Raw genomic sequence first — 70,113 nt, forward strand, 5'->3', positions numbered from 1 at the left:
CAGGGCAGAGGGCCAGCAGAGATCCGTGCTTCCTAACTCTTTCCAAGAGCACCTCGCATCCCGAATCGCCGCCTTCAACTCCGAGAAGTCGGGAGCCCCACAGGAAACTTGCATTATTGCACCCGCTGCCACACACCCGGGGCAGCAGACCAGCCGCCGAGCTGGCTCCCGAGGAATGCGCCCCCTGCACGGCCGGCCGGCCGCCCCGCCGGCGCCCCCTCCCCGGGGGACCCCGCGCCACCTGCGGCCTCCGAGTGAGTGTCCCGGCGCTCCACCGCCCCCCACCCCCACCCGCGCGCCGGGAGCCGGGGGTCGCCGGCCGCCCCCCCACCCCCCGGGGAGCGGGGGGTCGCGGGCGTCTCGCTGGGCGGGCGGGGGAGGCCCGCGGCGCTGGCCGGCGGCGCCGGGAGGCCGCACTGCTGGCGGCCGCGGCGGCGCTGCTCCCCCTGCTCGGTGCAGCTGGCGCCCGGCGCTTGCGCACTGGGCCCCGGGCGCGCGGCGGCTCCGGCTTTGTGTGTATGTGTGTGAGTGTGTGTGAGTGTGTGCGAGAGTGTGTGTGTGTGAGTGTGTGAGTGAGTGAGCGGGCGGGCGGGCGCGAGTGTGGCCGCCGCGGAGCGCGAGCAGGACCCGGCGGGCGCGCTCCCCCAGCCTCTCTCTCCCCGCCAGAACCATGTCGGGCAGGTCGGTTCGAGCCGAGACCAGGAGCCGCGCCAAAGATGATATCAAGAGGGTCATGGCGGCTATCGAGAAAGTGCGCAAATGGTAAGCGGAGGCGCCTGCTCGCTCGCTCGCCCGCCCGCCCGGCGCCGCGGCCGCCCCAGACCCCCGGAGCACATACAAAAAGCCGGCGGGCGCCGCGCGGCGGGCCGGCCGCGGGCCCGGGAGTTGGAGCGGCGGGCGGCGCGCGAGCCGGGTCACCTGCGCGAGGCGGGGGCCGCGGCCGCTGCCCAGGTGCGCTCGCGCCTGTCGCCCACCTGGCGCGGTGGCGGCGGCGGCGGCAGCCTGGAGGCGGCGGGGCGCCCCGGGGCCGGGCGGCGGAGCGGCGGGCCGGCCCCGCCGCGGCGCTCGGCTCCCGGGAGGGGGGCTCGGGGCCGGCCCCAGAAGCCATTTCGTTTTGTGCAAGTCACATGAAAGCGGCTTCCCGCGCGCCGGGGCCGCGATGCCGGCGGCGGAGGGGGAGAGCGCGAGCTCCATTGTGCAGGCACCGAGCGGGCCGCCGCCGTCTCCGTCTCCTCCCCGCGCGCCCCGGGCGGCGCTGCGCCGGCCCCCGCGCCCCTGCCCGCGCCGGGCCTCCCTCCCGCCTCCCTCCCCGGCTGGCTGGCTGGCTGGCTGGCTCGCTCGCTCGCTCCCCGCCTCCCAGGCCCGGCGCCCTCGAGTCTGCGGAGTTTGCAGAGCGCGAGCCGTTTAAATTTAGCGCTTTGGGCTGCCTGGAGCGAGGGCTCTCGGCGAGGAAGAAAGATGGGGGCGAGCGTGAGGAGGAAGCGCCGGGGCGGCCGCGGGCCCGGGGCGCCCGGCACCCCCGCCCAGTCCGTCCTGCCCAGCCGGCGCCCGCGCGCGGGGGTCGGCGGGCGAATCTTTTTGGCCAGAAGCCGGTCCGCGGCCGAGTCTGCCTTTCCCAAAGCAGCAGCTCGTGTTTGTTTTGCCGAGAGAACCGTTGTTTTTGTTCTCTGCGCGGGGGAGAGGAGATTCGGGGCCGGCCGTGCGTGTTCTTCGAGCTCACGCTGGAGTCTGTCCGGCGTGGCCTTGTTGTAATTAATAGGACTGAACGCGATCGCCGCCTCGTCGCGGTCTGGCTCCGAATCGGCCCGCGGGCCAGGCCCCAGGCGCGAGCACATCGCCAGGTTGGGGCAGACTTGTTGAAGACTCCGGGCACCTTGATTTCAACTTTATTATTATTATTATTATTTTCCCACGGCTTCACCAGGGTCAGGGAGGGAGAGGAGCGCCCGCGACGATCTGGAGTGTCAGCCCCAGCGGGCTCGTCCTGACCCTTTTATTTAAAGACTAAAAAAACGGGGCAGGCCCCTGGTGGGATATGTTTGTGTTTAGGGGAGCTACTTCTTGAGTAATGCCTTGGTCTCTAAAAGCCGCTGGGGGTAAGCCTGCAGCCTAGCCGTGTCACAAGTTAGCTGTCCTTTCTGAGTCAAACCCAACAAAAAAGGCAAGAGGAAAATCAATAAAGTCCACGTGCTCCCCGGCCTCCTATGGAAAGGGCTGTCTGCGGATGGCCGGATGCCCGGCCAAGGGCTGGGTTTGGCTCCAGTGGGACAAAGAATTTTCAGAACCGTGAGAAGGAGAGGCCTTCCAAAGTTGCGATCCGAGTTTTCGGGGCTGTGGGAGCTCCGGGGGGCTGTCCAACTGGAGCCATTTAAAAATGGCAGAAACAGCTGCTGGGCCAAAACACACACAGGAAAACAAGCCGGCAATCCTTTCTGGGGTGGGATTCCCAGAGGGAAGGCTGGGGTTGTCCCCTGCCTTAGTGTGGGGGCAAAAAAAGAACCAGTGTCTGGGCGCAAGACCCTTCTGTCAAGGCCTGGAGGCGAGAAACCGGCCAGTGGCAGGCTGCCTTTCTCTGTTCTGAGAGGCGTGGTGGGGCCTTCTGCTCCAGGTTCCCAGCAGGACGGAGGCTGTGGCACCCTGACAGCTGCCTCTGTGAGGCCAGTCTGCCAGCTGCTTTGCAGGGAGGCCAGATGGAGCTCTCTACCCTGGCGGTGGCAGAACAGGCAGCCTGGAGGCCCCCTCTGGCCTGGCCAGGTTTGGGGGAAGGGTTTTCCTCCCTCCCTGTGTTTTAGGAAACAGGTCATGATAAAGACCTCAGGCTTCAGGATCTCAGGGCTGGGCTTCCAGTTCCAATTCCTCGCTGTGACCTTGGGCAAACTGCTGAACTTCGTTCACCATGGCAGCCATGGGTCTGGGGCTGCTTTCTCCCTCCTAGAACAAGATCACATCCCCCAAAGCACCTGTTCCTGCAAGCAGGAGCAGTCACTAAGGGTGTCCTTTTTGTAAGGTGGGTGCCATAAAGTATGTGTTTTGCTGGGTTGTTTTCCCTGCTCCCCCTTTTAAAAAAAGATTTTATTTATGTATTTCACAGAGATCACAAGTAGGCAGAGAGACAGGGAAGCAGGCTCCCTGCTGAGCAGAGAGCCTGACACAGGGCTCCATCCCAGGACCCCGAGATCATGACCCGAGCCGAAGGCAGAGGCTTAACCCTCTGAGCCACCCAGGCACCCCATTTCCCTGCCCCTTTTAAGGAAAAAAGACTTTGCCTTATTTTCAGGGTTTCCCCAGCTCCCAGAAGCCAGATCTCACTTTCACTGTACTTTTAGAATAGGCCTTCCAGTCAGTCCTTGAGGCTTTGGGTTGTTTATTAACTGTGGCCACCAACCATGCATTTCACTAGTGGCTGGGACATCAGGTTGCCAGATTTAGCTAATAAAATTACAGGACACCCAGTTAAATTTGAATTTTAGATAAACAGTGAAATAACTTTTTAAAGAAAAAGTGATATATATGTATAAATTTTAGTATAAGTATGTCCCATGCAATATTTGGGACATACTTACACTAAACTGTAACAGATCTGAAATTCAAATTTAATTCAGCATCTTGTATTTTATCCAGAGGACGGAGGTGTCTGGCATACCATTTATCCTGTGGGTCTAGGGTGGTATTTCTTCTCAGCTCTGGGGACCCCTAAAAATCTCCCCTCTGGCAACCCTTCCCTTCCTTCGTCCCCAGAAAAAGCCGGCAGTCAGCCGTGACCACCCCATCCCTAGCTGCCAGCCATTTCTCCTCCCTTGTCTGCTGTCCCAACAAGGCAGGCTGGTAGGCTGTGAGGCAGCCACAAGATGGCTGGAAGAGGAACAAAATGGTGGGCCCGTTTTTGGAAACTGGACCAGGGTTAGGGGCCCAGTGTGGGTGGAGAAGAGCAGGGGAGGAGGAGGGTCATTGGGTGGGAGACAAAGGCTTGAGCCACAAAGTAGGCTTAGGCCTGGGACCCCTGGGCCATTGGTCTGAAGGGTCGCTCAGTGACTTACTGAAGGAGAGAGGCCTGCTCCCTGGAGACTTCCCACCCATTCCTGAGGTAGGAGGAAGTTGGACCATGTTTAGGGCCTCACCCCTTTACGTTTGGGGTATGCTCTCGCCAGACGTAGGGCAGGTCAAGTGAGCCTGGGCCTAATTAAGATGACCCCAGCCATAGACAAGGCCTCCTCAGATGTCAAGGACTAGCCCTGGGAAGTGAATAACAGAGTGAGGGATTCATAGTGTCTCTGAGGGAGTCAGGGGGGCCCCCTTGGACAGTGACCCTAAGATGGTCTCCTTGGCTAGCTCTTGAACCTGGAACCAGGAAAACATTAGAAATTGACCACGGCCTGGAAAAATCTGTGATGGGTGTTTACGGTTTATATGGGAGCCTATGCTGGGGGTGGGGGGTGTTGGGGCTTTATTGCTACAGCTAGGACCCCCATTTGCCCTTTGTCCAGGAGCCCAGGTCTGGAGGGGAAGAGAGCGGTACCTGAGCCTGGCTGGTTACCCGGGGGGGGCGGCAGGCAGGAGCCCTAACGGTGTGCCCTCAGGCCACTTTGGGGCTCAGTGGGGGGGTGTGGCCTGCTGGCTGTGGTGAATCTGGGCTGGGTGCCTCCAGTGACAGGGTGAGTGCTGGGGGTTCCGAGAGAGCCCTGACTCCTCACACATGTGGGCCCCTCATGGCCACGGCACTGCCTTTGTGAGAGTCGTTAAGAATCTGGGTTTTTATGTGGGGTCTCCTTTTTTCTTCTTAAAGTTTGGCAATTGATTCAAATGTTAAAAGAAACTAATATGCAGACCAGACAAAACATACCTGTGGGCCCCTTGTTTGCCCTCCAAAGCTGTAAAGAAGTAAGTTCGGCTGAATCCTGTCATTGAGGGCCAGGGCAGCATGTTTCTGGGATGATGGGTTTGGGGAACTAGCAGGAACTCTGCCATTTCCCTGAGCCCTCGTGTGTGTTGTTTGCCAGGGAGCCGCCAGCTCGAGGAGACACCCAGAGTCCACTGGTCATGTCTATGAATCCCTTCTTGTCCTCCCTGGTGCTTGCTCTGACTTAGTGCCCGTGTCCCAGGGCCTTGTCTCCCTGCGTGGCTGCTGGGCAGAGGTGGGGTTCTCAAGTGCCTTTCCCTATGTCCTAGAGCCCCTCAGTGTCCAGTAGAAATGCAAATGAAGAAAGGTTTCTAATCCTTGGGGTGAAGGGGGGGAGACTCAGGCCAAGGGGTCACCAACTGGGACAAAGGGAGGTGTGAGAACCCGGCTGTAGTCGGCCCATGGGTTGCAGGCCGTCAGCCACTCTGGGAAGTGCCTGCAGCTTGAGGCTTCATCTTGGCGCACCTGCTGGCGGCAGAGCCCAGATCTGGCACACTTTCTGCCTTGAGACTTGTCCTGTGTTTTGCAAGTCAATTACTTTTGTTTTTGTTTTTGTTTTTAACACAACCAAACCTTGGATTTGCTGACCTACTAGGGCCCTAGCCTGTGGAAGCCGGTTGAGGGATTGTGAGTAGTGAGTGCCTTTGGCCATTTACATGGGATGCTAGCAATTGGTGTTTCTTTGTCCAGCTTCTGTAACCGATGTGCTCTGTGGAATGATTTCTTAGCTTTTCACGGGGGACAGAGTAGCAGAGAGTGGGCTCTAGGTCAGAGCCCATGTCCAGTCCTCATTCTGCCTTGGACTAGCTGTGTGACCATGAACTAGTTACATAACCTCTCTGGACCTCTTGTTTCCCACCCATAAAGTGGTGTGACAGTAGGCTTATTGGGCAGTCTTTGGGCAAGAGGGCTTTATTGTAAATAAGGCACTTAGCAGATGTTGGCCTTCAGCACACAATGGCTATTATGGTTATTGCTTTGTCACCAGGGTTGTTCCTTGGGACACCTAATGTGCCTTCCAGGTGCCTTCTGATTGTTCAGAATGGAGGTGGGGAAGGACACGGGTATGGGTTGTCCATCCTGCCTCCAAGACGTGGGAGATGGGTAGGCGGTGATTTAGATAGTGCCTTCACTTAATTCTTTCTGGGCTAAAAGGGGGCAGGGGTGGGAGTGGGAGAAGCTGCTCCTTAAGCAGTGTGGTGTGGGGGCTTTGAATATGGGCCCTGGGGAGGATGGCTTCACCTTCTTTGCCTGAGTTTCCTTATCTGGGGGAGGGTGACCGTTCCTGCCACACTAGGTTATGGAAAGACTAGAGCAAGTGTATATGGGAGCTTAGCACATGGAACACACTAGAAATAGTCCTAAAATAAGTAAAAGCCAGACTGTGGCTTCCTCTAGTCAGGAATGTGTAGAACCTGAACAGGCACAGTTTGGGGCATGGAGGTTTCTGTAGGTTGGGTTAGCTGGTTTCGAGTTTGCTTGGGTGCCCCGAATCCCCTGTTGGAAAGGGGTGCCAGGTGGCTGTAACGTGTCCTACCAGCCTGTGAAAGCTACCCACCCCTGGAGGGAAGGTGGTTAGGTGCCTGGCAGCTCACAGAGGTGCTCTTGTGACATGTAAATCTCGGTCTGGAGGAATCCTTGTCACTAAACTTGTTGGGGGCTTCTGGCATCTCTATCACCTGTCCTAGGTGTGCATCTGGCCCCGACATCCCGCTGTGGGTCCCTTGAATCAAGCAGCCGCAAGAGACCCTTTATGATCTCCCATTTCTGAGATGGCAGAGCCTGGTGCCTGGAACTGGGACCCTAGAGCCCAAACTGCTTGGTTTGGAGGCCCAGCCTTCCTTCCGGTGATTCCTCTGGGCCTCGATATTGTCAGGTGCACAGCCTCGGGCTCTCATTCTCAGTGTCAGGGGCAGGAAGGGACATGACCTGACTTGTCGACTGCAGGGGTCCAGGACTAATGTATGGAGGCTGTGGCAGGAATCTAGGGAATGATGGTGGCTTGGAGCACAGTGGTGAGGAGGAAAACCAGTCACCCCATTTCCTTCTCCTGGCTTGTGATTTTTCTCCTTATCCATAAACTTTATTCTAGTAGTGGGGATCCCTGGATGCGGTCCCCCAGGAGCTTGGGCTGGGGTAGGGGTAGGGTCAGGGCCAGTGTGCAGATGTGGGTATTAGGAGGGAAGACCCAGAAACACATGCCTGTCTTAGAGTTGGGATATGGGGTCTCAGAGCATCCTTCTGGGTGGCTGCTACCCATAGTCTGGGCTGTGCATCCCTGTTGAGGCCTGGGGACCACCCTTGGGGCCAAGGCCACTGGACATCCAGGTTTGCCCTTGCCCCCCCCCCCCTTGCCGGCTGCTCCAAATGGTATTTGTCCCGGAGAACACGGGGTGGTTACTCATGCTGTTTTCTCCTGCCTTCCTTCCTCTGACCTCTGGGGCCTTGCAGGGAGGACAGGGTGAGCCCCTGGGTGCCCTTGGTGAAGGCCCCTCCCACCCCTGACCCCGAGAAGGAAATGCCCTGCTGACCTAAAGCCCTCCCTGCTGCCCCAGGGGCTGGGGTGGCCCAGTCCACTGACTCCACTGGATGGACGGCTCTGTTGAAGCCCAGTTCCCTCGTTCAGAGGAATCCTCTTTGATGGCAGCCCCACTGTTCCCCCAGTCTCGCCAGGCACATCCTTCAAGGAATGGGGAAGCTTTCCCCACATGCTGTCTCCAGTCATCCTCACAGCGGCCCAGAGACTGATGGCCCTTTGTGGTCTAAGAGATGGGAGACTGAGGTGTGGGTTGGTGAGTGACTCCCCAGCAGCCCCACTACTAGATCTGGAGTGATCTGGAGCGCCTTCCCTCAACCCCAAGCTGAGCAGCCCCTGTGTCAGAACTATTCCGAGGCAGTATGGCCCATGTGCCCTGTGAGGGGTACACGTGATTCTGCCCCAGAAACACCCTGGTAATGAGCTCTTCCTCATCTACAGGGAGAAGAAGTGGGTGACCGTGGGGGACACATCCCTGCGAATCTACAAGTGGGTCCCTGTGACAGAGCCAAAGGTGGATGATGTGAGTATGTGGGCCAAACGCCTGGGGTGGGGCCAGCCCTCCGCGCTCCCTGTAGCACAGGTGGAAGGTGCTGTCCACCGCTGCTCTGGGGCCAACGCCACCTGGGAAGCAGAAGGACCCAGCTGACCTGGGTCCTCCTCCCCACTCATCGTCCAGTCCCAGAGTTTGGCCCTCAGGGAGCTGGGACATGTCCCCTGCAAGTCGTCTCTTCTGGGCGGAGAGCCCTAGAGCTTGCCAGTGGGGCCATGCCTTAGTGCCCAGCCGTCCCCTCCCTAGGGCCCTGGACACAGTGGTTTGGGTGTAGCAGACGCACAGACGAGCAGACCCTCCCCCATCCCTGTCGCGCCCCTGCTCCTGAGCCCCTGACCATCTGTCGGGTTGACTCTTTATCCCCTTTGTACAAGTGAGGGCACAGGCTCAGAGAGATACAGCCACTTCCCTGGAATCACATAGCAAGTGTCGGGTCCGTTTGACTCCAGAGCATGTGCTCTCTTTGCTGGTGGAGAGCCTTCCAGTGGCTGCAGCTGCTGGAGGCCCCAGAGCGAGAGGGTTTGGTGGTCAGGAGCACAGCCCCCCGCTGGGACCCTGGGGGTGGGGGGAAAGGGGGCCACGACCACTAGAGGGAGCTTCAGCAGCCGGGCCTGCTGTCGGGCGGGGACGCGGCTACTGCTGCCCCACATCCTGGGTAGTGTTTCAACTTCGGGGCTCCTGGGCCCCCAAAGACCCCAGGTCAGCTCCTCTTATTTCCAGTCAGCATCCAGAGTGGTCCCGCCTGCGGACCTTGGCAGGGACTGTCCTGCCCGGAGTGCCTTCCCTGTTCGTGTGAGCCATCCTCTCCCCCAGGAAGATGGCTCACGCTGAGCTGCTTGGATGGACAATTCCATCTCCTCCTGGGGGGTCGTGGTCATGATCGGGGGTTTTCCAGGGAGCCATAAGGGCAAGGCCAAGTTTCCCCACCGCCACCTTCCATGACCTGTCTCAGGTCTCCAGGCGGGGCCGAGGCTCCATTCTTGACCCAAGCTCAACTCTTGGGCAGGTTGGTGCTGGGCGGAGGATGTCTGTGTTTGTCCCCCTTTCTGGTTCCCACCTGGGCTCCTGCAGCCACCAGGGCTGCATTCCTCGAGGCCCCGAGACCTAGCCTGTCACTGTGGCTGGAGCTGGCCGCCCTGGAGGGGAGAGCAGAGTGTAGCCGGCTCCTCGAAGTCAACTCCCGGCTCTGGCCCCGTCTGCGCCTTGCATATCATTAGGTGTTGTATACATGACGGTTGCATTTGAGACGACATGGTCCCTGCTCTCAAGGAATTTATAATCTCGTTGGAAAGATAATTATAGAATAGCATGAAGCAGACATCAGGAAAGTGCCAAAATGGATTGCGATCAAGGAGAAAGTGTAGTATATGGGCTGCTGGGAAGGTCAGGGCAGCTGCAGGCTGGGCAAAGAGGTAGAAGACAGGCGCCCCCCCCATTAACCTGTGACGTCAGACAGGTGACCCCAACTTGCTGGGCCCTAGTTCCCTCTTCTGCACCGTGGAGCAGCATCAGCCAGTTCCTGGGGTTTCTGCAGCGGTATGAAGGCAGCACATCAAATGTGGAGAACTTAACCCAGGGCTGCGGAGCCCGGTGCTTGGAAAAATGCTAATTTGCCATTGTCTCTGAGCCTCCATGATGTACAATATGGTGTTTCCCCCACCCCCTTTCCCTCTAGGGCTATGGGCCCCACCCCTGGCTGAGCATCCAATCCCCTGGGAACCGAGGAGAAATGCAGGTCCCTGGGCCCCACCCCAGACATCTGAGTTGGAATCTGGTGGCTGTGGCCAGGAATCCGAATTGCGGGGTTGGGGGTAGCTTCTCATTTTTCTAAACACCCAATTACAACATGGTTGCCCCATTTTTTTCCCCTTCATAACTCTTGCAAGTTCTTTTCTTTCCTTTTTTTTTTATTAAAAGATGTTATTTATTTATTTGAGAAAGGGAGAGAAAGAGAGTGAGAGAGCACACGCAGGTGGGAGGGGCAGAGGGAGAGGGAGAAGCAGGCTCTCCCACTGAGCAGGGGGCCTGGGATGCGGGGCTCCATCCCAGAACCCTGACAGCCATGACCTGAGCTGAAGGCAGATGCTTAACCACTGAGCCACCCAGGCGCCCCAGCTTTTTTCCGTTAAATAGGGAAAGCAATTTACAAAATTCACCGTTACTTTAAAAACATTTGTTTTCCAATGAAGACAACACACATGCCACAAAATTCACTCTTTTAAGGTATACATGTCAGTGTCAGTATATTCACTGTCCTCTAGCCATCACTGCTGTATTTCCAGAACATTTTTATTACCCCAAAAAGAAAACCTCACCCCTGCTAGCAGTCACTCCCCCACCAGCGCCTCACGGCTGGAATCTACCCATTGACTCTCCAACTCCAGAGGTGTATGTACTCTTCAAATGCTCCTTTTTTCCGATACAAATATATATGTACCTGTGTATATGCATCTTCTTGTCACTCTGCTTCCCGTCCTGTGTGCGCCCCCACGCCTCCCAGCTCCTTTCCCCGGAGATGACCAGCATTTGTTCACCCTTTCAGAGAGCGCCCGCAAACACACGTGTGGACAGACACTCAAGTGTCCTTTCCTTTCCGTGAATAGTGGCCTTCCGGTCCCGTGTTCCGCACCTTCCTTCTGTACATCCTCAAGATAACTGAGATGTTCTAATATGCTGATGTTTCTGTAGATCATTCCACATTGGTACACGAACTGCTGTCTTACTCTCAGTAATTACTGCATTACGTTACGTGGCAAGGATGTGCTGTAATTTAACGAGTCTTACCAGCGGACATAAGTCATTTCCAACACGATTCTGTTCCATTTGTAAAAATAAAGCAAAAACACAAATTGAACCATACACAAAAGCATCCTCTTCGCCGTTCCTCCTCCTTGAGGTTTCCCTCCTCGACTGGCTTTCCAGTGTGGTGCTGCGAGTCAGCTGACTGGTCTTTGAGAAAGGCAACCACGGGGCCTGTAGGTAGTGGGAGTGTGTGATCTGTGTCTTCTCTGGCCCTCACCTGGCATCACTGGACCTGTTTGCATGCCTGCTGGCGCTGCTCCCCCACCCGCATGGCAGGTTTATGCCCAGCCCCAGAATCCTCCCTTCTGCAGGTGAGGCCCCTCATGGGACACGTTCAAATGCAGGCCAAGGAGAGCCCTCGGGAGACTTGCAGGCTCCAAGGTGAACCAGCTGAATAAAATATTCCTGTCACCCCCCGGGGGCTCGCTCGCACATGCACACAGGAGGTGGTGACTCGGTTTCTGCTCCGTTTTCTCCTCCAGAAGAACAAGAACAAGAAAAAGGGCAAAGATGAGAAGTGTGGCTCTGAGGTAACCACGCCGGAGAACAGCTCCTCCCCGGGAATGATGGACATGCACGGTGAGCTCTCCCGCCAGGCCCTGCGCTGTGGCACAGCACGCGGTTTTTGTTCTCGCTAGCAGGTTTGTTCACATTCCAGGCGAGGGTAGGAGGGCTGGGCATCACCGGGAGGCCTCGGTGCCCAGGGCAAGGCTCAGCGGAGGAGAAGCTGTTCCCAGCACAGCAAGCCAAGAAACATAAACCAAGCCAGAGATATAAAACCAGACCTTAACGAGCCCAGTGACACAACCCTCCGAGCCCAGTGACACAACCCTCACGGGGGTGACCTGTCAGCCCTGTGTGTGCTCAGGAACATTTTGTGGGTCTGTGATGTTTTTTCCTCCTAGGCCTGACCTGCCATAAAAATGATGCTGTTTTCTATTTCCTGTTTCACTTTGGCTGCTGGGAAACTCCAGACTGGATTTCCACATCCCGTTAATCACTGTGGAACCCAGGGACCTGACTTCCACAATGACATCCTACCTTCCTTTGCTGTTTTATTTCAAAAGTCCTAACCAGTGTCCCGCTGATGGAATCCAAGCTGGAGGCCTGCCTTAGCCAGTCTGTGGTTTTGACATGGCTTGCACTGAGTTCCCATTTTACCTTGTTAACGGAGAGGACAGGCACACATTGTAAGGGCATTGGCTTCGTGATAGGTATACAAACTCCATACACCCATGTAACCAGCCCAGGTCAAGATGGAATTGTGCCTGGCCATCCCCCGGTTATCCGCCCCCCCCCCCCCCCGCCCCACGAGGAAGACTGCTCCCCGACTTCTGACCTGAGAGAGTCAAACATGAAATTTCTCTAACATTGAGTTTCCCTTATTTATAAACCAGGAAATCTGCATTTCTGCCATGCTTTGAGAAATCAGACCTAGAAGCTCGGGGAGTGTGTTCCCCTCCAGGCAGCTGCAGCTGTTCCTACAGACGGCTGTGATCGCTCCAGGCTGAGCTGCGAGCCTGACACAGGGCTCGATCCCAGGACCATGACCCGAGCTGAATGCAGATACCTAACCAACTGAGCCACGCAGGCGGCCCCTTCCCATTTCTTGATCCCAGTTTCAACGTCCTTTTCCTTTTGACCACCCAGGCCTTCTTTATAGCACGGTGGTATTAGATAAATAAGTACATCAGAAAGGAGTCTCGGTTTGTGTTTCTGCCCCTCTGGTTCCAGGGCTGTCTTGCTCTGGGGAGGGAACTTTCCTACTAGCCCAGACAGACCCATCTGGAAAACACAGTCACAGTCTTGCCTATTGCTGGGCTGGCTTCAGAAAGCACAGAGGGGTCTTGCTGATGGCTCATGTGTCAAGAAAGCCCCTCGATGACCATACAGTCACATTTGAAACATGGAACACAATTGAACCAGGTGTTGGAGCTGGGATCTAATCTGCCCCCCGCCCCCACCATGGGCATTGCTTAGATCCCCACTCTCTAGGGATCAAGAAGATCCCTGCCTGGCTCACAGGGGACGGCCTTTTAGAGCAGGGGACGAGATCCCGCCTGGGTTCACATCTGGCTCCCTAGGCCACCCCCCACTCCAGCTGTGTGATCCCGGGCTGGTTCCTTAACATTTAACTGTCAGCTCTGGTTTCACTCTGCCCAGTGGGCACTTCATAAGGTCCCTGTGAGTATTTATTCTGTAAGAAAACCCCCTCGAAGCCCTTGGCATGTTAGTAGCTGACATTTAGGAGCTGTCACAATGCGCCAAGCATCTTGCTAAGCGCATTTCGTGCCTTACCTCATTTCATCCTAAAAACAAGCCCCATTGTGCAGATGAGGAAATGAGGGCTCGGGGAGGTCGCCGCCCCAGGTTAGGAAGCTCGCGGATGCCAGCGCTGGCCCTGAGGTCCTTTGGAGGCCGAATCCAAGTGAGTGGCCGCCGGCCCAGGACCCTCGCTCCTCTTCTCAGTATCCTTCCATTTTAGCACATGTGTGCAGCCAAGACCCTCATCCAGCAGCAGGGCACAGATGGCCAGGAGAGGCAAGGAAAGATGCGGGCCTGGACAGGATTATCGGGAAGGCTCCCAGTGGGCAGTGGGTGTCTGTAGCCGCCTTTCTCGAGTCTTGAGATTCTGCCGATGTTGACTCAAATGCCAGGGTCATGTGGTTACCAGGTGACCAGGTTAGGCTCCAGCAACTAACTCATTAAACATCAGTACTTGTTGTCATTAATTAACATAACTCGGTGCTGGGACCTTTGGGTCAGGCCTCTGCCTTTTACACACATGCACACATAACTTGGTGTAGGAAGGAAGTTTAGATTTTCTTAAAAGGCAAATCAGGAGAGTGCACTTTTTTTTTTTTTAATTTTATTTCTTTATTTGACAGAGAGATCGCAAGTAGGCAGAGACAGGCAGAGAGAGAGGGAAGCAGAGGAGAGCAGAGAGCCCAACACGAGGCTGGATCCCAGGACCCTGAGATCATGACCTGAGCCGAAGGCAGAGGCTTAACCCACTGAGCCACCCAGGCGCCCCACTTTTTTTTTTTTAAGTCCCAGAATTCATAAGAGGATCTTCCATGTAACTAGTACACTTAGAATAAGGTGCAGTTTCCCTGGCCAGGACCATGCGACTGCCTGACGCCTCCTTGGCAGATTGAGTCTGGATTTGGGCAGAGCCACTTGAGCAAGGGGTTCTGCTGCTCAGAGCTTCAGTGTTCCCCCCCGGAAACAAGGGAGGTGACTGCACCCACTGGCAGGCTGTCGGGAGGATGAAGCAGGTGATCATGGCTGTTTTTGCCCAGGTGCCAGCAGGCAGTAGGGCCCAGGACGTGTGGGCCTGCTGCTCCGTGTCTCCTCCTCATTCTCTGTTTCATGAAAGTGGCCTTGGTCCCAGGTGTGCAGCATGGCCTGGAAAAGCAGGGTTCTGATACTTCTGAAATCTCCACTTGGGTATCTGCAACCTCACATGACTCTTTGCCGAAGACGGGGTCCAGCACTGGGCAGTATGTGCCCCCTGGACCCCAGCCCTGCCACCAGCTCAACCACGAAGGCATGGCTCCAATTACTTCTCTTTTTTTCTCTGTATTGTGAAAAATCTCGTAATTGAGAGCAGTGGGAAGACTAGTGGGATGAACTTCATACGCCCTGGGTTTTCATTCACATGCCATGTTTGCCTCATCTTTTTTTTTAATGGGTTAAGTTTTTTTTTTGTTTTTTTTTTTAAGATTTTATTTATTTATTTGACAGAGAGATATCACAAGAGAGGCAGGCAGAGAGAGAGGAAGGGAAGCAGGCTCTCCACTGAGCAGAGAGCCCGATGTGGGACTCGATCCCAGGACCCTGAGATCATGACCCGAGCCGAAGGCAGTGGCTTAATCCACTGAGCCACCCAGGCGCCCCAAATGGGTTAAGTTTTTTAATTGAAATGCAATTTATGTATAAAAACAGTACAGCTCGCGAGTGTTCAGGGAATTCTGACAGTTGTAGGCAGCCTGCGCGGAACTGTTTTAAAGTAAGTTTCCCCGCGTTGTGTTTTAAGTCCGCAGCTAAACCCTTCAGCACGCGTCACTAATAAATGACATTTCTATACATCCACCGTGCTCTTTTCACTCCCAATAAAAGTAACTGTTATTCCCTTGTATCTTCTAAATCCCAGACTATATTCAGATTCCCTGGTCGTTCCAAAATGCCCTTTATAAGCTGGCACATTCAAAATAGAACAGAAATAATTTTCACATGTCCTTAATTTAGCTGTTAATTCTTTTAAATTTCTTTATAATAATATTCCCTGCTTCTCTCTCCCTTCTGCCCTCCCCCTCTCTTCTTTAATGGTTCTGACTTGAGAGCCTGAGCCAACTGTCCTGTGGAATAGTATCCTACTTTCCGTTCACATGTTCTCTCCCCCTTTTATTTTGTATCAAGTGGAAGGTGGTCTAGACGCTCGATCAGAGCAGTGGGATGTTCTTGGCAATGCTGCCTCATGGACAAATCTGGCTTCTTCACCCAGAATGAGGCCTCAGATGTCCCCTGAAGACTTGAAATGTGGGAAGCCACTGTGTGTCGCTGCTGCCCCCCACCCAGGGCTGAGCCAGCGGGGGGGCACTCAGGCAGACTCCCAGAAGCTTTCTCCTTGCAGGACCTGTGGAATGGCCCCTGGAGGGGCCTGGTCTGGAGGGTGGGGATTTGTCTCCTTCCCTGGGAGAGTGTCTTGTGGGGCTGCTGGCAGAGAGGCTTGGGGAGGCTGGGCCCCCAACCCCCCTTCCTCAGTAGCTATGGGATTTCAGCCTCTGGTTCTTTCCCCACCCCATCCCACCCCCCGTGCAGATGATAACAGCAACCAGAGCTCCATAGCAGATGCCTCCCCGATCAAACAGGAGAACAGCAGTAACTCAAGCCCTGCTCCAGAGCCCAACTCAGCCGTGCCCGGCGAAGGCACTGACGCCAAGGCAGACGAGGCCCAGGCCGACGGGAAGGAGCTTCCTGGGACTGAAGGTATGTGCCCACAGGGGCTGGGCCTCCGTGTAGTTGGTTGACAGGTGTCTGGGAGGCCCTGCCACATGCTGACCTGAAGGTCACAGTAGAAGAAGGATAATGCTTAGACTAGCTCATCTTCTTATGGAGCAATTTAAAAATCCTTAAAAATTCTACAGTCCAGTGTTGGGAAGATAAGTTCCATGGTAAACTATAATAAGAAAGAGGAATGGAGAGTCTTGGTGAATTATGGGGTGTATTTCCATTTTAAATAGGGCAGCCAGGGAAGGCCTCACTGAGAAGGTGACATTAAAACAGATTAGGCTAAAATTAGGTAAGGGAGCAAACGCTATGGAAAGGGGGAGAAAAGCACTGTGGGGGGAGGGGATGAGCAGTGCAAAGGTCCTGAGGCAGGAGTGCTCTCAGTGGCTAGGGAAGGGCGGATGAGGGGTTCACAAAGTGAGATGAGGTCAGAAGAGGCCAGACCTTGAGCATAGGGGGCTCTTACGTCACTAAACAGACCCTTACTTCTGTGTCAAGGGAGGCAGGAACCATTGGGATTGACTGCCATGGCCTGGAGGACTGCTTTGGATGCTGTGATTGAGAACACGTAGTAGGGCTAAGGCTGGTGTGTCCGGGGTGGGAGCAGACGAGGTGGTAAGGAGCAGTCTGGTTGTGGAAGACATACATGCACCGGATCTGTATTGTGTTGGTTTATTTTTGCCTATTTTGAGATCTCTGGATTCTTGAAAAAGAAAATTTTGAAACGTACAGAAAAATGAATAGGGTACTCTCCCATGTATGTCGACTGAATTTGGCATTTGTTTGTTTTGCTTTGTCTGTAAATATTTGTGGGGGGGGGCGTTTGAAGATGACTATAGATCTTACAACATTTCGTCCCTGAACACATCAGCACACATCTCTTAAAAATAAGAATGTCTTCTTACATCATCACAAGTACCGTCTTTACACCTGAGAAGACGGGCCCCTAGTTCTTGCTGGTATCGAGGTGTATTTTGAAGGTTCCGAGGCAGAGGATGTGTTGGCAGGTGGCACCTGGCCTGAGCGGGGACTAGAGGGTGACCCCAGCATCTGGGGGGATGGCCTTGCCAGCATCTGTGAAGGGACGAGGAGAAAGAGGCCAGTGGGGCGGGGGATGCCTGCACACAGCCAAGCTGAGCATGAGGTCGGGCTGCTGGGCCGCTTACCTGGCGGGGACGACGGCTGGCCTGGAGTCCAGGCTTCCCTGTGCTTGGGGAGGGACTGGGTCGGGTCTTCATGGGAAGAAGGCCTCTCTGTGCTGTGGCATCAGCTGGAACCCCAGAGGTCCCAGACCAGATCCAGCACAGGGCGTGTGGCTGTGGCCACGGGCCTGGTGCAGTTTTTATTTTTAATTTGAATTGGATGTCAAAACTTTAAAATTCAACAATTGCACTTAAAATAAGATTGATTTTCACCTTGTCTTGAGAAAACCAGAAGATCGGGCAATACCGGCTCTGCTTTTCCAGGGAGCGGCAACCAGCTGAAGCAGAGATGTGGCTGCCCTTCCAGGGAGGGTGAGCGGCCGGACATCTGCCGACTGCTGCGCTCCCTGCCGCTCCCTGTTGTCCTTCTGACACTGAGGCCCAAGAGTCCTGGCCCTGTGTCACTCCGCGATCACTGTTGCTTTCCTTATTACTCATTTATTTTTTAAAAGATTTTCTTTATTAGTGAGAGAAAGCACAAGCAGAGGGAGCGGCAGGCTCCCCCCTGAGCCGGTTGGAGGTTGTCTAGGCTGTCTCGATCCCAGGACCCGAGCAGAAGGCAGTCTCTTAACCGACCAAGCCCTTCGGCGCCCCCTTATTAATCATTGAAAGGAAAAATTACTTTGTTTTTTAAACATATTTCTCTATCAAAAGTGGACAAGCAAAAGCCTGAGAGGTTGGGGGAATCTGTATTTCTCTGAGGAACAGACTATTCCTTCAGGTTTTTTTCTTTTTTCCCCTTACCTGGGTCTGAGGCTTGAGCAGCCCTGGTGACGCCTTCATGGCACTGCCTGGCCCTAAAGGGGGCTTTTGCGTTTGTGGGCAGTGCCGTGAGAGACAGTAGGAGAAGGGGGAGGTGCTGGCTGACTTGGGCTTCAAGGCTGAGCAGGGATAGGAGGGGAATGAACAGTGCAGGCACAAGGGATGGGGGTGGAGGGGGGCAGTGCCTGGGGACATGTGGGGAAAGGGGTGAGCCAGCCAGGTGTGAGGGTCTCAGGTGCTCGGTGCCGCACCCCCTTTCTAAGCCAGACGCGGAAGGCGGCTCAGGTGCCAGGTAGGCCTGGGGGAGGGGCAGGCGGGGGTGCAGGGTACCCCACACATGGGGAACAACCCAGGTGTTAGGACACAGACTGGACGGCCCCCTAGCCAGAGCCTCGAGTGTCCCCCCTCCCCGCCCCCAGAGAACCGCTGGTCCGTCTAGTGCGGCGGTCCTAGAGGTAGTCTGCGCACCTAGAAGGATCTAGATGAGAGTATAACCTCCTTTTTTTAGAATGCTTCCCTTAACAGTCACCATGGAGATTGCTCCGTGTTGGGACATAAGGTTTGTTTCACTCTCTTTACCAGCTTCGTACTCTTCAGGGGCAGGAACGGGTCGTCATTTAATTAAACAGCCCCCACCCTGACGATCATTTAGGCTTTTTCCATCTTTTCTCCCCACGCGTGACCCTGCACTGAGTCTCGTCCACGCCTCTTTTTATCTGAGCTCAGGTGCGCTGGCGCTGCGGGTGGAGGGACTGTGTGCTTAGAGGTGCAGGCGTTTGCAGTTTGGGCGGACCCCACCGTTTTCCTCCAGAGACGTGGCCGGCGGCGGAGCTTCTCCGTGTTGGTGCGGCTGGCCTTCGGGGCTGGGCGGGTCTCGCCTGTGGGGCCATACTGTGTGTGGCAGGACGTAGAGAGGCCTCTCTGGGTCCCCCCCCCCCAGCTGCTGGGAGCGAGCCCCACCCCCACCCTGGGTGTGACACCAGAAATATTTTCAGACGCTACCAAACGTTCCCCAAGGGGCAGAATCATTGTCGGTGGGGAGCCGCTGTAGGAGAAGGTTGGACGAGGGCCCTCTGGGTGAGCGTCCTCTCCTGTCCCCACAGCGGGCCCAGTGCCGTCCTGCTCTTGGGGCTCTGCGGGCCGGCAGCAGTGGGAGGTGGAACCAGGGGCTGGGACCAGAGACAGGACAAGCTGTCACATCTGGGCTGGCGCTCGCTAGCTGTGCCTTGGGCTGGTGGCGTCACCTCCCGCGAGCTTTCCTGTTTCCTTATTTATAAAATGAGGCAAATGAAAGTTGCCTCCTGGATCAGTCCCTGAAAGGAGCGGGGCAGGAAGGAAGCAGAAGCGTTCACCCAAGCCTGAGCCGGCCCATGAGCTAGGGGAGGTCACCACACCTGCCCGGCCAGGTGTGCACACATCCCGGCTCCTTCCCTGTCCTGCCTGCTGGCTCCCTCATGACTCCTGTGTCTTGGGGCTGCATCTCCTTTGCCCTAACAGCCAGTTAAAGTGCAACTGCAGAAATTGCTTCTTGGGTTGCTGGTTCCAGAACTATTTTGGTAACTATGACCCCCCCACCCCCACCCCGCTCTCCTCTCTGCCCCCCTCCACCACCAGAAGCTTTACCGGTCCAGGCGGGAACCACACCAGGGTCTTCTTCTGGCGACCCCAGGTCACTGGGCCTGCACAGTTGCGCAGCATTGCTCGAGGGAGGGGGTGCCTGCCGCCATTGAGGGAGGCCCCACGGGAAAGGCTTGAAGGCCTCCCAGGTGGGACCATGCCGCCTGCAGGACAGGGTGGTTTAGTCACCAGCTGTTGACCTTGCTTTGAACTTGTTTACTGCTGAGTGAGTTCAGGGAATGACATAATGTCCTAACTCGCTGGACTAAATTTAGGCCCTAGGAAAATAATTTCCCCTGGGTGAGTTCCAGCACTAGCGCTAGGAGGATCAGGCCCCTACACCCAGCCCTTTCGTGCTCCGGGAGCTTTAAGGCTAGTTCCCACTGAGCTCTTGGCCGGGCGGGGGGTCAGCATGACTTTCTGGGTGGTTGGCCATGATTTCTGAGCCTCTGTGTCCAGCCTGCAGAGCTCACTGTAGGGCAGAGAAGAGAGGCCAAAAGAGGACAAAAACAATTCAAAGTTCACTAAAGCAGACATCCGTTATGAGCTAGAACGTAACATTAACGTTACGAGATGAAATTCACCTCTGTCTGGTTCCAAAACACTTCCATCGCCCCCAAAGGAAACTCTGTGCCCATAAACTGTCACTTCCCCCTTCCCCCAAACCCCGGCATCTGCCTGTCTGCTTTCTATCTGTATGGCTTTGCCTGTTCTGGGTGTTTCATAAAAGTGGGTGTATAGTATGTGGCCTTTTGTGTCTGGCTCCTTTCGCTCGGGATCATGTTTTCGGGGTTCCTCCGCGTGATAGCAGGTGCCGCTCCCTCCTTCCCATCTGTGACTCTAATACTGCACCGTGTGGACTGTGCCCGTACCACGTTTTGTCGTTTGACGCATTTGTTAATTTACATTTGGGCTCTTTCCATCTTTTGGCTGTTAGGAATAGTACTGCCGTGAACACTGGTGTACAGATATTAGTGTAAGGACCTATTTCCCGTTCTTTTGGGTCTCTCCCTAACGGGGGCGGAGCTGGGTTATACAGGGATTCTGTGTTTAACTTAATCTAATAGCGGCACCTGGCTGGACCGGTCAGTAGACTGTGTGACTCCGGATCTTGGGGTCGTGAGTTGGAACCCCACACACAGGGTGTAGAAATTCCTTAAGTAAATAAATTTTTAAAAAGTAAAACAAAATATAAAAGAACTGCTGGAGGCACAACCCCTCTTTGACCCCAAGAACATACTGCACAGGGGAAATTGCCCCCATCTGGACGTGGCTCCACTCTTGGTTTCTCTTCTCCTCTTCTGCTCTTTTCCTGGTGCTCTTTTTCTCGGTGGGGTGTGGGTAATAGAACAGCCATGGGCTTTTGGGGACCTTTAACTTTTTTTTTTCTTTTTTTGTTTATAAAAACACTAAACATTCAATTCCAGAGAACCAAAAATCCCACCTCCCACCAAACACTACTAAGGGGCATGTCTTCTGCTCCATATACCTTTCCTGTTTTTCTTTCTCTCTTGTTAATGCTTTTAAAAACAAATGAGTTTTTTATATAAATAAAGTTTTTAAAGTGTGAAAAAAAAAAAAAAGAACTGCTGAGTTTATAGGGAGTGTGGTCCTATGTCCTAGGTACAGTTAGTCCCCCCTGAGGTTATTTTGTTCCTTGAGTACTTCCCCTGTCATTCCTTTTAAGTCCTCACCGTAACTCCACAGGGTGGCTGTTGTCAACCGTGATGACTTGTAGGGCTCCCAGAGGAAACAAGCAGCAGAGGAATGACATGAGGGGAACTCGGGTCTGTCTCTAAACCCTAGGTCCTCCCAGGGTGCAGGTTGTAGGCAGAGCCCAGCCCTGGAGAGAGCGGACCCCTGAGCCTCCCTGTGGCAGCAGGAACACCCAGCTCAGGCCCTGGCGGGGTGGTGGGTTTCCGAGTGCTGCTGTCAGGATATCAGGGCTGCTGGGGTTTGGGGCGTCAGAGTATGTGTTAAGAGCAGCTCACCTGGGATGGACATGCTGGGAGGTCAGCCTCCTTGGGAGAGGGAGCTCTTACATCTCCTTCCTGCCCTGCTCCCCAGCCCTCTGCTCCCCACTGGCTTCAGGCCATGGGGTGCTGCTGACTTGGTTCCCATCTCTCTGTATTGCTTGCTCGCTTTAAAACTTAAGCCTGGAGATAGATAGATAGATAGATAGATAGATAATTTTTTTTCTTTTCTGCCTCAGGAACCCCAGAAAGTGAGGCATTCCTGAGTCTTCTAGGGCCCTTTGAAAAAAAATCAGGGTGACGGGTGTTGTTGGGGCCTCGAGTGCAAGCAGAGTGGGGCCCTGGGCAAGATGTCACTGCTCCCACCATGAGCTCTGCGGCTTAGTGCCCAAAATAAGCTTCAGGTACAAACACGGCTGCCTCCTCACCCACAGCCGCACGGCCTCGTACAGACAGCTGCGGCCCGCGGCCTCCTGCTAGAGGACCATGCTGGGGAGGGGAGCAGGGAGACCGATGCATAAGAAATGGCCCGACTCACTGGCAATACGGGATTCATAAATAAGTGATTGCTTGTTGGAAGCCGTGCAGCCATCTTGTCCACGCTTGTGTTTAGAGAATTTTTAAAAGACGTGAAAATTTTTTCCAAAATTCTGTGTGATCTCTATTGGGGGAGAGCAGAGAATTATATGCATGTAGAGGGGGGAAACATCTGGAGAGATGAAAATAAATCCTCTGAGATGTTAGGAAAATAAATCCTCCAAAATGTTAGTGGGATGGTAGTTGTGGGTGGGGTGAGATAATCAGTGATTCTAACTTTATTTGTTCCTGTGTTTTCTGTTTCCGTGCAATCGTCAGTCATGGCTCTGATGATCAGGAAAATACCCACGTTATTAAGAGAAATGTCTACAAAGGGGCGGTTACCTCTGTGGGCTCCCCAGGTGGAGGACTGGGGGCTCTGGGATGGAAAAGGGAGGAGTCAGCAGCCATGATGGTCAGGGAGCGTTGTACCCACCAGAGGGCGCCAGCTGCATGCGGTACAAAGCGTGGAGCGTCCCCTAAGCTGTCCTTCCTCTCAGGGCACATGGCAGGTGATGGGTGTGCAGGCAAGGGTTGGGGGCCCCAGGGCTGCTTAAGACAACGCCCCGAGAGAGGCTTCCCAAGCGCCCCAGCTCGCTGCAGGCCCGGCAGACCGCCTGGCCACAAAACTCCCCAGTTCCAGGTATTTTTAGTAATGGGTCCATCTGGCTCCACATCTCACGTGTCTGAAAACAGCTTCTGTCATCTCGCTTCCCCTCAGATGCTTCTGACGAGCAGAATTCGCAGTCTTCAGTGGAAAACTCGGTGAACAGTTCAGAGAAAGTAGAGCGGCAGCCATCTGGAGACGCGGGTCTGCCTGCGGAGATGTCGGCAGCCTCTCAGGTACCTCGATCAAGGTCTCAGAGGGGCAGCCAGATCGGCCGGGAGCCCGTTGGGGTGTCGGGGGTACGTTGAAAGGTATTTTGTTATTTTGTTCCGTTGTTTTCCCCTTGGAAGACTGGCGTTCGCCTGCATTCGATGAACGGGAGCCGTGAGTGTCCTGGGCCCCGGCCCCCAGGGAGCAGGGTGTAGGAAGAGGAGGCGGCCTTTATCCCAGCCTCAGCTTTGTCACTTTGTCACAAACGTCTTGCCTGCTCTAGTGCCTCAGAGTCAGCTTCCTTCAGCGCAGGGACGATACGTCTTCAGAATCCTGAACACCAGATAACTCGTCCTTTGGAATTTTGCAACTGAATCAGTGCAGGAGCAGGTCGCCAGTAGCTAGGAACAAACATCCTGAGGTCGAATTCCAGCTCCTTCACTTAGCATCACCGAGCCTCCCTGTCTGCAGCTGCCAGACTGGGACCCCAGAACTGTCTTGCGGCCAGGGCACATGGGATGAGAGAATGTGGCAAACACATTCGGTGTGGAGCCGGACACGGAATGCCTCAGGTGCCGTGTCTGTGGTTTTTCTTTTTTTTTTAAAGATTTTATTTATTTATTTGACAGACAGAGATCACAAGTAGACAGAAGGGCAGGTAAAGAGAGAGGAGGAATCAGGCTCCCCGCGGAGCAAAGAGCCTGATGCGGGGCTCGATCCCAGGACCTCGGGATCATGACCTGAGCCGAAGGCAGAGGCCTTAACCCACTGAGCCACCCAGGCGCCCCCGTGTCTGTGGTTTTTTTTTTTTTTTTTTTTTTTTTTTATTTATTTATTTATTTGACAGAGAGGTCACAAGTAGGCAGAGAGGCAGGCAGAGAGAGAGGGAGAAACAGGCTCCCCACTGAGCAGAGAGCCCGATGTGGGGCTCGATCCCAGGACCCTGAGATCATGACCTGAGCCGAAGGCAGAGGCTTAAACCGCTGAGCCACCCAGGCGCCCCGTGTCTGTGGTTTTTCACCGTCTACCTTCGGTGCTCACCTAAGATGAGTGGGGACTCCGAGGCATCGAAACTTGAACTAATAAGAGTATAGTCTGGTCCCTCCGGAGAAAGTGACAGGAAGTAGCTGCGGAAAGACTGGAAGGGGCCAGGCTGCGGCAGGAGTTGGTCTGCGCTGTGCAGAGCCTCAAGTCAGGCCTCCGCCAGGGGGACATGCCTCCGGGACTCTAAGGTCTAACTCCCCTTGGCTCTGCAGCCCCCTCCTCCTGCAGAGCCCGCCTCCAGAGGCCCAAAGACACGGAAGGAGCGTTGATGGAAGGTGTGTTTGCAGTGGTAGGAAGCGGGCCGCAACCTACGTCTGTTCAAAGGGGACTGCTTAAATTCACCGGGGGGTCATGGATCAAACAGGCCCTTATGCAGCTGTTGTAAAGAGTGTGGCTGACCCAGGTACAGACTGACCAGACTGACCAAAATAGCCTCCTGATGTGAAATGAGAAAAGCAAGACCTAGAACCTCAGGCCCAGCTGGAGCCCACTAGATTAAAAATCAGAGCCTCCTGTACAGTGTATAAAACCAGAACATCTGCTGGGGTCTCCTGGCCTCCTGAACTCACTGGACGAAAGGTTAGCTTGAACCTTTGATCCATGCCCTGGGGGCATCTAGTACCCCCCGCCCTGCCCCAGATATCTGAAAGGTACAGGGATCTCCCATTCTCACAAGCCCCCCTCCTCCACTCCCATTTCCGGGGAACCCAGACCTGGAACGGAGCCTCTTCCACTGTTCTCAGGGCACAGGGACGCAGATACTCATCCACAGAGCTCCTGTGAGCAAGGTGGAAGATACCGTACAGCTGCACAAGCAACTTGACACTGACATTTAGCCGTTTCTGTGTTTAAGAAAAAAAAAAGTTACCCCAGCCTCCCGAGAGGAGCAGAACTCCGGCTCTTCTCCCGTTGGACTGTCCTGAGCTCGTGACGCCCTCTTGCTCCCTTTTCCCTTTCTCGTCCACTCCGACGCTCACCCGTCCAAGTGCTCTGCAGAACCAGCAGGACCCAGCGTCCTCTGAAGGCACAGTACCCGCCTTCTCCCGTGGCGTCTGTATCGGGCTTCCGTTGCTTTCGGAATGAGAACCAGGGAGAACACAGAAGTGGTTCTTCCAGCCTCCCTGTGATGCCGGCTGTCGGGGTCTGTCACTAGAAACTCCCACACAGTTCACATCAGGCCCCAGGGGCTCCCTTAAACATATGTTGTGCACCCACTGGGGGCTGGGCGCTGTGTCTAGGGACCCAGGGTGAGCCGGAGTTGGGGTCCCTCCCTGGCCTCATGGGGCTCGCCGTGGGGTAGGGCAGGAAGAGACACAGCCAGGTTTGGCAGCCTGGGTTCACAGGCTATTCGAGGGTCGTACTGATCAGGGAATTGGTTCTCGTCTGGGCTTTGGCAGGCGGGTTGCAAGGTCGTAATACATGGTACGGAAGAACCCACATGGGGCTGGAGGGAGGCCTGATGGGAGAGCGTTCTTCAGGCTGGTGTAGGCAGAGACAGGCTAGGAGCAGGAATTGGAAGGTGGAGAGAAAGAGGGCCATGAGGGCAGGCTTTTCTGGGCTGGGCCTGGAGACAGGAGCAAGCCTGAGGAACAAAAGGGAGGCCAGCATGGCTGGGCCCCAGCGGACAAGGAAGAGAACAGGCAGGCGAGGCACTGAGGTGGGCGCGGGCTGGGTGCTGGGCCTTCTCAACCTGGCGAGGAGTTGGGATTTTGCTCTGGAGGCAGTGGGAAAGGACCCAGGGGTTTTATGTTCTGCATATGATTGCTGTTTTGGGATTTCTCGAACCGTGTGGAAGGCTGGGTCAGGAGACCGCGGATCAGGGTGCTGCTTTGTCTGGGCAGGTGGTGGTACAAGTGCAGACGGGTAGGGGTGGGCACGGCTTCGGGCGGAGCAGAGGGGGCAGGCCCAAGGGTATTTGGAGATGAGTGGGCGGGACTTGCGGATAGGTGGGGTGTGGGAGCAGGAGGAGGAAACGAGGCCACTGGGGTGCTGTCAGCTTGATCCTGGGCACGTGTGGGGTCAAGACAGACTTGGTGAGGGGCCGGTCGGGGTGGGTAGTTCTCAGCTGGTCTCGGGTGATGGGTCAGGCGGAGATGCCTGTGTGGGAAAGTCGGGGTGCCGGAGTGAGGGCCCGACCTTCGTGGGCCACAGGACTTCGGAATGTGGTCACAGCTATTGTGCTTTTCCACAGAGTAACGTTAGCGTGTGCGTTCACCAAACGCTGAGTATTGGGGGAGCCACTGACCACAGGGCAAGGTCAGACTACACCTTTGAGCTTGGAGAAGTCCACTTGGAACTCGTGCACAGATGACTACTCTGGCGATTCATGACAGACCGGAAGGCTGATAATGGGGAGACGTGCCTGGGCTGGTGTGGGGAAGGGGCTGGGGGAACTTAGAGGCACATGCTTGGAAGAGGGAAGCCACGTGGTGGGGACAGGTGGGCCTGGGTGACCCCGGGCTTGGTGAACGTGGGACGCAGGGTCAGAACCGTGAGTTTGAACCACAGAGGCTGCTCCATTTCCTCCCAGGTCGGCCTTCAGCCTCATGGCCAGCCTCACCTGCCTTCCTGGCGTGGTAACCCGCATCCTGTCTTCTTCTCCCCCAAGGATTTGGAAGGAGTGCCCCCCTCGAAGAAGATGAAACTGGAGACCTCGCAACAGAACTCTGAAGAGATGTAGACCCTGAGTTCAGTCCTGCTGTCCACGTGCCACGGGGGAGACACCTGTAGGCTGAACCCCAGAACGGCTTCACCTGCGCAGTTCCTCTCGGGCGCGGACAGAACTACAAACTTTTCCAAGTTTACCAAGTGCAAATCCAAGAAAACCCAGAACAGCATAACTTCTCAGACACTGAAGAACTTTTCTGCTGTGAAGCAAAACACTCGGGTGTTGGAGGGACTGTCCTTGGGAAGGCGGGGCCGACGGCTCAGGAGTGTCTGCACACTGTCTCTGAAGCCAAGATTACATTTGTGTTGCTGCTGTATTGTTTTGTGTCCCCCCCCCCCCCCCCCCCCCCCCCCCCCGCCCAACCTCTCTATTTAACGATATAAGCTATTCGAGGGTCGTACCGATCAGGGAATCGGTTCTCGTCCGGGCTTTTCACTGTTCGCCCCGATTCCTTCCGCTTTCTTTTTTTGTGCCTTGTGCCCTTGAGGTGACCTCTGGCATGTTTTCCTGGTTGTTTTGCATCTCCCTTTGCAAAGTGCCCTCGGTTTTGTCCGGGCAGCCGGTGCCACCGTCCTCACACCTCTCTCCTCCCTGACGCAGGACTTCAGCTGGAGCGGAGCAAGCAGGGAGGAGGGGGCTGGAGGCCTCGCACGAGCAGGACCTCCTCGGCCGCCGGGTTTGCCGGTGTGGGGGTGTTGGGCATGCCCTGGGCCCTGGGTCCTGGGTCCAAGGTCCGAGGAGTCTCGGATGTCGGAGTGCTGTCCCCAAGGGCTGGCTTCGGGACGTTCTCTCTCACTTCCTCGGGGCATCTGAGGCCGGTGTTTCCAAGCCCATCGTGGCCCAGACGGACACACAGAACCCTTCGACCGCTCTGACACGTGCACCCTCTACCCCGACCACACCGCTTTCTCCCACACCTCTGAAGACGGAATGGCTTCTGTGGCTGACTGCAGGACTGTCTCCTTAGGACGCTAAAAGGGCCGAGGGGGCTGGGAGCCGACGGCAGGAAGAGCTGGTGCTGAACTTTCTCTCATAGGATGTTGCCTGGATTTCAAATCCGCAGGAACCTGCTACCCTCTGCCTCCCCAGCTCCACTTGGCAACGCTCACCCCCGCCCCAGGAGAGGCAAGACTGCAAAGTGTTCTGACGCTCAGAGCCGACAGTCAGATGGCCTCCTGCTCCCAGGATGCACGGACGGTCCCCACGGGGGAGCTGACCCTGATGATTGGGCCTCAAAGGCCAGAACGAGGCACCAGGGAGTGGAATGCTCTGCACGCCTCCAGAAGGGGGCGACCGAGGCCCCCTCCTCGCCTCCGTCCTCTGCCTGTGCTGGGACACCTTCCTCTCACTAAAATGGAGATGCCCCCTTGGACAAACTGCCTGATTGTTTGGTTCTGAGGCCTGGTTTGCTCTTAATTCCTGGACGGACTCCTCGGACCTTAACCCTTTTCCTGAGCTTTCTTTACTGCACTGGAGTTCCAACTCCCTTTGAGTTGAGTGAGGGGGTGGGCGGGTTGGGGGGAGGGGGTTTGCTTTTGTTTTGTGGTTTGTTTTTTTTGTTGTTGTTTTGTTTTCATTTTCGTTTTGCTGATTGGTGCATATCCAGGTACTACCTTCAAGACCTTTGACGTGGGGCTCTCTCTCCTGACCACCATGGAAAGTGTCTGCCAGCTCCTGAGGGTGGGCTCTGCCTTGTTTCTAAGGGAGCCAGTCTGTTTCCTGCACTTCAAGAAGAATCAAAATGTTCCTGAATTTCAAATACCTCATGCAAAATGGTCTCCTGAAATAAGGGAAAAAAAAACAAAAAACAAAACACAAACTTTGAAAATCTTAATGTTGAAGTTCGCAATGCCGAAAGGTTTCTGTCTTAAAAAAAAAAAAGAAAAAAACCCTTATCAGTTTTGCCCCTCAGGCAGTCAGCTCCATGCAGAACCCCGTTCTGCATTACCTCTCACATATCTCCAGGCGGCTTTACCTCCAGAGCCTCTAAAGCTAGAGTAACTTTTTTTTTCTTTGCAGCAAAACTCCATTTTGACAAAAGATGAATTTGGATATTTATTTCCTTTCTTTTTGAGAAATGAGAGGTTAGAAGCAAAACAGCTGAAGGAGAATCACACGCATCCACAGACACCACACGGCGGCCAGGCCCCCCCGCCCCCCCTCCCCTGCATGGGGATCCCCTTCCGGTTGTGGTGGCCTCTCTGGACAGGCAAGGGGAGTCAGCGCCGTTGAGGATGAAGACGACATCTGCAACACCGAGGCTGTCATTTGTTTTTCTCTGAAGTGCCTGAAGGTAGGAAGGGGCCCGAGGCTGGGACCCACTAGGCCCCCGCGCCCCCGCCGCCGCGGCCCTGCACTCATCACTGGCCGGGAAGGCCTTCCACGCGGGATGGTGAGACTGCAAAAATCCAGACGTGCTTCCTTCCCCAACGCAGTCTGCTCCCCGGAGCCACTGTCCCCGCCTGCCGTGCGCCCCTCGCCCCCTCCCACCACAGAATCTAAGACCTTTCAGCCGGCCGAGCCAGGGGCGGGGGTCCCCAGCAGATGCCTTCCACGGCCACCAGGCCCCATGGCCTAAAGGGCTCCCAGGGCAACCTTACTCCCCGCCACCCGTGACGTCGAGGGAGCTACATTCCACAAAGTGCTGGCACTTACACCCGGAACCCGGAAGGCGGTGGACCCGTGTATAGGGTGGTGACCTCCCATTACAAGCGATGTCATGGTTTGGAATGTTCATTATCGCCAAGGACCCGGTTAGAGGTATAAAGACCTTTTTTTCACTGTTACCTAATTTTTTTTTTTTCCTATTACGTTTTGGGTTTTTTTGTTTTGTTTTTTTGTTGTTGGTTTTTGTTTTGGTTTTGTTTTTTGTTTTTTGGGTTTTTTTTTTGGTGTGTTGTACAGCAGTATAATTTTTCACTTATTTATTCCATCAAGTAGATATGGTTTGTACAATGTACAATGGTTCCATTTCAGAAAATAAAAAAAATTCAAATCATGACCACCACGTGATTCTGTAGCATTATAAAAATAAATGTGATGGATGGTGAGAAGGTCCCACACCGGTGCTGGCCTCTCCTCACCATCTGTGTGGCCCTGACCTCATGTGGGACCCTGAGCTCCTTGCAGGCAGGGACTGTCGACTCCCACGGTCACGTTAGCTACCATCACGGAGCACTGGCTGGGTACTCGGGGCAGGTGTTGGAGACCACCCTGTTGAGGTGAGAACACAGTGAGGTGAGAACACAGCCCGTCGCATAGCCAGGCAGAGCCCTTCTGGAAAGGCCACACCTGTTCCCTGGTCAAGGGCAGCAGCTTGCCATGTCCCTGACTTTGGGAGGCTGTGACTCATGGCAGGGGCTCTGAGGGGTCAGCTCAGGGGTGGATTGTAACTTTTTCTTAACTTGTCTTAACTAAGTGACTTGTGGCCAGGCCAGAGCCAGAGCCTTCCCAGGGCCCTTCCCTCTCCCAGCAGCTGGGGCACTTCTCTCCCTCAGCTCAGACTCCCTCCCTGGAGTTGACTACTTTATTTTTCTCTGGTCTTTCTCACTGCCTTATCTCCCACCTGAAACCTGAACTTGGCTGAGCTGCCTGCAAGGGGTATGTGTGTGTGTTATGGGGGGGGGGGGGGGGGGGATAAGATTATGGTTTAAGCCGGGCCTGCCAAGACTCACCATGTTGACCCACCTGGAGGCAAATGTTCTCTCCTTTGTTTTGTCTGCCTCCCCTCCCCACCCCCCTCCTTTTTAACATGTTCTAGTGTTTTTCCCAGGAGTGATTGCGCAGCAAAATAAACTCCTGAACTCTGATAGAGAAAGTTCAACTTGACAAAACAGAAATCACAGGAGCCTTGTTTGCTCAACCAAAAATTCAGCTCACGCCCTTTGGCTCCCTCCTTTGATGTCTTCCCTGTCTGTCTGCATCTCTGTCCTGGAAGAAGGTCCTTCCAGACTTGTCTCTCTGGCTCTACCGCCCTTGTCTCCAACACCCCCCCCCCCCCAATTATGTTTCTCAGTCATTATCTCTCTGTCTTGGCTTCCCTATCGCTTTCGGCTTCCTGTCCATCTGTGGAGCTCTCTGACTTGCTCTCATGTGCCATTAATCTTGTGCAGGAGCAGTTGCACACAAGAGCTGGAAATGTAGGCTTTGCATGTGTTCCTGTGAGCATCCTGTGTGTGCTGGGCCCTGGGCAGCAGTGACTCAAGCTTGAGCCTTTTCTTCTAGGCAAAAAAAAAAAAAAAAAAAAAGAGCCGGTGCCAGGATGGCCAGCACAGTTTGGAATTAGGGGACGTGCATTTCAATGAGGGGTTGGCATCAGGGAGGTTTCTGGGCAGAGGGAGTCTATGCATGGGGCTAAGAAGGTCGTTTTCCCTTGATGCTGTGGAGTAGGCGGGAGGCTTCTGCACCAGGGCCCTGCTGGAACAGGGATGGTATTTCCAGGGAATGGCATGGATCGGGAAAAGCCAGACTAGAGGTGAGGCAAAGCAAGCAGGAAACTGGGGTGATAGGCCATGCAGGAGGCCGGGAGTTGACAAAAGGCGGCGTGTTCCCAGTCAATCAGCACTGCAGCCTGGTGGGGTGGAGTCAGGGGGGCTGGAAGAGGCAGGTAGGGAAACTCAAGTCCAGGTCTTAGCCCAGACTAAGGCAATGGGGTCAAGGAGGTCCACAGTCAAGACCAAGGAGGGGTTGCAGACCTTCAAGGCCAAGTCTAACCATTCCCCTTTTCCGGGTGAGGAATGCTTTATTTCTCTCTAGAGGCTCATAGAAGACACCTTGCTCTTTGCCGGTTGCATTCTCCTCTTTTGCCAGTAGGGGTCACTCCTGCCCTCTCAGTCCCAGAGCCAGCCCCGTATTGCAGGCAGGTACCAGCAGCATGGTCCCTCCCCCCACCACGGTTGGTTCAGGGATGATCACATGGGCCAAGGTTGCCCAGTGAGAGTCGGCCCTGGGATTTCTGTGGGAACTGCTGGGAACGCGTCCTCCTAAAGTATTCACTAGGGAATTCCCTAAAGGGCCACCTCTGCTGCAACGTTGGGAGGGTTCTGCTTGAGAATGAAGCGAGCACTAGTACAAGTTGAAAGATGGGGAGTTCAAGGGGTGCCTGGGTGGCTCAGTCATTATGTCTCTGCCTTCAGCTCAGGTGGCGATCCCAGGGTTCTGGGAACGGAGCCCCGCGTTGGGCTCCCTGAGCAGCAGAAAGCCTGCTTCTCCCTCTCCCACTCCCCCAGCTTGTGTTCTCTCTCTCGCTGTGTCTCTGTGTATGTGTGTGTGTGTCAAATAAATAAATAAAATCTTAAAAAGGGAGAAAGAAAAAAGGAAAGAGAGAAAGGAAAGAAGGAAAAAAGAAAAGAAAAAAAGAAAGATGAGGAGTTCGAGCTTCCTGAGAACTACATTTAACCACTCAGCCCCAGCCGGCCCTGAAGCCAGCCGCCTCCTGAACTTCTCAGTCCCGTGAGTCAATGAACGCCCTTGCTGGTTTAGGTCCATTTCCCCTGGGTCTTTTCCCACATGAGCGCCCACGTCGTCTGTCCCAGGGCTTGGAGCGTCACCCAGATGAATCCAGAAGGAGGGGTGGTTAGCCCTACGGTAGCTCTGACTCCCGAGACACTCTCTTTCCCCCCTCACAACTTCCCCTTTTAATGCTCCCATGTGACAAGGACTTAGATGATTCACTGAGTTGAGGAAAAGGATATAAACAGATAACGCAGACCCATTTTGGACTTCTGAAACAGCCACTGCTGTCACCCTCAGAGCTCCAGCACCTCAGAGCTGTGTCACCCCAGGTAAGTGTCTTAACCTCTCTGGGCCCTCATTTCCTCCTCGGTAAAATAGGAAGAATAATAGTGCCTACTCAGGTTGTTGCAAGAATTAAATGAATTAATACAGGTGAAGGGCTTGGGACAGGTCCTTGCACATAGTAAATCTCAATAAATGTTTGCTGCTACTATTATTACTATTATAGTTACTATCTTCGATCACGTCTAGACTGTGGGGAGTTCTACTCCTAGAGAATGAGGCACAGGGAAGGGCAAGAATTGCGTACCCCCGGCTGCTTTGGGCTTTCCTTCTGAGTTATACTTGACTCTCTGAAGACCAGCCTTTTCCCCCAGATGACTGACCCTGGGGTTATCCACCCAGAGTCATCGATGGCCTGAATCACGCCTTGAAGGAGGAGAAGGAGGCTTCCAGGAAACAGGAAGAAGGGAAGACACTCCTGGCTAAGGAGATGAGGACACATTCCTGTTGCACTTGCTGGCTGCTCAGTAAAGCAGGCCCAAGTGGGGAGCTTCAGGGGCCCTGGCTCTCAGAAGAGCAGCCCGCTGGGGACTCAGTTCTCCAGGCTTCCTTCTTCACCACTGTTCTTCCTCCACAGGCTCTTGAGAGAAGAGCCTCTGGGGAGCAAGGACCAGGATGTGGCGTCAGGCCTGGGGGTCCTGACTCCCCTTCCAGGATACCCTGGGACGCTGGTGCCCATGGAGGCACTGGGTGACTCGAAGCCAGTGGCTTTCTTTCCTCAGACAGAAAGATTGGCAGGAAGAACCATTTGCACCGAAGGATCTCGAGAGACTCTTCTAATTCCTGCTCGTTTCTCCCTCAGGGCTCCCTCGGTAATGAGCTCATTTGACCTCCGTGCCCCCTGGGATGGTAGTTTAGAGCAGAGACCAGCCTCCCCATTATGCAGATAGGAAAAAGTGGGGCCAGGGAAGGACCTGAACACAGACTCAGTGAAGGAGGCTTTGGAATTCAGTCTTTCACTAGGCGAGGGCTCAGCAAATCCAGCCCACCGCCTGTTTTTGTAAATAAAGTATTATTGGAACACAGCCATGCGTGTTCAGTTACATATCATCCCTGGACGCCTTCACAAGACAACAGCAAAGGTGAATGGTAGCTACAGAGGCTGTATGGTTGGCAGAGTCAGAAATATTTAGTATGTAGCCCTTTACGGGAAAAGTCTGCCAACCCTGGCGGTCGATCACACTTTCCCATGGAAACAAGGTGTAGATAAAAGAATGAGAATAATCATGCCCTGCTATGTGCCCGGCACTAACAAGGCTTTCCTGACGTGTTAATCACCACGTAAAGGTGTAGCTCCTTGAACTTGCGCACACTGAATACGCCTGCCTAACCACCCCCCCTCTGACTCTCCCAGTCACTACCCCACAAAGGGCAACCACTCTCCCTACTTCTCTTTGCACAGGTGTGTTTTGCCTGGTTTTGACATTTCCGTTCGTGGAGTCACAGGATATGCTCCTTAGTATCCACTCAATGCGATGTTTGTGAGCTTTAACAATACGGTTGCTCATCACTGGAGTCCATTCTTGCTAGAGAAGATGCCCTGGGGTGAAGACACAACAAGGTACTTACCCATTCTCCTGCTGCTGGCCACTTGGTCTGTTTCCAGTTTCCATGGAGTGAGATGACTATGCAAGAGAGTGGACCCCCATTACCTTGTCTCAGCCTGGCCTCAACCCTGACAGGGGGACCCCTGTGTAGCCTCATTTGGAAGATGTGCATGCAGGTCTGGAGACTCGGCTGGTGTGGAAAGCTTTGGTAACGTGGTGCTTTTGTGGTTCTGGCTCTCTGGCTTTGTTATTAGATTCTGGTTTGAAATCCCACTGTGACTACACACTGCAGGATTCCATTTGCATGAACTTTCTAGAAAAAGCAAAACTCTGGTGACTGAAGGTAAAGCTTGGGTTGTCAGAGACTGGGAGCAGCAAGGATGGACTGCGAAAGGGCAGGAGGTGATGGAAATATTCCAACAGTGGATGGCCGGCAGGATCACACAGCTGTGTTTCTTTTCTTTTCTTTTCTTTTTTTTTAAGATTTTATTTATTTATTGGACAGATAGAGATCACAAGTAGACAGAGAGGCCGGCAGAGAGAGAGAGAGGGAAGCAGGATCCCTGCCAAGCAGGGAGCCCGATGCGGGACTCGATCCCAGGACCCTGAGATCACGACTGGAGTCGAAGGCAGTGGCCTAACCCACTGAGCCACCCAGGCGCCCCAGCTGTGTTTCTTTAAAGCTCATCAAGCTCTATGCTTCTAGTGGGTGAAATTGTATGAGATGTAAGTTATACCTCAATAAGGCTGTCCCCCCAAAATTCCAAATTCACACTCATCTATTTCTTTGTGCATGCGTGCACACGCACGTACACACATACAAAGCGCCCCTCACCCGCCTCAGTTTCCCTATCTATAAGAGAGAGGTCGCTGCTCAGTAGATGCGTGAGGCCGATTGTGCAGTCAAGGGCCGTTTAGCCTGGGCCTCTTCAGCTTCCCCCACGATTAGACACCCCCCACCAGCGTGGCCTCTCTCTGCAAAGGCCTGGGGGGAGGGGGTGGTCTCCCTGCAGAGGTGACATCTGAAGCGATCAGGATCCTGTTTGGCTTTGCCGCATCCGACCTGCAGCCGGCAGGGGCAGGAGAGCCACGCGTGGCGGAAGCACCGGCCCCGAACTGTTTCTCCAAGTAGTCCCCAGAGATGGCCCTTGGCTTTCAGCTTCTGCCCTTGTTTATTTTCAAAGGGACGCTGCCAGACCACTAAGCCACCCCTGCCCTTTCATGGTTTGTTTTATGCTAGAGATTTCAGGAAGAGAGAGAGGAGGTAAAGTGACCTGAAACCAAGTCCTCCGCCAGCAGCAGAAGGGCAGCAGGCCCCAGCTGTTAGATTTGCAGGACACGTGGGGCCAGGATGTCCTCTCGGAAAGCTGGGAGTCCTAATAGTCTTTATGCTCATTGCAAATATTTAACAGTTGATGCTGGAACAACTGGACAGCCACCTTGAAACGGAATGAACCTCAGTCCATCCCTGCACCTTCCAGCCGGATTCACTCAAAATGGACCAGAGACCAAAAATGTAACTCCAGACATTCTAGAAGAAAACATAGGAGAAAATCTCCGTGACTGGGGTTAGGCAGAGCTGTTGTAAACATGACCTCAAAATGCTAACGATGAAAGAAAAAGTTGATAAAACTGGACTTCATCAAAATTCAAAACTTCTGCTCTGCTAAAGTTTCGCTGTTATGACCCGAAAAGACACACCACAGCCCGGCAGACAATCTTGGCCAAACAACTATCTGATAAAGGACTTGTACCTAGTTCTATATAAAGAACTCTCAAGAGTCAATAATAAGAAAGCAAACACCCCCGCCAAGAAGAAGAAAAAGAAAACCTAGCAAAATATCAGCATAGACATTTCACCAAAGAAAATATATGGGAAGCAAATGAGCACAGGAAAGATGCTGAACATCTTGAATTATTAGGGAATGCAAGTTCAAAGCACAGTGAGATGCCAGTCCACTCCCTCTGGAATGCTGAAAAGATAGGCCACACCAAGTGTCAGCGAGGGCGCGTCTCCACCAGACCCCTCCAACCCCTCCCACACGGCGGGTGGGGAGCTAAAACGGTATAGCCACTTGGAAAATAGTTGGCAGATTCCTCTAAAGTTTAAACATCAACGTACCATGCAACCCAGAAATCTCACTCCTACACATATTAATCTAAGAGAAATTAAGATGTCCATAAGCCTGTGCATAAATGTTTATAGTAGCCTTCTTTAAATAATCCCCCCAAGCTGGAAACGACTAACATGGCCTTCGATTGCTGAGTGAATGAACAAACTGTGGTATGCTAATAAAATGAAATCCTGCTCAGAAATAAACAGGAGAAAGGGCGCCTGACTGTCTCAGTCAGTTAAGTGACAGGCGCTTGATTTTGGCTCAGGTCATGATCTCAGGACTTTCGGACTGAGCCCTGTGTTAGGCTCTGCCCTGGATGGGAAAGCTCTTGAGAATTCTCTCTCTTCCTCTGCCCCTCCCCCTGCTCGAACTCTCTGTCTCTAAAATAAATAAATAAATCTTTTAGAAAAAATTTTAGTTTGAGAGAGAGAGTGAGCAAGAGAGAGAGAGAGCACATGAGAAGGGGTAGAGGCAGATAGAGAAGCAGACTCCCCACTGAGATGGGAGCCCAAAGTGGGGTTCGATCCCAGGGCCAGAATTGTGCCATGACCCCAGCTGAAGGCAGATGCTTACCCAACTGAGCCATCCAGGTGTCCCTAAATAAATCTTTTTTTTTTCTTTTAAACAAGGGTGCCTGGGTGATTCTGTCGTTCAGCATCTGCCTTCAGCTGGGGTCATGATCCCGGAGTCTGAGGATTGAGTCCTGCATCAGAATCCCCACTCAACGGGGAGTCTGCTTCTCCCTCTGACCCTCCCCACTCTTGTACTCTCTCTCAAATAAATATATAAAACCTTTTTTTTTTTTTTCAAAAAGAAAAGATATAAAGAGACATGAACTAGAGACACTAAAGAATAGGGAAGAATCTCAGATCCATTATGCTGAATGGAAGAAACCAGACTCAAGGCTATGTGCTGAAAGATTCCATTTCTATGGCATTCTGGAAAGAGCAAAACAGCAGGGACAAGAAGCATGTCTGTGGTTGCCAGGGACTGGGATAGAAGAAAGGGGTCTGAGGGAAGCCTCTGTGTGTTGGGGGCGGGGAGGAGGGTACCGGAAATCTGCCCCATACCGACTGCGGTGGTGATTATGTGACAGCATATTTTTGGCAAAATTCATGGAACTGTACCATAAAGGGAGAGCTTTCCTGCATGTAAATTATACCCCACCCAAACCAAACAAATAATCATAATAAACCAACATGGCACCACATACTAGGTTCCAGGCACTGTTGGAAGTACCTCACACACACTGACTCACTCGATCCTCACAACAACCCCAGGGAGTGGGCATTAATTTTCCTAAATTGTGAAAGCTTTGTCCCAGAGCTCTCTCTCCTTCAGTTTCCTCCCCACCTTGGTCTGACCCCGAGTACGTACGTGCTTCCTTCTGCAACCCTCCCCTCTCCCGCGGCTATCTTCTTCTTCCCACAGCTGTAGTAGGAAGAGTTCCCACTAACTTGTTCCCCTGAAAGGCATACAGCTGATGAAGAGGCATGGCAGGAAATGCAAACTCATATGCCTACAGGAGCCAGGCAGGTAATGGAAAGAAGCAAAAGCCCCCCGGGACAATAGGGAGTGGTGGGGACTGCGGTAAATGGGAGCGCCCATGCTGCATCTAAAGGGGACAGTTGCTCCGGAGCTCCAGCTGCTACCAGGTGGAAATGATAAGGGCCCCATGTTGTCAGACCCTCTGATAGTTCTAACGTTCTCATGTTTATATGAAATATCATGATTTTTTAAATGTCAGCAAATCAACCAAATTAAGAACAAAAAACTGTTTAGATATGTTTTTATTATTGTGTATTAATGGCACGGTCACTCCCTCTTTTCCGCCAAAATAGCCCTCACAGTACAAGAAAACCAGAAACAGGAGCTGTAAATCCAAATTTAGGGAAAGAAGGCGACATCGGGAGCCCCAGGCTCCTGTAGAGAGTGGAAAGGAGGAGGAGGGACGCAAATGGACTCTGCAAGGTGGGAAAGATCAGACCCCAGTGCTGGAGAGGTAGAATCTAGCGAGAGGCAAGCCGGTCCTCTCCCGCAACCCCGGGAAGTCTCAGGAATTGGATGTCTCAGCTACTGCAGAAAGCAGGGGACTAAAATGGGGCTTGGTTGAAAGTCTGTATGTGAGGGGCGCCTGGGTGGCTCAGTGGGTCAAAGCCTCTGCCTTTAGCTGGGGTCATGATCCCAGGGTCTTGGGATCGAGCCCCGCATCAGGCTCTCTGCTCAGCAGGGAGCCTGCTTCCTCCTTCTCTCTCTGCCTGCCTCTCTGCCTACTTGTGATCTCTATCTGTCAAATAAACAAATAAAATCTTAAAAAAAAAATCTGTATATGAAACAGACCTCTAGGTTGCCACCCACATCCTGCTCAGTCTCAGCTGACCGCCCTCTCTCCCTTCCTCTGGAGACAGGGGGTTTAACATCTGGAGAAATTACATCAGAGAGGCTCCAGGCTCCTGGACAGTAGCATGGAGGAGAGCAGGGAAGAAGCCAGAAGTTGCAGGCAGAGAGTTCGGCGGTAGTGGACAGATGAACAGCAACACCCCTTCCCCCTCCCCTGGCCTTGTCCCAGAGAGTCAGTAGACAGGCTTATCCTTTCCCAGAAAGCGACTGGAGCTCAGAGCAAAGACCACCAGATTGTGACATTCTGGAGTCTCTAACCTAAAAGCTCCCTGGCCACCCACTGACTCGCCGCTTATGAGCCAAGTTCCAGCCACGTGCACAGATCCTGGCGGACATTCTGATGGACGCCCAGACCTTTGAGGAAAGCTTCCCGCATGAAGAGAGAGTTCAAAACAAACTAATGGAAAAAGAAGAAGAAGAAGAAGAAGAAGAAGAAGAAAAAGAAACATAAATAATTCAGGGAGCAAAAGATAATTTCAAATAAACTCGAAGTACTATTCTTGGGGAGATGAGACAGGATTGCATCTATGAAACAGGGTCTGATGCTTTCTCTCTATCAAGAAAGAACACGCCAAAAATAAGAAAGACCCCCAAGAAAAAAGTTTTAATGTGGCGTAAGTTAAAATTTTGGTAAAATTCCCCAAAAAGTAGGTCAGAGAGACAGAAGTCAGAAAATATAATAAAATTAGAGAATGGATCCAATGGGTCTAATATCTAATAGAAGTTCCAGAAAGAGAGAACAGGACAAAATGAAATGGAGAAAATAATCAATTACATAACATAAAACAATATTCGTCATATGAAGACATGAACCTTCAGGTTAAAAGTGCCCACAGAGGGGTGCCTGGGTGGCTCAGTCGGTTAAGCTCCTGCCTTTGGCTCAGGTCATGATCCCAGGGTTCTGGGATCGAGTCCTGCATTGGGATCCTTGCTTAACAGAGCGCCTGCTTCTCTCCCTGCCTCTGCCTGCCTCTCTGCCTACTTGTGCTCGCTCTCTTTCTCTCTCTCTCTCTGAGAAATAAATAAATAAATAAAATCTTAAAAAAAAAAAGTGCCCACAGAGGGGTACCTGGGTGGCTCAACTGCTTGAGCATCCAGCTCTTGGTTTCAGCTCAGGTCATGACCTCATGGGTGTAAGATCCAACCGAGTCAGGGTCCACGCTCAGTGCAGAATCTGTGTCAGATTCTTTCCCCCTCTCCGTCTGCTCCTTCCCTGCTCTCCTGCTCTGTATCTCTCTCTAAAATGAATAAGTAAAATCTTAAAAAATAATAATAAAAGAACTGAGTGTGGTGCATAAACAATGAATTTTGGAACACTAAAAAAATTAATTTAATTTAAAAGTAAATAAATAAAATAAAAGAGCCCACAGAGTGCCCAACCTCATTCATTTTAAAGGGACCCACACCAAGACACCTGATCATAAAATTCAGAACACTAATGACAGAATATTCTAGGGCTCCCAGAGAGAAAAACAGGTCACAGGAAAAAAAAAAACAAACAAAAACAAAACACAGTATGGAAATGGCATTGGAGGGGTGCCTGTGGCTCACAGTCAGCTAAGCGTCTGACTCTTGATTTCAGCTCAGGCCATGATCTCAGGGTTTTAAGATCGAGTCCTGTGTTGAGGTCCATGCTCAATGGGGAGTCTGCTTGAGATTTTCTCTCTCCTTCTCCCTCTGCCCCTCCCCCAACTCCTTTCATCTTTCTCTCTTTCAAATAAATAGATAAATTTTAAATAATCAAACAAAAAAGAATGACATTGGATGTCTCAAAACCATATCAGAAGCTATAAGATAGCAGAGCAATATCTTTCAAATTAAGAGGACAAATGATTTTCAATCTACATTTTTCTACCCAGACAAACTATTAAACAAACATGAAAGTAAAATAAAATCATGTTTAGATGTGCAAAACCCCCAAAATTCTTCTTCCTATGATCTTTCTGCAGAGGCTACTAGAGGATATACTCCTGTGAAACAAGAAAAGTACACCAGGAAAGACAAAGACAAGGAGTCCAGGAAATACTATATTTGTGTGTTTCCTTTTTTAAAAGGTAGAATTAAAATTTTATTGTCACTTATAATCAGAGGGTAGTTGGGTATATAGTCTTAATGCTTGATCTTTCCTTTTAATAAATAAAACAATCATAAGGTTTTTTTAAAAAAAGATTTTATTTATTTGAGGGAGCAAGAGAGTCAGAGAGAGCATGAGCAGAGGGGAGGGGCAGAGAGAGAAGCAGATACCCCCATGAGCAGGGAGACCAATATGGGGCTCGATATCAGGACTCTGGGATCATGACCCACGCCAAAGGCAAACACTTAACTGACTAAGCCACACAGGCTCTCCCAGAACCAAAATTATAAGTTTTAAACAGGCAATGGCTGGTTATGCTTCAGCAAACCTGGTTAGATTAATCCATTCTTTAAGAGTTTCCTTATTAACTCCAGAAAATCCAACCACCTTTTGTCCTTTCAAAACAAAACAAAACTGGAAAGTTGGTATGCATTTGACTCTACATTCTAAAGCAACATCCTGACAGTCATTCCTATCTGCTTCAAGGAACATCATGTTGGAATACTTTTCAGAGAAGGAATGAAGAAAGGCTTGATCATTTTGCCAGGTCCACTACATGTGAATGAGAAGTCAACAGCAACAAGTTTATCTCCTGCACTGTTCAAAGCTTCCTGAAAAGCATACCTGCTCTCAATCTGCTTCACCATTTTGGTGACTGGGGTCTACAAGCAATTGTAAAAACCAGTGAAAGGGGATCCAAAGCATCATACAGAGCTTAGGAAATCGTATATTTGACACAAGATCAATAAAGGAAATGTCCAGGATGATAAAGGGAGGTCCTGGGACAATACTATGCAGGAAGCCTAGACAAAATCGATCCATATTGTTAGGACAAAGGACTTTAGTGGGAAAAATTGAGGCTGATAAGATCTGACAGGGTTGACTCTGTCAAAATTGTATTGAGATATATTGAACAAAACTATTGGATTGGCATGGGGAGACTTAAACCATTGGTTTGAAGAAAGCTAAACAAATGGGGGAAAAGTAAGGCAATTGTTAACTCCAGGAAAAACAAAAATTTGAACAATTTTTTATTCAAAGAAACAAGGAAAAGAAATTATAGTGCACAATAATTTTGTGGCTGGGACACCTGGGTGGCTCAGTTGGTTAAGTGTTTATTTAACTCTTGGTTTTGGCTCAGATCATGATCCCAGGGTTCAAGATCAAGCCCCAAGTAGGGCTCTGCACTGGGTGTAGAGCCTGCTTAAGATTCTCTGTCTCCATCTCCCTTTGCCCCTCTCCCCTACTTGCATGTACATGTGCCCATTTGCCCTCTCCCTCCCTCTTAAAAATAAAATAAAAACAAAATAAAATAGAATAAAATAAATAAAATAAAATAATTTTGTGGCCAAAATAATAAAAACATTGAATATGAATTTAATAAAATACAGTTTAACTGTATTAGTAAAAAGGGGGAGGAAAGAGGTGTATAACAAAATAAAAAGTAAAATCGTTTTTTCAATACTTTAATTTTTCAGTTAGTTAATTAATTAATTAATTGAGACAAATTAAGAGCATGTGTGCAAGCATGAGTGAGAGGGAAGAGCAGAGACAGGGAGAAACAGACTCACCTCTGAATGGGCAGCCCAACTCCAAGGCTCGATCCCAGGACCCTGGGGTCACAACCTGAGCTGAAGGCAGTTGCTTAACTGACTGAGCCACCCAGGTGTCTCAAAGTCAAATCATTCTAACATGGTAAGTCAGTAGATGTAGTCTGAAGTTGGTGATTTTAGAATATATATATATATATATATATATATATATATAGCAAGAGAGGCTTTTTTTTTTTTAAATTTGGAGATAAATACTTGAAGTAGTAACTGAAAAATTGAAAAGGATTACCTCTGGGAGGAGGTGGGTAGCACTGTCAGTTAACAAGGGGCATGGCATGGGTGTGGGGGCCAGATAGGGGACTACTATTTTTAATTATAAACCTTCTAACATGAATTGTTCTTAAAAGCTCTATTTTTTTTTACATTTTATTTTTATAAAAGTCTTTTAAAATCATAATTTTAAAATTCAAGTTTAAGTTTTATTTTTTTGTTCTACTCTGTTTCTTGCGTACTCTACTTATTTGAATTTAATTTCTGTTTTGCTGAAGAACAGCCTCCAGTAATTCTTTCAAATATCCTATGGATGAGGGGCGCCTGGGTGGATCAGTGGGTTAAAGTCTCTGCCTTTGGCTCAGGTCATGATCCCAGGGTCCTGGGATCGAGCCCCTGCTCAGCAGGGAGCCTGCTTCCCCTCCTTTCTCTCTGCCTCCCTCTCTGCCTGCTTGTGATCTCTGTCAAATAAATAAATAAATAAAATAAAATAAATAAATAAAATCTTAAAAAAAAAATCCTATGGGTGAAAAACCATTCATTTAACCTTTTATACTCCAAGACCTACTAAAGTAAAACTGCGTACAGTAAAATTCACTCTTTTCAGGCATACATTTCTATGACTTTTGAGAAACTTACACAGTCATATAAGCACCACGATAAACAAGACAGAGTATTTTCAACACCAAAAATAGTTCTCTTGTTCCTTTTTTTTTTTTCTCTTGTTCCTTTTTGCAGTTAGTTTCCTCCCCACAAGCTCCTGGCAACCACTGATCCGGTTTTTCTGTCCCTATCATTTCGCCTTTTACAGATGTCATATAAATAAATGGAATCAAATTGTATTTGGCTCTTTAAGTCTGAATTCTTTCACCTAGCATAATGCTTCTGAGAGCCACCCATGGTGTCGTGTTAATGGAAACCAAAGGTATAATTGATCATTACTCATCAGTGCCATGTACTACATAGTTCCAGTCCTGTGTTGGGATTGTGCCTCCTGGCTCCTCCGTGTTTGGGTGAGGCCATGTGATTCATTCCAGGCAATGAGTCGTGAGTGCGTATCACTCCCAGATTGGAGCATTGAACTGCTTATGTGAGACGCACCTAGCTTTCTCTTCCTTTCTGCCACGGGGATAGGCAACATTTTGGACGGTGGCTCCTCTGCTAGCCTGAGCCTTCGAGTGACTGCAAACAGCAGAGAGATGTGTGATGGATGCATAGCCAATAGATAGGTAGCTAGAGCCAAAAAACACACCCTGGTGGTTTTCAGTCATTGAGATTTGGGTGTGGTTTGTTATCACAGCACAATCAGCCCATACTGATCCACAGAGAAAGCTTGTGCATTTAAGCACTGGAACTTTTTCTTTTATTGCTGCTGTAATTGTTTCCTCTATTTTTCCCTCTCTCTCTCTCACTCTCTTCTTTCTTTCTGGAACTATTAGGCAGGTGCTGGAGCTTTTGAATATATCCTCCACGTCATTTACCTTCTCTTTGTCCTTCTAGAATTTCTAGGAGAAATTCTGTTTTAATTTTTTAGTTTACTACTGTGTTGTTCAGCCGTATTCATTTTGCTATCAACTCAGCTCTTCAAAATCATGTATTTATTTATTTTCCAAGACCTCTATTTGCTTCTTTTTTTTTTTAAAGATTTTATTTATTTATTTGACAGAGATCACAAGTAGGCAGAGAGGCAGGCAGAGAGAGAGAGGAGGAAACAGGCTCCCTGCTGAGCAGAGAGCCCGATGTGGGACTTGATCCCAGGACCCAGAGATCATGACCTGAGCTGAAGGCAGAGGCTTAACCCGCCGATCCACCCAGGGACCCTCTATTTGCTTTTTTTAAACAAAGGAGCTAAAATGAGTTTTTTGCTTGATGGGCACAGAATCTTCCACATTTTTTTCTAGGGCTATTAATTATTTTTAAAGTCTTCCGTTTGTTCTGTTAACATCCCCCTTACTTGTCAGTTCTCAAGTAGCTTTCTTCCTGAGTGCTGGCTTTCCTTAAATGCTTGCTGACTGACTTTTGCTGGTCTGTAATACTCTGTATTGGGGAATTCCTATTTGCTTGATTGTTGATTTGATTATAATGGCATGCTTCTGATTTTTCGAGAAGAGATGGCTGTCCTTATGAGGTTCTGTGTTCTTGTGGTTTGCTGGGTCTAGGAGCTCTCTGTCCTTCGTGGGAGTTGTCAGCTTCCCTGGAGAACTGCCCTGCCTGTCCCTCTGTGCACGTGGCTGTTGCTGCTCATTACTCCACGCGGGAAGGAAGGTGGGGGCCTCTCAGGCAAGATTCTCTACAATCATTTCCCCATATCCTGGTAAACTGCCCCCGAGGCCTTCTCCCTCTGGCCATTGATTGCTTTTTACGCCCTCCAGATCTCACTCTTGGTAATTCACTGCTTCCTGTCTTTTAAACTGTGTTTTCCTCTAGTCTTGTTTTTTTTTCCTCTAATACAGTCTTTAAGAATCGATGGTGTGGATTAAACAAAGCAGGTCTGTGCACCACATATGGCCCATGGGTTGCCAGTTTGCAGCATCAGCCTTTAGAGAGGCTCTGTCCTCCTACGGAATTATGTTTGCTTTTTTAAATTAAAAAATAAATAAAGTATACATCCTCCCACAAGGATGTCTTTTGTGCTAAGAGACCAAAGAGAAATAAAGAGTATACTAAAAAAAAAAAGGTATATAAGTAAGAAACATTTCTTTTGGAAATTGGAAAATACAGATAAGCATAAAGAAGAAAATAAGAATCACTCCACCCAGGGATAACTGGTGTGAACATTATGGTGCATTTATCACACACACACAGAAATATATGACTTTGTTAGTATTTGTTTGAAATTGATATCAAACTACTGATAACTTTTTAAAAGTTGGTTTTCCACCCAACATTATATCATGGGCATTTTTCCATGTCAGCAATATTTGCTTCATTTAATATGTCGTGTTTCCGGGGCACCTGGGTGGCTAGCCAGTTGAGCCACTCTTGATTTCAGCTCAGGTCATGACATCAGGGTTGTGAGATCAAGACCTCTGTCGCCGCTCTGTGCTTAGTGGAGAGTCTGCTTGAAATTCTCTCTCTCCTTCTCTCTCTGCCCCCCCTCCCCAAATGTAGCATTTTATTCCATTTGGGGCCACAGTATATTCAGTGAATTCCCTCTTGTCAGACATTATGTTTTTTGTTTTTTTTTTAAAGATTTTATTTATTTGTTTGACAGAGATCACAAGTAGGTAGAGAGGCAGGCAGGCGGGGGCGGAGGCAGGGGGCCAGGGAAGATGCTCCCCGCTGAGCAGAGAGCCCGATGTGGGGCTCGATCCCAGGACCCTGACATCGTGACCTGAGCGGAAGGCAGAGGCTTAATGCACTGAGCCGCCCCTGTTATGTTGTTTCTAATTTCCACTCTTGATAAGTGATGCTACAATCTTAGGATCAAATTCTAAAGTGGGATTGCTTCATCAAATGCAGCTGGGCATTTAAGAGTTTCCCAAGGAGTTGGGGCACCTGGGTGGCTCAGTGGATTAAGTGGATGTCTTTGGCTCAGGTCATGATCTCAGGGTCCTGGGATGGAGGCCCGCATTGTGCTCCCTGCTCAGCAGAGAGCCTGCTTCTCCCTCCCTCTCTGCCTGCTGCTCTGCCTACTTGTGCTCTCTGTCAAATAAATAAATAAATAAATAAATCCTAAAAAAAAAAAAAAGTTTCTCAAGGAGAAAAGCTTTGGAGATGAAGGATGGCAAGTCAAAGGGTAGCCTTTTAGACATCTGCAACCAGCGTTGGAGGCTTTGGGCAAGGGGTAAGAGCTCAAACTTCCACTTGAAGTGGCCAGACCCTTTGTCCTATCCCTTCTTGAAGACATCTGGGGAAAGAGGGTGCGTGGCCAGTAAGAGCCCTTTTTCAGTTTCACTCTGAGCACTCTGCCCTTCTGGAGGCCCTTGTCAGGAGGAGGGCGGGGCAGGGTGCTCAGCGTCCACCCAAATCTGGAAGTGAAACTGGTTTCAAAGCAGAGCACAGAAGCTGAGGAGGACTCTCAGTGGATTAGTGGGGACTCCTGGCCAAGTGCCTCTTTCCACCTATTGATGCCCTGTCATCCCCCATCTTCCCAACACAGCCCCCAACCCCAGGCTGGCTTTGAGTCCACAAAACCTTGACAGCTTTCTAGAAATGTTGACTATTAGGTAGAACCATATGAAATTGCTGTTTCTGTAGGTCCAAAATGGTTGAGTATTGGCAATTTCTAGGTACCTCTGGTCTGGTTGGTTCCATTGCTTTGGTCTGTAGAACAACTCTTTTTTTTTTTTTTTAAGATTTTATCTATTTATTTTACAGAGATCACAAGTAGGCAGAGAAGCAGGCAGAGAGAGAGAGAGAGGAGGAAGCAGGCTCCCTGCTGAGCAGAGACCCTGGACCCTGGGATCATGACTCGAGTGGAAGGCAGAGGCTTTAACCCACTGAACCACCCCGGCGCCCTGTAGAACAATTCTTTAGCACTCATTCTGAGCTAGGCACTTTATCATCATTTTTAACTGTCACAACTTTCTAAGACATAGAATTGCTCCGTTAGAAAGGGAAGTAAACTATGGCTCAGAATTTCCCCTTTCAGAATTGCCTGGGCGCTGGTTCACCCACCAAATTTAAGATCTGAACAGTCTCAAAAGACAGTAGTTGGGGTTAAAGGAGCTGGTGGCTCGCAGAGTGCCTTAACTCGGGCCGAGCCAGTTTCCACCCCTGTGGCTATGAGGTCTCAGTGAGAAGCGTTCTTGATCTTGTTTCCGCGTTAGAAAAATCCCTTTGATATTCAGAGACTCGGTCTTCTCATCAATAAGATGGAGATCATAACTACTCTGCTCAGAAACACCGGACCAGCTGCGAGGACACAGTTCCAGGCCCAGCCAGAGAAAGCGGAGTGTGAGAGGGGGAAGGAGCCCCACCTCCACCCACCACGTGGAGCGCCCACCCCGCCCGCAGCGCGATTCCGGGGAGAGCGGGGCGGGGCGGGCCAGGCACCGTTTGGCCAACGCCTCTCCAAAGCTGCGACACTTGCGAGCCGCACCACCTGGCCACCACCGTCGGTAGCATCCCCCACAACCGTGAGCGGAGTGGGAGCCGAGGGGCAGCGAGGGGTGGGGCCTCCAGGCGTGGCCTCCGGCGACCTTCCTCCCCGCCGCCCCCCCCGGTTTTTTTGTCCGCCTAGATACGGAAAGGCTCCCCTGCACCTTTAAGAGGCCGACTCGGGCAGCCGATTGGCCGAAACGCGCCGGTGACGTCACACCGGGGCCGGCGCCGAGGCGGCCCCGTCGGCCCGCGCCCTCCCCCTCCCGTCCCGTGGCGCGCTCGCGGACAGTCCGCGCGCGGGCCGTGTCGGGCCGGCGCCCAGTCAGCCTCGCTCGCCCCTCGTCGTCCGGAGCCCCGGGGGATGCCCCCAGACGGCACCCCCTATGGCCGCCGACGTCTTCATGTGCTCCCCGCGCCGGCCCCGCAGTCGGGGCCGCCCGGTGCTGCTCAAGCCTCAGGTGCCTGAGGACGACGACGACTCGGACACCGATGAACCGTCCCCGCCGCCCGCCTGCGCTTCGGCCACCCCGGCCCGGGCCCACGCGAGCGCCGCGCCGCCGCAGCCGAGGGCCGGGCCGGGCCGCGAGGAGCCTCCGCGCCGCCAGCAGATCATCCACAGCGGCCACTTCATGGTGTCGTCGCCACACCGCGAGCACCCGCCCAAGAAGGGCTACGATTTCGACACGGTCAACAAGCAGACGTGTCAGACCTACAGCTTCGGCAAGACCAGCTCTTGCCACCTGTCCATCGACGCTTCGCTCACCAAACTCTTCGAGTGCATGACCCTGGCCTACAGGTAAGGGACCTGGCGACCCCCGGCCGGCCCCACCTCTCGAGAGGAGCTTTCTACTTTGACAAAACCGGCGGGGAGGGCTCCACCGCCTGAGGACCCCGGGGCTGCACGCGTCCCATTGGTTCTTGCCCCTTTGGGAGGGTTTATGGGTCTGGGATCCTCCGTGGAAGCCAAAGGGGTCCATGTCCTGGCCTTTTCCTCTGCTAGCAGTGCTTGGGTTCTTCCGGTTCTCGTTCTCCATCCAGGCCCTCCCTTCCAAGGTCCCGTGGCCGCCGATTTGGGGCACGAAAAGGGTGTAAATACACGCTGCCCCTTGTGCTACTCGGCTCTCCACCCCTTCCCCCAAATGCTTTGTGTGTTTCCAGCAATATCGGGTAGTAGGTAAGAGCACCTGTCCAGGGCTAGCTTCAGTGCTGGTTCCAGTAATTAATGGCTGTGTCCAATCTCAGAGCCTGTTTCCTCCTTTATGAAGGGGGGGATGACAGTATCAGCCTCCGTTGGCTATTTTGGGGAATGGAACGAGAGAGGTAGTGCTTATTCCAGTGCCTGACACATGGTTAGATGCTCCTTAAATGTTGGCTACTTTTCTTATTGTCCCAGCAGAGGGAGGCTGGGTCTCCTCACATCTACTTTATTGGGAGACCCTCTCCCACCTTTGTGGCCACCCTGGGTGCCTCCTAGGTAGACTTCCAGAGCCACGGCTGTTGGAGGTGCAGTCTGCCCCCCTGACAAGTTGGAAGATTCTCTGGTCAGCCATGAAACACTATATGGAGATGGCATTGTTGAGGGCAGGCTCCCCAGACACCACTCTGACATGTGGATCCAGCTCTGGGCAGAAATCCTTTTTTTTTTTTTTTTTCCCTTAAGTCACAGATATGCCTGGCCCTCATGAGTTAAGTGCCTTTCCGCCCTCTCCTCCTTCCGTGTGCATGTTAGGTATTTGTGCCAGGTGACTTCTGCCTCAGCAACAGAACTTCTCTGGGCTAGCTGCAGTGCAGAGCAGTCCAGTCCTGCACGAAGCTCAGGATAGAATCTCTGCTGAGTGGGGGTTATTGCATTGGTAACTGGACTGGCTCTGGCTGTCTCAGGTCTGCAGGCGGCACAGGGAACGTTTCCTAGGAGACTCCAAAAACAGCATAAAGAAAAGTAGGTACGTTACCCCCATTCCCCGCCCTCTTTTTTTTTGGAGAGCCTTTAAACCCTGATACGTCCCAAGTTAAAACATTACACATTTACCTGAAGTTAAAACATGGCTCAGGGTAGCATTCTCTCTCTCTGGAATAAATGATTAGTCAACTTGTTCCTTTGTTATGTTCCTGAAACAACCCTCCCACCCCCACCCCATTTCCTCTCTTGAAGGTTTCCCTGGTGGTTTGTTTGCCACATGGCTGCAGTGGATTACCCAGAGCTCTCTTCCCATCCCCCTGGCGTGGCACATTGGTTAGGCTCTGCTCTGTTTCTCTGGTCTTGCCAGTTTGAGCTGGCACTGAGCCTGTGAAGATGTTCTCTCTCTCTCTCTCTTTTAATGGTACTGAGATTGCAGCCTTTTTGCCCTCTTTTAGCTCTGCTTACTCAGTCTTGAATTTTGAGCACTTCATTGGAATCAAACCCACCTAGATTGTAGCATATGCCGCAAGAGCCTCTTCCAACAAAACTATAGGTGAAAGATAGGAATGTGTTTTTATTAAGAGGACTGAATCCTTTTCTTTCTTTTAATATAAACTTCTTCATGTACTGGGAGAGAAAGATGATGAAGTCGCAGGAGGCATGAGTAGAAAGCTCTTACCTAAGCTCTGCTAAAGGAAAAATAAACCAGTCTTCCCTTTGCCCTTTTAGGTTTGGATAACCTAAAGGCTTATTATTAAACAACACCAAAGAATTTTAGTAATGGCATTTTCCCCCCTACTTCTTTCAAAAATATCTTGGCAACTGGCCATTGCTCAATTAAGTTTCTTGGTTGCAAAACACACCCTTACCTTGCTCTTCAAGACCTCCAGCCCCACTGGCTCTTTTGCTGTAGTTCCTGTGCACAAGTCCTGCCACTCTGCAGGTCTCCAGTGGGTATCTGCCTAGTAATTTCTCAGGAAGATGCTCTTTGTCCCTCTGGTGTGAGGCCGATTTGAATGTCCCTGAATTTAGTTGGCTGTGGAGCTGTGGTACAGATCGACAGAGGAATGACTCAAAACCAGTTGTCTGGGCTGTCGCCTCTGGCACGGAAAGCAGCAGGAGAACAGAAGTGAGTTTCTGACCTCAGCTGTCCTATTATGACCACTAGCTGGCTCTCCCCGAGAAGGAGGGTTGAGATGAGGGCAGGGAGGGAAGCAGATTTGATCCTGGTGGTCTGACTTCCTTTTCTGTGGGGTTCGAGCCTTCACCGCTGTTTTCCAAGTTTTCTCTTTCTCCTTACGCCTAGAGGAAGGCCAGCAGGGCCTCTTCTTCTGTGTGACTGTTTCTGGCCTAGGCTCTTTCTAACCTCAGCTTCCTGTCTCTTGGTTCTAGCTGCCTAACTCTCCCTGGTACACTCTGTGCCTTTTTTTTTTTTTTTTTTTTTTTTTTTTTGGTTTGGTTTCCTGTTGAACTGCTGTCTCCCAGCTGTTTCCAGATGAGGTTCAACAGCTCTTTGGGGGAGGAACTAAGTGCAAGGGAAGTTGTGGCTATTTTTTCCCTAGTCCTGTGAAGTGGTCCAGGGATTCTGAGTATGATCTGTTCCTGAACATGCAAAGTCTTGAACTCCTAAAGGGTCTTTGGCAAGACAGGCTTTGGATGAGGGAATTGGATGTTTGAGAAATGGGGACTATGTGTGAGTGCACCCAGGGCCCACCTGGGTGACAGTGCCAGGGAGATTCCAGCTCCATATCTGGCCTTAGCATCCACGTCCTTCCTGCTCTGTGACACTAAGTAGCCCCACAACAGAACATCTTGATTTGGTCCTACAATGTGTGCTCAATTACTGGGACATTCTGGAGGGGAAGAGGTTGCCTTTCTCCAAGGTGAAGTTAGGTGATAGAGGATGGGGGAAGAGCCCAGGGTTTACCTTTTCAAAACCTTTGTGTCTGCCCGTGTAAAACAAGGAGGATAAAACTGCCCCAAGGGTGGATGTGAGGATTAACTGATAGAATGTTGTGAATGTGCCTAATACCTGGCAGGCAGAAGGGACTCACAGGCAGAGTCCAGTTCTCTGTCCTGACCCCACTGATGTTTAGGAGGACCAAGCTTCCTCGTGTATAAGCTGAAGGAAGTCTGACTGGGGTCTTTTAGTGTGGCTTTCAAATGCCTGCCTGACAAATACTAAATAGATGCATTCTTGCTTTGCCCGTGTTTCCCCAGCTCCACAATGGAGCTATGTACTCTAGAACATAGCTCATGGTTCTTGCCCTCTTAGCATTTTAAGGAATGTCACACATGTAACTCACCCACATAGATTCTGATCACATCTAGTAGATAGTTTTTTTGTGGTTGGTTTTGGTTTCACTTCTCCATCTTTTTATGTAGTTCGTAATAAGAACCTAATAAGAATCCTAGGTATGAATGTCTCTGGAGGGCAAGAGATGGTCTTTCTGTGTATTTAGGGATAAGCAGTTCTTTGTGGACAGTGGGTTTCTGCTGAAGTGGATATATGAGGAGACCTTTTAATTCGTACCTGTAAGATAGCGTTGGAATACAGATTTCCAAAATCTACTTCTATACACGTGTGTGCTCTGTATAGTAGTAGCCTGTGCTTCTGTCCCAAGGTGGGAGTCTCTGCCAGACTTAAGGAATTGCCAGGATTAAAAGTTTGGAACACGGTATCCTCCAAATTTTAGGTTATCAGTAGAGGTACTTTCTAATGCTAGGCATGGTAACTAGTTGTAAATAGGAACCGTACACACAAATGACTAAGTTTACTCTTCTGCGGCGTGCCAAGGATAAGCTAGTTTTCTTTCACTCTTTTCAGTATTTGATCATTATATAGTATGCTCTGAGTGGCATGCACTGAGGTGGGAACGAGGGCTACAGAGATGAGAAAGACCATCTCTGTCCTTGAGGAGCTCACAAACTAGGGAGTGGGGGACAGATAAACAGACAGTGGTAGAATAATTAGCAAGCGCTGTGATAAAAAATGTGAGCCAGCTCTTAGGGCCATACTGAGATTGTGTGTGTGTGTGTGTGTGTGTGTGTGTGTTTACGTAATTGCTATCAGTGTGGACAGTTTGCCCTGACATCAGGGTTTAATACTTACCTCCCCTTCCCCATGTTAACTGTCCACAATTAATGGACCATATTCCCCAGCAGGAAGCCCCAGGGTTCCTTTTCTCTGTCTTCTTCCCTTGAGTAGACTGGAAGCAGATTTCCTTTTCACAGAGAAGCTGATTTGCTAATTGCCATCCTGATGGAAGGGCAGAAAAAGGTGATAATATTGGGAAGAGCCTGGGAAAAGAGGTTAGAGGAGAAGGTGGAGGGAGTTTATTTGCAAGGGTGGAAGAAGGGACTCACACTGAGCTCTCCTGTGTCCTGGATTCTCTTTACGTGGTCTTTTTTTTTTTTTTTTTAAGATTTTATTTTTTTGAGAGAGAGAGCGAGCGAGCGTGCACAAGTGGTGGGGAGGGGCAGAGGGAGACGCCTACTCCCCTCTGAGCAGTGAGCCTGAGGACAACGGCATGAGGCTCCAGCCCAGGGTCCTGGAAGGCAGACACTGAACTAAGCCTCCCGGGTGCCCCTCTCTTTATGTGATCTTAAGCAACTCTCACAATAGCCTTCTCAGGTGGGTGGTGGCTGAGTCCTCATTTTTCATATTAAACAAATATCCCCCTCCCCAAATTTAGAAGTTAATTTGCCCTGTTGCTGAGGTGAAGCACCTTGTCCAAGGCAATGTCTGTGGAGCTGAAAAGTTGCCTCTCTCATCTGTTCCACAAAAGCCTGCGGCCCTGTTAGGAGGCGAGAGTGCCAGTCCCTCCAAAGCAAGGCACAGGGAAACGGAGATGGTTTTAGGCTGCTCAGAGCCCTTCCAGGTGCTGCCCTTCCCCACCGATGGACTCCCACCCATCCTTCCAGACTCAGCTCAAGCACTCTTGTCCTACTAAGACTTTGCAAAGGGCGCATGTGCCACATTGCTCCGTAAATCCATGACACTGTGGATTCTGCCCGCTCGTGTTATGTAGACCTGACTTGGCGCCATTCATGCTGTCTTCACCTTTGACTTTCCCACAGGACCTGACAGTGTCTGGCACATACTAGGTGATTAAGAAATACTTGTGGCATTGAGAAGGGAAGCTCAGGGACCTGGAAGCCAACATCATAAACTTGCTCTTGGCAGTCTTGTTTATCTTCACCTGTGCAAAGATAAACACAAACTCTGCTGGGCGGTGCTTCAGAGGACATTGGTGTGCAGTGGGACAACAGGCTGAGTGCTTCTTTTGGCTGGTATTTGTATCGTGGCCCACATGGACTGTTGGAGCAGATTAATGACACCCCCTCTCTCCCAATATTCATGTGGTAATCCCCAGAACCTGTGACTATGAATCAAGGTTGCTAATCAGGTACCTTTAAAATGGAGAGATTAGGGTTGCCTGGGTGGCTCTGTACAGTAAATGTCTGCCTTCTACTCAGGTCATGATCTCAGGGTCCTGGGATCAAGTTCCGTATGAGGCTTCTTGCTCAGTGGGGAGTCTGCTTCTCCTTCGCCTGCTTTTCCCTCTCTGCTTGTGTTCTCTTTCTCTCTGACAAATAAATAACTAAAGTTTTTAAAAAAAGAAAATGAAGAGATTATTTTGGATTAACTGGGTGGGCCCACTGTAATCACAAAGGTCCTTAAAAATAGGAGAGGAGGGGCACCTGGGTGGCTCAGTGGGTTAAGCCTCTGCCTTGGGTCGTGATCTCGGGGTCCTGGGATCAAGCCTCACATTGGGCTCTCTACTCAACGGGGAGCCTGCTTCTCCCTCTCTCTCTGCCTGCCTCTCTGCCTACTTGTGATCTCTGTCAAATAAATAAATAAATAATCTTAAAAAAAAAATAGAAGAGGAAATCAGAGAGAAGCAGAGATAGCAGCAGAAGCCCTGGCCTGATAAGTTGCTGGCCCTGAAGACGGAGGCGGGGCTGTGTGCTAAGGAATGTTGGTGCCTCCAAATGCTGTAAAAGGCAGGAAAACATATTCTCCCCTAGTACTTTAGAGGGAATCCAGCCCCGCCGACACCTTGATTTTTAGCCCAGTGAGACCCATGGCAGACTTCTGATCCCCGGAACTATAAGATAAGAAATAGGTGGCGTTCTAGCGCTCATTTTGGGGTCATTTATTATAGCAGCCTTAGGAAACTGATACAGCCTGGTTTGAAATGTTCCTTGAGGTCATGTTTTTAAGTAACCCAGCTTCCATAAAGGCATTTTCAGCTCTTCAACTGCAGGTGAGCATAGCAGCCCACCCTGGAATTCTATCGAGTTATACAGGATATAGTACGCACCAGTGCAGGGGATCCAGTGATAGGAGGGCCCAGTTACATCAGGAAAAGCCTGTAAAATGGGCCTTACCTTTAGTCCCCAGTACAATTCGAGAACAGGGTATTATAGAGAGTTAACTTTACTTATTTTTAAGGATTCATACGATGATGAAAAATTCAGCGTGAGCTCCCATTCTCTTGGATATAATATGTGCAGTTCAGACAGCAAATATCTTAGGTGATGTTTTCCATCTTTTGTTGAAATTCTGTTTATCGTTAGAAATCCAGACCACAGGACTTGCATTTTATTTAGACAGAGCTCTTGGGATCAGGATCATGGATCAGGGACCTTCTTGTGCTCACCCGTGTAATGGGGGTTGATTACAGGGATCAGGAAAGGTGCTGGGAATCTTGTGATGATTCCAGGATTCTTAGGACTGCCTGACTTCAGTGCAGACTGGAGCCAAGTTCCAGGCGGCTCTGGGTCCTCGGCACAGGGAGCTTGTCCTTCTTTCCTTTTTCACTCCGTGAAGTGACTCGGCTCTTCTCAGGCTCTGCTTTCCTTTGCAGTCTTGCTTAGCCCCCTGCCAGCTGGCTCACTCACCTGCAGCCTGTTTCTTCTCCGCGTCAAAGCTTCTGCTTAGCGGAGCTTTGGCATCTGCCTGACTGGTGCTTGCCTGTGGCCTGTGTTTCAGACAGAGCCCTTGCTTAGAGCTTCCTGTTACCACCACTGCCCTTTGCCAGTCACCTAACTAAGCCCCACAGCCTCTAATTAAACTGTTTGAGGGGGAGATTAGCTGTCCCCTCCCTCTCTGAGGCCCTCACCGGCCCCAGAGCACGACTCTGGCTGTGGTCTTTGGGCTGGCTCCTCCTTCCTTCTAGAAGTTATTAATCATGCCTCTGTTGGGTGCTAGGCACAGCTCTAACTTTGGTGATCCAGAAGTAGATGAGGAAAATCAGTCATCCTCCCTCATGAGTTTGTATTCTAGTAAGACAGATCGGTAAGCAAAGCGATGTATGTTGTTAGTGCAGTGGAGAACATAAAACAGGATGAAGGAAGGAGAGTGCTCCAGGGCTGGGGGAGGGTGGGCAGACACTCTATCTCCCTGGTCAGAGGAGTCTTCTGAGGAGGTGACATTTTAGGTTGAGCTGAAACCTGAGTTGTGAGTAGGAGCCAGCCATGGATAGGCCTCCCAGGCAGTAGAAGAGCCCGAGGCAAAGGCCCAAGGTGGAATGAACTTGGCACACTGCGGGGCTAGAAAGGAGGCCAGCGTGGCTAGAATGTTGAGGGCAGGAAGAGTGGTAGGAGATAAGACTCAAGAGGCAAGGGGCCTTGTTGGCCATGGGGGGATGTTAGGCTCTTGTGCTCACTGTCCTGGGGGATATGGCTTGTTGAAGCTGCTTTGTGGAGAAGGGTTGATAGGAGGCAAGAGTACCACTTGGGAGGCTGTGGAGCCTCTCTCAGACTAGGATGGCAGCCGTGGAGGTGAGGAGAACTGGATGGATTCAAGGCGGGTTTTGAACTTGCCAAGGGATTGGACATGGAGGATTAAAGACCAGCATCGCCATGACTGGGAGGTTTTGGCTGAGGAAGGCCCAGTTGCAGGCAGTGGCAGGACACTGGTGTGCTGTGCACTGAACTTGTTTGCCATGGGTGCCCTGTGGCTGGAGCTGTGGGAGGGGCAGCTTCTCCGAGAGGAGGCTGTGAGGGGGCTGTCAGTGTGGGGGGCCCTTGGGTTGTTCAGCTGCTGAACTACTGCTGAAGCAGTCCTCGCAGAGCCTTGGCCAGTCTCCAGTCCGTGCTGTTCCATCTTGCCTCCCAGACCTCCACTGTGCCTCTTGAGGGAGCAGCTGCGGATGGGAGGTTTTGGATGTTCGAGCTGGCATTCAGAAGGTAGTGGTTTTTTTCCTGCGAAATATATGTTATCGTATATCCCAAGATATTTTTGCTCAGCTGGGTCTGGCTGTGGTAGAGGAACACTGCCCGATCTTAAATGCTCTAATGAAACTTCTCTAAATCTAGCATTCCAGAAAAATCATCTGGAAAGAGGCAGTGTAAAAGGGGAGTTCTAGGAAGGCGTCCAAGATCTGGAAAAACAATTCCAGAAACAGGATTTCTTGCCCTTCGCTTTTGAGTCTCAGAAGTGAAGAAAAAGAATCTAACAGCGAGGAATAAAGCTAAGCAGTAAGAGCTCATAAGGAGACAGCAGCGAGAGCCGGCGCCTGCTGGAAACAGGTTCGGGTTTCGGGCGCAGTGAGCGAGAAACCGTGAGGATTTAGGTAGCGTAGCTTTGCTGTTGACGAATAGTCTGGGAGTAGGAGGGTCTGTTCTGAACGCTAGTCACAGTTCCTTCCCTCCTGGCTTGTGGGCCTAGGAAGGAAGGTGGCCTCTTTTGGTTTGTCACCATGAGATAAACTCGGACATCAAAACCAAAAAAGCTTCTTATGTAAAAAGTAGGGGGATTAACTTAGTTTCTAGATATTTACCCAATAACCGAGTTTCTGAAAGAGCACTCTGAGGAACTTTATCCTGTGCTCACATAGCAACCGGCCCGTGTGCCAGTGGCTACCTCGTCTCCTGATGGGCAGCGGGGACCTGCCCTGATAGCTTGATACTGAGCTTTGTAGAGGAAGTTAATTTATAAATCCCTTTTATTTATTAATTAATGAAACACTTTGAAAAAAAATAAATGAAACACTTTGAATTCTTCAAACAACATATGATGGTATTGATTTGCTATTGTGAACAACTCTTTTCTAGTTGAGTAGCAAGCAGGGTCTTTTCAAATGCCTTCTTTGCTCTTTAAATTATCAAACAGATCTTTCTCTGCCTTGAAGCAGGTCTCTTTTAGCCACTTGCACAGACAAGTTTTTGTTGTTGCTTTTTTAGCAACGTTACTAAAGTATAATTTACAATTTACAATAAAACTCACTCATCTTTTTTCTTTTTAAGATTTTTATTTAAAAAAAAAAAAAGATTTTTATTTTTGTTTATTTATTAGAAAAAGAGGAGAGAGAGAGAGTTCGAGGTGGGGGGAGGAACCAAGGGAGAGAGACAGGCAGGCTCCCCGCTAGCCGGGAATCTGAGATGGGCTCAGTCCATAACGTTGAGAGCTTGGCCTGAGCCGATATCAAGAGTTGGACGCCTAGCTGACTGAGCCACCCAAGCGCCCCAAAACACACTCATCTTAAGTATACCGTTCATTGATTTGTTGTTGTGTGGTCATTATCCCAGTCCAGTTCTAGAACTGGATTCCATCACCCCACTGAAATCCTGTCCCTTGATGTTTAATCCCAGTTCCCATGTTAGCCCCAGATGCACTCTGATCTGCTTTCTGTGTCTCTAGATTTGCGTTTTCTGGACAGTTCATATAAATGGAACCGTTTACATCTGGTTTTTGTCACTTAGCATCCTGTTTTCAGCGTTCATCCATGGTGTGTATTTTACTTACAATAAAATACATGTCTGTATTTTATTTTTTGTGATTGCTGAATAGTATTCTTGGTTTTAACATACCACATTTATTTATCCATTCATGACAGACATGTTTTTGAAGGAAGCCTAGTACCTCCATTATTTGGGTATTGATTTTCCCATTCCCTGTAATAAAATTCTCATGCAGACCGAGATGGGAACTTTCTTCTAAGGTGAGAATAGGAACTGGCAGTGCATGTGGTGGGAAGATATTTGGTTTGGATGCTACTGGACAGTGGTGTCACTGGTTGGTAACATACCACAGCCCCTCTAAGTCACTGTGTCTCTACCTGGGGGAAAAAAAGGCAAGGGTTGGGGAAGAGCTGGTGTGTGCAACATGATGAACCTCAGAAACACTGTGCTGAGGGAAATAAGCCTTAGAAGAGTATATACGATTCCATTTATATGAGGTTCTAGAATAGGTGAAACTAAGGTGAAGAAAAATCACACCAGTACCTGCCTCTGAGGGAGGTTGGAGAGGGGACTGACTGGAAAGAGGCACAGAGAACTTCCTAGGATGGTGGTAATCTTGGTAGTAAATCGTGTATATATTTGTCAGAACTCTTTGAATAAGAACAGTATGCTTAAAATTTGTACATTTTTTTCCTGTAAATCTAACCAAAAGCAACAGGAATCATTGACAAATGTGGAACCCTGGTTGATGTTATGCATGCTGGTATGCTAAGGACAAAGTGTACAGATGTCTGTGTCTTACTCCAAAGTGCTTTAAGATAGTGGTGCTCGAGCCTTCTGGCCTCAGGACCCCTTTGTGCTCTTAAATATTGAAAACCCCAAAGAACTTTTGTTTGTGTGAATTATATCTGTTGATGTTTACCATATTAGAAATGAAAACTGAGAAAATGTAAAAATATTTGGTTAAGCATTAAAAAAAATAATAAACCCATTTGGGTCAACTTAGCGGTTAACGGTTTTGTAGAAAATAGCGGTTCTCAAGGGGTGCCTGGGTGGCTCAGTGGGTCAAAGCCTCTGCTTTGGGCTCAGGTCATGGCCCCAGGGTCCTGAGATCAAGCCCCGAATTGGGCTCTCTGCTCAGCAGGGAGCCTGCTTCCCCCACTCTCTCTTTGCCTTTCTGCCTACTTGTGATCTCTGTCAAATAAATAAATAAGGTCTTTAAAAAAAAAGAAAAGAAAAGAACTGTTCTCTGAAAAAAACGAGCCCTTCTCTTTAATGTTTAGCTAACGTTTAGTTGGAAGACAGCTGGATGCTCATATCTATGTTCATCTGTTGCAGTATCACATGCCTGGAAAACTTCACTGTATCCTCTTGAAAGAATGAGAGTGGAAAAGGAAAGAGCCTCTTAGTATTATTTTGAAAATAGTTTTGATATCATGGACCCCCAGAAGGGCCTCACAGACCCCCAGGGGTCTCCAGATCACTCTGAGATCGACTGCTCAAAAAGAAATAAGATGGATAGTTGGATAGATCAACTCCTGATAAAGTAAATATATACAAGTGTTAATTGTAGCATCCAGGTTGTGGGTACATGGGTGTGCAGCATATAATTTTTTTTCAGTTTTTCTGTATATTTGAAAATCGTCACATTGTTAGCAAAATGAGAAAAATGCATTTATTTAAAGAATGACCCCCATGGCTTTATCACGGAAAAATAGATATTTTGAACAATATTGAAGACAACCTTTGGAACCTCCTGCTACAACCAGGAGGAACCTTGAAACATTATGCTAAGAAGCCAGACACAAAGGCCCACCTGTCGTGATCCCATTTATATGAAATGTCCAGATTAGGCAACTCATAAAACAGAAAGTGGAGTAGCGGTTGCCATGGGGATAGAAGAATAGATGGGCCCAGCTAATGGGTGTGGGGTTTCTAAAGGAGTGATGAACATGTTCTAAAATCAGAGAATGGTAAAGATTATGCAACCCTGTGAATGTACTAAATACCAACGAACACTTTTTTTTTTTTTTTTTTTTAAAGATTTTCTTTGAGGGGCACCTGGGTGGCTCAGTGGGTTAAGCCTCTGCCTTCGGCTCAGGTCATGATCTCAAGGTCCTGGGATCGAGCCCCATATCGGGCTCTCTGCTTGGCAGGGAGCCTGCTTCCCCCTCTCTGCCTGCCTGCCTCTCTACCTACTTGTGATCTCTCTCTCTGTCAAGTAAATAAATAAAATCTTAAAAAAAAAAAAAAAGATTTTCTTTATTTGAGAGAGTGTGAGAGAGCATGAGAGGGGAGAAGGTCAGAGGGAGAAGCAGACTACCCATAGAGCTGGGAGCCTGACGCAGGACTGGATCCCAGGACTCTGGGATCATGACCTGGGCCAAAGGCAGTCGTTAACCAGTTGAGCCACCCAGGCACCCCACCAATAAACACTTTTAAAGGGAAAATTTTGTGGCATGGAAATTATGTCCCAATAGAACTGTTACTAAAAAAATACTTAAAACACTTCAGGTTTTCAACATTATCTTCAGGAAGTCTGACTTGGGAAACTTTGGACTACATGATCTTGAAGATCTTAAATATATCAGTGTCTAGAAATTTCATAATTTGATATCTCCCCATCTCTTCTGTGTATCGTAAATGAGAGAATGGTTGGGAAAATGACCTGTCTCTCCAACAGGCTTGCCAAATCACCCTCTCTGAGGTTATCCTATTAAGCTCTTTTTTCCTCGTAATGTTGTATGAGTCAGGGGTTACAAATATAAATGCCCACAAGGGCCAGGAAGTGACATGCGCCGTCTGTGAGGGAAAGAGGACCTTTTCTACCGTGTATTTACCTTCTTATGATACAGTCATGGTTACAGAGAAATTTTTTATTGTGAAAACTCTCGTAAGCGTAAACTGCAGTTGAACTTGGCCTCAGTGACAGATGGAAAGGCAATAGGGAGTAGTGGGGTGTGTTGTGAATTAAAGGATGTTTGCCTGGTCTAAAGGGGGCAGCCATCACTCAGCTTCAGGTGATTCTTGATATTTGGGAATGTGATCCCACTATTAGAAGATTTGGCATATTTGAAAAGTTAGGAGAAATCTGAATTAATATGTGAACTGTACTTTTAAATTTTGCTTCAATTTACATTTTACTATTTTTTAAAATATTTTATTTATTTATTTGACAGAGAGAGAGATCACAAGTAGGCAGAGAGGCAGGCAGAGAGAGAGGAAGAAACAGGCTCCCCACGGAGCAGAGAGCCCGATGCGGGGCTCGATCCCAGGACCCTGAGATTGTGACCTGAGCGGAAGGCAGAGACTTGAACCACTGAGCCACCCAGGCGCCCCTCAATTTACATTTTAATGTCTGAGTCCAAGTATGTTATTCTGGGGAAATGAGTTTAGACTAGGTTAAATCTAGTTTAGAAATGAGTCTTGGCCAAAGAGATTAAGGAATGTGTTGTGCTGTTTGCCACAGGTTAGCTTCTGGCACGAGGGAAATTTTTTTTTTTTTTTTTAAGATTTTATTTATTTATTTGACAGACAGAGGTCACAAGTAGGCAGAGAAGCAGGCAGAAAGAGAGGAGGAAGCAGGCTCCCTGCTGAGCAGAGAGCCAGATGCAGGGCTCGATCCCAGAACCCTGAGACCATGACCTGAGCCGAAGGCAGAGGCTTAACCCACTGAGCCACCCAGGCACCCCCACAAGGGAAATATTTTTAGGTTTACCAACTCTTAATGTGTACCTTTTGCCTTGTGCTGTATTTAAAGTCATAGGACCGTAATCTTCTGAATATAAAATCTAAGATTGCCTGGAAAATCCCAGAAATATATATGCACCTAGTAGACAGTTACTCTGAGTTAGGAGGGGCTTGGGCAATTATTTTAAATGATCTTATCTGGGGAGGTAGAGGGTCGATTTCCCATTTTGTGAATTTCTTGGACTAGAAGTTACTCTTAGCTTTATAGTCTGTCTCAGACTACACCCCTTAACTTCACCATACTTGACTGGGGTGGGACTGTTTTCATAGGGGGATTCTGGGGAAAGTGATAATAATTTGATTGAACTCCACAAACAGTTGATTTGTTTATAGTTGAAACAAAATTATAACTCTAAGTTAGACTGAGGAGGCCTGTCTCTGGGCTCTTGTTTTAAGGTTTCTAACCTACACATTTAACATATTACATGCCTCTGTGTTTTCCACCTCAGTTTTAGTGTATGTGTGTCGTGTGTTGTGTGTGTGTGTGTCTGTGTGTGTCTGTGTTTGAGGCAGTTAAGAAAAGAATAGATGTGCCACTTTAGAAGCCTTCACCTAACACACATATTCTCACATAAAAGTACCGCCTGTGCAGCCACTGTGGGCATGTTCCTGCTCTCCGATTTCTATCTGTATTTGATCTGATCTGTAAGGGTGTGGGCAAATTAGCTTTATGGTTCTTAAATGCCAGTAACTTCTGCTTCTAAGCCAGAGTGAAATAGAATTTGTATTTCTTAGAGGTGCAGTGCCTCTGCTGACATATGGTCCCTGAAAAGTTAGGGAGTTATTCTTTTAGGCTTAACACTGTAGTTTTTGAAATTTGACTGTATTTCCAGGCCTCCTTCCAGGAAAAAAAAATCCCACACCCAGAGATAACTACTGTCAGTTCCCTAGTGTTTATCCTTCCAGACCTTGTGGGGATTTTGTTTGTTTTTCTTTCTTTCTTTTTTTTGTTTTGGTCATGATGAGTGCGGGTTTTTTTTTTCCCACTGAATAGATTACGAATGCCTTTCTAAGCCCTAAAATACTTATCTGCAATGTTTTTTATTGACTGCATGGTATTTCACTGTATGACTATACTATTTATTTAATCTCTTGGTTATTGAGAATATTTTTGTGTAACTTTAGGTGTTTCTGGGCCCTTGTTCTATTAATCTCTGTTACCATACTGTAAGGTGGCTACTTACTCTGGAAATGTCCCTCTGCTGCCTCCTTCTCCATAACAGAAATAACCCTCGACCCTGAGAATCTTTCTGCAGACTCTTGGAAACAGGTGGCAATCAGGATTGCTACATAAGGCACCCACCTGCCTTGTCACACCCTCCTAACCCTCATCGATAAGGTATGTGTGGAGGGAGGAGGTGAGCAGGTACACAGCAGAAAAGCACACTTTGTTCTCTGCCCTCTGCTGCTGATAGGAAAGCTCCCCACATTTTTATGTGCATCCCTACAGGCTGCAGAAGGGCAGGGAACACGGTGGATGGTGTTTGACATGCCAGTCAGCAGCTCGCACACCTGAACGGAGGCCTGAGCTTGGCTGTCTTTGCTGTGTCCTGCTGGCGGACAGACCCCTCAGGCCAAGGGTCTTGTAGTGATGTGAACGGGTCAATGCGGTCCCTTGGCTTCTTGTTCCAGAGGCAGGGAGAGCGTTGAGTGTCATGAAAGGTGGTAATTTCAGTTGTGTAAATCCACACCACATGTGATGGCGAGCTGTGTGGATGCATTTCCTTTGAATCATAAAACAAAATGCTGGTATGACTTGGTTTGTGGAAGGAAGAGCTAATTCAGTTTGCTGGAAAACAATTTAATTAATCTCTGTCACATCAAGTCCGGAGATGCTGACCTCTGGCTTTGGCAACCTTGCTTGTCAGTCTGATCAGTTGTGGGGTTTCTGTCGTTCCATCTAGCACATCCCTGCACTGCTGGTAGAATGTGTGGTGTGTAGTGGAGGGGCTGGTTGGAGACATGAGGACCTTGGTTATGTTTGAAGAACGGCATTGGTTGTAGGACTCCTTGGCTCAGTGGAGAAGCTGGGCTGCCCCTTGCGGCATCTACAGCCACCCACCACATTCCGGCTTGGGGGTCCAGAGCCCGGCCCCCCAGCCTCCTAGCTCTTTCTCAGGCTGGTCTTCTATTCATTAGACAAGTACCTATTTCTGTTTCTCTTTAGCTTTGGAATTCAGATGCGCCCCCACCCCCGCCCCAACATGAGAGACCTTGTCAGAAGGCTTTTCCCCATGGAATAAAAGCCTTCTGACAAAAGCAAAGAACCCAGTTATCAGCCTCTGGCTTGTCCTTGGCATTGTCCCTGAGCAGTTCCTGAGAGCCAGCAGGCAGGTGCTGGGGAAACTCACCTGTGGCATGAGGCACAACATGGTCTCCCATTGTTGCTTCTCCAAGCAGCCTACCAGAGACCTCTTGATTATAGTTGAGCTGGACTGGCCAGTAGGTAGCCAGCTGCTTTTTTGCCCCATAACTTTGTTTGCTTATCTCTGGTTTTGTGCTTGTTGCTGGCTCCTTGGAGTTATGGGTGTGTTTGAACAGTGCTTGAGGTGATTGCTGCTGATTGGTAAACATGGATGAAGGGAGCAGGCCTGGGTGTGGTATGAGAAATACTGTAATCTGCTGGTTCCCCCACCCTGGCTCCCTCCAGGTTCTTTTCTGCAGAGAGAATTCCTTTCTGTTTCCCAACTAGAGGGTCCTGGGGTAGCAGCTTTCAGGCTCTTGTAAAGCTAGGGACAGCCACCCCAGCTTGGTAGCTCTAATTGAGGTCTTGGGTGTGCTGCCCTGGCAAACTGATTGGAACATTGACCCAGCAGCACTACAGAAAAACCTGACGTTTCAGCCCTTTGTTCTCTCTTGGCTGGGATCACTGGAAATATATCAGTAAGTGAGACTCAAATATGTCCCGGGAGTTCCAGCTCCTGGGTAGGAGATCCCATGGCAGCAAAACAGCCAGCTCCAGTGATGTGTCATCTCTGCATGGCAGCTGGTCTGCCTCTCTCGTGTCACATGGGTTGGCTGATGTTGGTTTAAATGTGTACTTTTTCCCCCTTCTTTTTTGTGTGATGTCTTAAAGTCATGGGGACTAAGGGGCAGAAATTAGGAGGGGAGGGCAGGTTTTTCAACTGGCCCTTGTTGGCCTGCTGCAGTCTCCTGACAAAGCTGTCATTGTTTGGAATAAAGCACCAGTTGGTTCAGTTTGAATCAGTTCAGTGCTCTGAAACTGGCTGCTTTTCTTCCACCTCAGCCACGCTCCCCGGGGGTAGGTGGGAGGAGAACTGGCCAGTCCAGAGGAAAGAACCTGCTTTCCTTTGCCCTCTTGGCTCAGTAGCATCTTAGGCGATTAGTTAACCATTCCAGAATAGATAGCTGCCACCTGGTCAGTGGCCATCCCAGGCCACTCCTGGACCTCAGCTGGGTCACAGACATCATGGCCTCCTGGCGTGGAGCCTCCAGGAATCACACTGCTTGCCGGTGGCCTCAGCCTCACTTGGCACTCCCCTGCCTCATACAGGAGACCACCTTCTCTGGCCAGGTTCCCTACCTGCTGTCACTGCAGACAAGCTGACCTTCATGCCGACCTTTTGGCCTGGCATCTGCCCGTGTCACACATATGATGCTTCAAGCTACAGAGTTAATCTGAAGAGTGAATGATTCCTCTGGCTGGCGTCCCAAACCCAGTCCCTCCAGCCTGGGAGGAGGAACTCAGTGTTTGGGTTCTTTCTGCTGCTGACTTAAGTGGCACTGGCTTCACCCCTCGTTTAGTTTCATATCTGTGTGGTCAGATTAGTCACATCCAGCTGCCTTTGTGGAAACGCCAGCCTCATGGGTGCAGACAGCGGGAACTCACGGCGGGGTGGAGGTTGCTCACATAAGCAGTGAGAAGATCAGACTCCATTTCCTTACCAAGTCAGGAGCTTAGTTTCTCTGCATATGAACTGGTAGCTCTCCAAATCGGTGCGGTTGCAGAGTGGCATTGGAAGAGCTTGGGAAAAGTGCAGACCTGGGTCCCAGAGAGCCAAGTTGAAGTGCTTTTTGCAGAGGTGCAAAGGCAGGGGATTAGATGTGGTGGACAGAGCCAGACGGAGGGTAGCACTCAAAAGTGATTGTGCGGCAACACTCTTGGGTCCCTGTTCCTCTGGAGCTTTGTACTATCACTTTGCTGTTGCTCGATAAGCCTTGCTTTGCTGCCCACAAAAAAATAAAGTGATGTTGTCCACAGGGTTAGTTCTTACTCAGTACTGGTCTTGGGAACCACCTACCTACATGGTGAGATCCAAGGAGCATAGAAGAATCTGTCAGTGGATCTTAATTATTTCTTTACTTTAGTCCTCTGAGTGAGGTTAATGTTGGGTAGCTATTGAAATATGCTGACAAAAATACCTTCATTATTTGCCTCTCTTAATGAATAGAGAGCTTCCTTTGGAATAAGCTGGTCTTCCAGATCTCCATGGCTTATTTTGTTAATCATCTCTTTAATAAAATTAGCCACTTAAAAAATTTATTTATTGGGCACCTGGGTGGCTCAGTGGATTAAGCCGCTGCCTTCGGCTCAGGTCATGATCTCAGGGTCCTGGGATCGAGCCCCGCATCGGGCTCTCTGCTCTGCAGGGAGCCTGCTTCCTCCTCTCTCTCTGCCTGCCTCTCTGCCTACTTGTGATCTCTCTCTCTGTCAAATAAATAAATAAAATCTTAAAAAAAATTAATTAATTAATTTATTTATTTGACAGAGGGAGAGATCACAAGTAGGCAGAGAGGCAGGCAGAGAGAGGGAAGCAGGCTCCCTGTTGAGCAGGGAGCCTGATGTGGGGCTCGATCCCAGGACCCTGGGATCATGACCTGAGCTGAGGGCAGAGGCTTTAACGCACTGAGCCACTCAGATGCCCCCAAATTAGCCATTTTTAATGAAAAGTGGAAATCTCTCTCAAATACATAGTGGTCTTCACTGCTTTCTTGAATGTATTGAGTATAACTTGATTGTCTAGCCACCTATTTCTGAATATTATTTATTATATCCTTATAGCCCCTTCTTGATGTTCTTGCACCATCAAATTATGTGTGTATATCTGCTTCTCTGCTCAGCCCTCACAGGCTGTCTTAGGTGTGGGTTTTCCTATCTCTAGTGATTGTCTCCTCCGGGCTCTTGGCTGCCACTTGTGCAGTGAGTTTGCCACTTACCCTCCCTGGTGGTCTGGTGCCTCCCGTTTTCTGTTGGTTTGCATAGCTTGTTAAATTGAGTGTAAAATTAGAGCAGTTCACTTAGTGAGGGCTTAGAGACTCTCCTCTGAGTCAAGTGCACAGACATTATCTATCTTGAATTATTTTTACTTCTGTATAACTAAGCTGCAAAGAGTTGTGAGATAATGCTGTACATATAAACTTCTTATACAGAATAATCTTAAGCCATTATTATCCATTTACATCACCGAAATTTGTTGATATATTAACTTGTGTGTATGATAGAAATTATCTACAAAAAAAATTTACATTAACTTGTAGGGCAGTGATCCATTTGGAGTTAATTTTTATCTATGTATGAGGAAAGGATTGAGATCCAGTTTAAATAGTATTGTAATGAATGTTCTTATTATTAGCTCTTCTCATTTCCACTTCTTTAATTATTTTTCAGGATAAATTATTGGAAGTAAAACTAAAAGATAAAAGGGTACTCACACTGAAATATTTGATATATGTTGTCAGACTTCATTTTAAAAGTTGTACCACTTAGAAAAGACAATTTCTGCAATGGGAGAAAATATTTACAAATCATGTATTTATTTATTTATTTATTTTAAAAGATTTTATTTATTTATTTGACAGAGAGAGAGAGAGATCACAAGTAGGCACAGAGGTAGGCAGAGAGAGGGGGAAGCAGGCTCCCTGCTGAGCAGAGAGCCCAATGCAGGGCCTGAGCCGAAGGCAGAGGCTTAACCCACTGGGCCACCCAGGCACCACGCAAATCATGTATTTAATAATGGATGTGTTATATAGAATATATAAAAGCCTACAACTCAGAAAGAAAAAGACAACCTAATTAAATGGTGGGCAAAGGACTTGAATAGCTATTTCTTCAAAGATATGTGGATGACCAGTAAACACATGAAAAAATATTCAACACCATTAATCATGAGGGAAATGAAAATCGAAACCACAGAGATGCTGCTTTACACCCACTAGGATGTGACAAATGCTGGCGAAGATGTGGAGGAGACTAGAAGCCTCTGCATTGCTGGTGGGAATGGAAAATGGTGCTGCCACTGTGGAAACCGCTCTAGTAGTGCCTTAAAAAGTTAAACATAGACGTACCACTTGCCCCAGAAGTTGGCATTCCTAAGTATCTGCACAAGAGAAATGAAAGCATATGTGTGGACAAAACTTGTTCACAAACGTTCATAGAAGCATTATTTAGAATAGCCCAAAGGTAAAAACAACCCAAATGGCCATCAATGAATAAATAAACAAAATGTGTTGCATCCATATAATAGAATATTGTTCAGCCATCAAAAGGAACTAAATATTTGGTGTCACACAGATGAACCTCGAGAACATTATGCTAAGTTGAAACCAGTCACAAAACCGCATACTACGTGATTTCACTTACATGAAATGTCTGGAGTGGACACACATGGAGAGATAGAAAGTAGATTAGTAGTTACTTAGGGTTGGGAGGTGATGACTGAGGGGTATGGCATGTCTTTTTGAGGTAATAGGAATGGGAATGTTGTAAAATAATTGTGGTGATAGTTGTGCAACTTTGTTATTAGGCTAAAAACTATTGAATTGTACACTTTAAGTGCATGAATTATGTCGTATGTGAATTGCATTCCAATAAAGCTGTTAGTAAAAAAAAAAATTGTTCCAGTCAGTATATGAGAGACCCCATTATCCTACATTCTCCCCAACTCTGGGTGTCATTTCTATAATTTGAAAATTTAATTCACCTCTGTTGGGGTTTAATATGGAGACATAAAATTCACCCTTTTAAATGTACATTTCAATAGTTTTGACAAATATATACACATGTGTAACCACTATAGCCAAGATATAGAACATTTCCAGCATCTCAGAAGGTTCCTTTGTATTCTTTCCAGGCATTCTTCCTGTCCCCCATCTGCTCTCTCTCTTAGTAGATTAGACTGATCGTTCCTTGTGTTGTGTATAAATGGAATCATACAGTACGTACTCTTTTGCTTTTTGCTCAGTGTGTTTTTAAGATTCACCTGTGTTGGGGCGCCTGGGTGGCTCAGTAGGTTAAGGCCTCTCAATGGGTTAAAGTCTCTGCCTTCAGCTCAGGTCATGATCCCAGGGTCCTGAGATCAAGCCCCGCATCAGGCTCTCTGCTCAGCGGGGAGCCTGCTTCCTCCTCTCTCTGTGCCTGCCTCTCTGCCTACTTGTGATCTCTGTCTGTCAAATAAATAAATAAAATCTTTAAAAAAAAAAAAAAGGATTCACCTGTGTTGCTACATATCTCAGTAGTTAATATGCTACTGCTTGGATATACCACAGTTGGCTTTATCCACTCCCCTGTTGATGGACATTTGGCTTGTCTTCGTTACTGTTTTCAGCTCCATTATGAATGAAGCTGCTATGACTGTTCATATACAAGTCTCGATGTGGACACGTTTCGATTTCTCTTGTGTTAAATGCTGGGTCATAGGTAAATGTTGTAAATAAAGTAGGTAAGAAGATGTTTCATGTTATAAGAAACTGCCAAATTGTTTTCCATAATGGAATAATTCCATAATTCATACGTTTTTAAAAAATCATGTACCATTATTACTGTGCTTTTAAAAATCTTCGTTAATCCAATAGGCAAAAAACAGTATTTCCGGTGTTTTAATTTTCATTTCTTTGATCTCTAGTGGATGTATTGTTCCCTGAATTTGACCATTCATTTTATATTTGTGAATTTCCTTTTAGTTCTTCTCTTTTGCTTTTTTTTTTTTAAAGATTTTATTTATTTGAGAGAGAGAGAACAGGAGCGGTGGGGAGGTGGGCAGAGGAAGAAGCAGGCTTCCCACTGAGCAGGGAGCCCAATGTGGGGCTCAATCCAGGGAGTCCGGGATCCTGATCTGAGCCAAAAGCAGATGCTTAACTGACTAAGCACCCAGGTGCCACAGGTCTTTCTTTTTCCAGGTTTTTTTTTCCCCCCAACATTTTTATTATAAAAAACATGAACAGAGAAAATTTGAAAAATGGTGCAGCCGTCCCCTCCATAGCCACTTGTGGTAGATGTTTGTTTAACTTTGGCCATACTTGTTTTACATACCTGTCTCTCTTACTTTCATATGGTTCAGAGAAAAAGTTGGAGACATCATGACTTGCATTCCTACAAATAAAGACATTCCCTTTCATGATCATTATGTCATTTTCATGCCAAAGAGAATAATCCTTCCACCTTTTCCCCTTGGCATTGACTTTTTGAAGTAATGGGTCCAGTTGTACGGAAGAACATCCCACCTTCTGTATTTGTTTTCTTGTTGTTGTGGTTAATTAACATGTTCCTCCG

At 49.9% G+C, this 70,113-nt stretch overlaps 2 protein-coding genes and 1 pseudogene across 3 annotated transcripts in view; 2 read left to right on the forward strand and 1 right to left on the reverse strand.

The window, feature by feature from the left end:
* The first annotated feature begins 549 nt into the window (after nt 1-549).
* Nucleotides 550-29,461, forward strand: BCL7A (BAF chromatin remodeling complex subunit BCL7A). Of its 2 annotated transcripts, none has more exons than XM_046025480.1 (6): nt 550-762; nt 7,875-7,956; nt 11,271-11,367; nt 15,613-15,780; nt 22,653-22,837; nt 26,401-29,461. In XM_046025480.1, exons 1-6 carry the CDS (start codon nt 671-673, stop codon nt 26,470-26,472), a joined length of 696 nt encoding a protein of 231 aa, XP_045881436.1. In that variant the 5' UTR covers nt 550-670; the 3' UTR covers nt 26,473-29,461. The 2 variants fall into 2 exon arrangements, with proteins under 2 accessions (XP_045881436.1, XP_045881437.1); XM_046025481.1 differs by having other exon boundaries at nt 22,653-22,774.
* An 11,245-nt stretch (nt 29,462-40,706) lies between these two features.
* On the reverse strand, nt 40,707-41,073 carry LOC123954394 (annotated as a pseudogene).
* Nucleotides 41,074-47,143: 6,070 nt separating this feature from the next.
* The window catches only part of LOC123954017 (MLX interacting protein), a 60,023-nt gene continuing 37,053 nt past the window's right edge, over nt 47,144-70,113 (forward strand). Inside the window, exon 1 of the mRNA XM_046024594.1 lies at nt 47,144-48,059. Within this exon, the coding sequence (XP_045880550.1) occupies nt 47,647-48,059 (413 nt within the window). The 5' untranslated portion in view covers nt 47,144-47,646. The remainder of the gene's footprint in view (nt 48,060-70,113) is intronic.

The sequence above is a fragment of the Meles meles genome, chromosome 12, assembly GCF_922984935.1.
Source record: "Meles meles chromosome 12, mMelMel3.1 paternal haplotype, whole genome shotgun sequence".
Taxonomy (NCBI): domain Eukaryota; kingdom Metazoa; phylum Chordata; class Mammalia; order Carnivora; family Mustelidae; genus Meles; species Meles meles.

Bases quoted from the DNA above. Each gene is read 5' to 3' on its own strand.
- BCL7A (XM_046025480.1), top strand. From the start codon at position 671: ATGTCGGGCAGGTCGGTTCGAGCCGAGACCAGGAGCCGCGCCAAAGAT. The intron at 763-7,874 runs GTAAGCGGAGGC...CCTCATCTACAG, and splicing joins ATCGAGAAAGTGCGCAAATG to GGAGAAGAAGTGGGTGACCG. The intron at 11,368-15,612 runs GTGAGCTCTCCC...CCCCCCGTGCAG, and splicing joins GGGAATGATGGACATGCACG to ATGATAACAGCAACCAGAGC.